Source organism: Chaetura pelagica, unplaced genomic scaffold, assembly GCF_000747805.2.
Source record: "Chaetura pelagica isolate M959 unplaced genomic scaffold, ChaPel_1.0 scaffold17, whole genome shotgun sequence".
Taxonomy (NCBI): Eukaryota; Metazoa; Chordata; class Aves; order Apodiformes; family Apodidae; genus Chaetura; species Chaetura pelagica.
In genome coordinates, this window is record NW_009970726.1 from 2,645,420 (window position 1) to 2,709,123 (window position 63,704).

At 41.6% G+C, this 63,704-nt stretch overlaps 1 protein-coding gene across 1 annotated transcript; it reads left to right on the forward strand.

The window, feature by feature from the left end:
• Positions 1–10,162: 10,162 nt before the first annotated feature.
• KIAA1217 (KIAA1217 ortholog) lies at positions 10,163–60,672 on the forward strand. Its single transcript, XM_010006955.1, has 12 exons — positions 10,163–10,995; positions 20,496–20,545; positions 28,367–28,527; positions 34,901–35,076; positions 42,433–42,563; positions 42,807–42,954; positions 44,604–44,896; positions 44,939–45,096; positions 45,811–45,991; positions 50,300–50,454; positions 51,079–51,225; positions 60,535–60,672. Exons 1-12 carry the CDS (start codon positions 10,163–10,165, stop codon positions 60,670–60,672), a joined length of 2,571 nt encoding a protein of 856 aa, XP_010005257.1.
• Positions 60,673–63,704: the final 3,032 nt, after the last annotated feature.

Genomic DNA, 63,704 nt, shown 5'->3' on the forward strand with positions numbered 1-63,704 from the left:
TACTATATTTTTAAGAAGACATTTTTTATATTTGATGGTCTTTTGGGGTGAAGGGGTGGAAGGTAGGGAAGCATCCTTTTTGCTCTAATTATTTTTTTTTTTTACATTCACTTTCTCTATTATACCTTTTCTTTAAAAAAAGCACAAAGCACAAACCAGCCTAATCATAATGCCTAGCGTGGTGTGCTGCAGAGATAACAATGGGATTGATTTATGAGGGCCCCAAAGCTCAGGTTAGCCAGGCAGCTTAGGTGCCTGGTTAATGAGTAGACAGCCTTCTCCATGGGATGGGCTTGTGCTTCCTTCTACCAGATGTCACTACCAGTCTGATTATGGGAAAATCTTCCAAGTTTTATATTTTTTTCTAGAAATATATGTACTTGGTCCGTTAAATAATTGGAGGTCTTCACCTGTTGCAGAATGAATACGTGTGTTTTATATTGTTGCATTTGAAATGCATTCTCTTACCTAAACTGAGATTACTCTCTGTTTTATTTATGGCTTTCCCTTTTGTGAGTCTTTGTGTGCTTCTTTCCATAATGTTAGTCTCTTTCTTTACATCTTATAGGCACACACTAAAAAATGGTTGAGTGGTTGAATCACATAGTGTTGCACAGTTTGTGACTGGGTGACATGCCAAGGAGGTTATTTAGTGACTAATTTCCAAGGGGAGGAGAAATTGCAGGCTTGTCATGTGGAAAAGTACTTCAGTCTATTGAAGCAGCATTACTTACATGACTGGGTAAAGCAAGATGGCCTGTGCCTGCTGCGAGCAGAGGCAACAAGGAACATTTTTACTCTTTCAAAATCTTTTCCCAGAAGGCTTGGATATACAAAATATTATACCATAGACTGAGGATCCAGACTCAAGGCTGAAAACAAAAAGTGCTTTATTAGAAGTGGAACCAAATGTTGATCTCATTCCTGTAGCCATACAGATGGTTTCCTTAATTAACAGTAAGTTACTTTAATTATTTCAAATAAAAGCCTTATCAAAGATTGTTTTATTTGTCTGTAGGTAACAATGTTCTCAAAGACAGTAATAAGAATGCTACTGTTTTTAATTGTAGAAACAAATAGAGTAGCATCAGGGTAGCTGAATAAGTTATGCCTGAAAGAACAAACTGTGTAGGATTTAGTCTGGAACCCTTCTATCTGCTTGTTTGCATGATCCATCTTCAGCATGCACATTGACTTAAAGACAAGGTGAAGCAATCAAACATTATTTTGGGGATTACCATTAAATTTGTTTTGTGGTTAGCTTAGGATTTTATGGATCTGTTTTACATTCAGTAAAAAATGAACTAGGTATTCTCTGTTTTCCCCATGGGAGCTTTAGGATATGGTATGAATTAAGTTTATATGTAGTCAGGGATATAAAAGGACATACCGAGACATGCAACTTCCAGTAAAATATTTAAATCTCTGTAGAAACTGGGTTCATGTACAAGTGTGCATTAAAGATACAGGTATAAAATAAGGGACAATAATGTTAAGAATGTGTTTGATGTTCTAGCACACAGAAAGGGAAGTTATACTGTGGCTGAGTTTCGAACCAGTGTATGGGCAATTATAATATGCTATCCTAAAATTCTGCTCTTGAGGATGAAATAGTTCTTATGCATTACATAATTGGCAGAAAGATATGAAGAAAGATGTCACAGTGATACTGGCTAGTATTGTAATGACACCCGATTAAGGTTCACTCAGGTTGCCTCCTTTCTGGAGGGTCATGTTGATGTGCTCTAAATTCCATTTTCTAGGATAGTGAACATCATCTTCTGGTTCTCCTTTCTTTTTTTTCTTTCTTTTTTTTTTTCTCGTGTCAACTTTTAGCCAGCTGAACCTGGTAAAAATGGTCTGTGAACATAGAAAGTGGAGAAGTGAGTGGATACATCATCACTTACCACCACAGGTTCAATGAAAGAAGTATTTTATTTTAGCTGATTGCAGCATTGTAGATCAAGGGGAAGTAAAAGCATAAATCGAAGAAAAACCTAGTTATTCCCTTGCCATATACATCTAGTGAAGATTCTGGTGTAACCAGACACCAGAACCAGAAAATTGCAGTTTCATAGATATTCTGGAGTTTTATCTCAACTCTTCTTTCACCATAATGCAGAGATTTTTCAGCTGGACATGTATCAAAGCTGTGCAAAAGGAGCTAAAGAACTGAAATCTAGATGTGTGCTAGGAATAGGATAGTTGTAATAGGAATAGTTGTAATAAATGCTGAGATTTCTCAGGGGTTTCTGCAACTTCTTGTCTGGAAAAATATCCAGGAAAAGCCAATGGAAATATGTGTGACATGGTAAGAACATCTGTCTGGGTCTTGGAGTTCCCCATTCATGGGAAGTTTGAACATTTGAAATCAGTCCTATTTTACCAGCATCTTGTACTGTGGGACCAGATTCAGCTGAGGCCAGGTCTCCAACTTAGCCTAGGTCAGCTGTTTCATGGTCTGAACTCTGTCTCTGGGCAGCTGGAGGAATCTGCAGGTTAGGTTTAGGATTAGCCTGGGTTAGGGTTAGCCTGATTTTTTTTCTCTAAGGGCTAAATAGAATGGAGAAATCTCTAAGAATTAAAAGGTATACTATGAGAAGGCAAGAACAGACAACCTCAGTGTGACAACCTCTCAGTGATGTCTGATAGCATTAGGACTTGGCTTCAGAGTCGTGGTACAGATACTTAAAAAATTTTGTTTTCAGACCATTCACCAATTTTCAAGTGCACTGTATCTTATTGTAAATTATATAGAGAAATATTTAAGCTGTGTATGACAGATTTTTTTGCAAAAACAGATTTGTGCTTTCAATTGTCCAAACCTAACCTGAAGGAAGATCAGTCATGAAAGAAGTGGTACCATATGATGCAACTATTATATTAGTCCATTAAAACCATCAATTTATTTTTATGAGGAATGAATAAACTAATGGATTGTGTTATTGTTGTTCGATTTGGCTTCTTTTAATAAAGTCTTTCCTGATTAGAAAAGTGAAAGATTGCCTCACTTTTTAAGGGATTTTCTTTTGGTGAGCAATTTCTAGAAAAGTTCTGTTAGCAGACAGATGAATTAATCAGTATTATATCAGTACTTAGCTTTTCTGTAGCTGTTTCATCAAAGACTCTCCAAGCTCTTGACAAAATTCTTTGCAGGTGTCCTCTGTTTACTGTTGGGTGAGCCAGCTTGAGGAGCATGGGAGCATTTTCCTCAGGGAAACACAGGTGTCAACAGGAGAGTAAAAAAATTAATAACTTACATGCCTGAGAGGTGATTAATGGATTGTACTGGGAAGGCTGGGTTGTCTCTGAGAGGATGCATCAATAAACTCCATCTAGGGAACATAGTACATGTAGGTATTTTGGCAGGCTGAAATCCTTGGGGCAAAGCCAGTTGCTGTGTATTCTGTTGGCCTAGACAAGACTTGGGAGAGCAAAGGGAAGAGCTGCCAGGTCAGAATCTCTGGCCTATTTTTCCCTTTGCCCATGTTGTGCTATGAGATGTTGGCAGGTACTGGTGTGAGTCAGGCTGTTCCTAAGGTATCCAGAGGCACAGGGAGGTGAATGGTTGGTGTGGTGCTGTTGAATCGATGGCAGGGTTAGTGCTTTGTGTTAGCTGGCATTGCCCTGATGTGTTTGCAGGCTCCATGTGCCCTGCCTGGTGTGTGCCACAGGCGTGAAGGAAGTGTTGAGGCAGCTAGCCAGACAAAAGTAAGGATAGTTTCTTCGTTGTGAGGTGCCCACATTGGGACAGACACAAGAGTGACCCATGAGACAGGACAGCCCTAACAAATATAGAGTAATATCAGCATAGTATTGTATTAGTCCTGGTGGACAACATGACAGACTGGATTGTAGTGCAGAAATCAGCTGTTGAACCACTGAGCAGCAGCTTCTTCTTTGCTATCCATAAGGCTTATGATACCATGACTACATCCTTCTTTCAGGGGGGGCTTGCTATTTGAGGGGCCAGGAACTGCCACAAGCTTTGTATTCTCCTGTATGCAATGATGCTGGGTCTGCCCACCCTTTGCATGAGGTACCAGGAGCAAGACTCTTTAATTGGAGTCAACGGGTAGCTGGTTTGCTACTTTTCTGCATATACTATTATTCAAAATACAGCAAGTTGCTGAGTATGCCAACTACTTTTGAAATAAAGAACATAACTTGTTTTATATTATGTTCACTCTTCAGTAAACAGAAGCACTCTTCAGTATCTCTATTGCTGTTTTAAAAGAATGCCAATTCTGTATCTTACAGATTTAAGTGCTGTTAGACTGACCTTAAACCTCCACATGAAACGTTTAAACATGGTGTGATCTTTTTTACTACAGAAAGTGAAAGATTCTAAGTGATGCCTTTTCCCCTCAAGTGTTTTGTGCACAAATTGTCACTAGTCATTTGACATATTTTGACCTAAGTTTCTATTTCAACGATGTAAAGTCTACAGGCAGCAAGAACAAAGAAGAGCTATGTGCTAAGGAAAACCACACCCTCAGGCAAACGTATTGTGTGTCTACAGTTGAAAAACACATGATCCTATGCTTGGACTAAAAAAATATCTTCCTTTTGCCCTCAAAGCAATTGGCTGTGTTAGCACCTAGTATTTAGAGGCTCAGTGTCCTCTTTCTCTGCTCCAAGTCATGCAGTTGAAGTTCAAGAGCATGTGCCTCAAGACAGTCTGCACATTCAAGCACATGTTTTCATTGAGTAACATGGAAGTTTTGTGGTGGAGGCTAGCGAAGAAAAGCAGCACAGGAAGTGGGTTATAAATGAGAGAGAGTAGTGTGCTTTGAATATCACACAGAAGATGTATTGTTGAGAAGCTAGAAGAGACCCTCATTCACATTTTTTAGGTTGCCATTATCAACGACTGTGGAGATTTTGGAGAAGAGATAAAAGTGTAAAGAGATAAAATAATGAGCGGGTGGCAGAAGACAGCGTAATCCAGCCAGTAAAGCAGCCTGGCTCCCAGTCACCAGCTCATGTCCCTGCCCAGCCCACACACTCTTCTGCACCTGCCCTGTGCGTCCTGGACTCTGTGGCTCCACTGCTCTCCCCTTCTGCACGCTCCACCCAGGGGCTGAATCATGGCTTGAAATAGAAAGTGAACTTTTCAGGAAAGGGTTGTCTGCCCAGGCATTTGTGCCCTTCTCAGCTCAGTGGGATCTTGATTCAGGCTGTGTAGTTCAAGTGCTATTTTAAAACTAAAGTAAATAGAGTTGTAGACTTTAATACTGAGATGCAGGGTGTTGAGCCATAGCTCAGCTCTGTATTTGAACTCCCTTTTTCCATCTTAGCACATGGAAATACGTTAAGGTGGAAAATAGGATTTTTCTTTGACAGATTCCTTTGACTTATGAGAAAAGAAAGAGCATATGCAGGAATATGAAGTCCAGAAGTTGGGGAAAATTCAACCTATTTCTTTCAAAGCTTCATTTGGGAACTTTCTCCTCTCTACAAGGTAACACTGGAATTTTCCTCACTGCAACCTGGAGTATCCCAGTGTCTATGGTTTCTGTGCCCGATACTATTGCATCGGTTGTAGCTTTAGCTGAAGCAACCAAACAGATCATGGTATAGCTTGTATGGTAGGAACCAAGGAGAATTTTCTTTTGATGGGCTCTTCTCTCAGTGCACAACATCTGTGTGGAGGCATGATCCCAAAGCTTCTCAGAGTCAGCAGGAGTCTTTTTGTTCTCCTGGCCCAGGCCCAAGGTCTGAATGCACAATACAGCTCAGTATGTGGCATTTTTTCTAAAAGCCAATAGAAAACTAGGTTGAATGCCCACTGATAATTTTATTAATACTGTTTAGTTATATTTGTTTTAAATTTCCAGGCTACAGTAATTCTCTGTGCAAATGAAAAAATTATCCCATGTTCCCAATTGGCTTGATGACTTTTGTCTGGTTCATTTATGACCCATCCCAGCATGCTCCTTTGTTCTGTTACAATTATTTATTATTGCTGCTGCAATCAGGTTATCTCCTTTCTTCTTTCTGATACCTGATACTCCAGACTTTTTTGATCTCTGGCCTTGGGGAATGTCGTTTGTAATTCCCAAGTGCTGAGTCTGCTGTGGGGAGAACAGCTGTTGTTTGTACACCACCATCGCAATTCCCTTACCAGTGGAAAAACCTATGGTGAGGCAGGAATAGAATATAATTTCTTGCTTCATCAGCCATGGATCACTGTAACTGCCATGAATCCAGTCATTGTCAAAGCAGGGACCGAGAGGGGAGAAAAATGCTGAAGATTTCAGATCAGCAACCTCCACTGCACATTAGCATGTGCTGTGTAACTTCAGGAGCATGTAGACACTCGGCCTTCTGCAATTCCTTGGAAGTGATAGGGAAGCTGAAATTGCCAGCACAAATATTAGAGGCTGTGATTTTTGTTCTTTTGTAGTTGATGGAACCCAACTAACAAAATTTTTCATCTTTCTGTTTATCCACCGTACAGCACCAGAGCAGACATGTGATACTTGCTAGAGGGAAAATTTCTCCTGTGGCTGTCAGTGATAGTGTTTAGCCATCTACAGAGATCATTGCTGGGCAGAGTAAGATGCTACAGTCAAAGAAGCATGTGTATCCTATGCAGATTTTTGCCAAGGCCTCTGTTATAAAGCATTCATACGTTGGTATGGAAGCTTTCCCTTTCTTTTCCTTGCTTGCTCCTTCCTTACTTCTGGCAGTTTATGCTGCTGCTTACAAAACTATGATAAAAGGTTCAGTGACTTTCTGAGTGTTTCTCCTGTATGCAATGATGCTGGGTCTGCCCACCCTTTGCATGAGGTACCAGGAGCAAGACTCTTTAATTGGAGTCAACGGGTAGCTGGTTTGCTACTTTTCTGCATATACTATTATTCAAAATACAGCAAGTTGCTGAGTATGCCAACTACTTTTGAAATAAAGAACATAACTTGTTTTATATTATGTTCACTCTTCAGTAAACAGAAGCACTCTTCAGTATCTCTATTGCTGTTTTAAAAGAATGCCAATTCTGTATCTTACAGATTTAAGTGCTGTTAGACTGACCTTAAACCTCCACATGAAACGTTTAAACATGGTGTGATCTTTTTTACTACAGAAAGTGAAAGATTCTAAGTGATGCCTTTTCCCCTCAAGTGTTTTGTGCACAAATTGTCACTAGTCATTTGACATATTTTGACCTAAGTTTCTATTTCAACGATGTAAAGTCTACAGGCAGCAAGAACAAAGAAGAGCTATGTGCTAAGGAAAACCACACCCTCAGGCAAACGTATTGTGTGTCTACAGTTGAAAAACACATGATCCTATGCTTGGACTAAAAAAATATCTTCCTTTTGCCCTCAAAGCAATTGGCTGTGTTAGCACCTAGTATTTAGAGGCTCAGTGTCCTCTTTCTCTGCTCCAAGTCATGCAGTTGAAGTTCAAGAGCATGTGCCTCAAGACAGTCTGCACATTCAAGCACATGTTTTCATTGAGTAACATGGAAGTTTTGTGGTGGAGGGTAGCGAAGAAAAGCAGCACAGGAAGTGGGTTATAAATGAGAGAGAGTAGTGTGCTTTGAATATCACACAGAAGATGTATTGTTGAGAAGCTAGAAGAGACCCTCATTCACATTTTTTAGGTTGCCATTATCAACGACTGTGGAGATTTTGGAGAAGAGATAAAAGTGTAAAGAGATAAAATAATGAGCGGGTGGCAGAAGACAGCGTAATCCAGCCAGTAAAGCAGCCTGGCTCCCAGTCACCAGCTCATGTCCCTGCCCAGCCCACACACTCTTCTGCACCTGCCCTGTGCGTCCTGGACTCTGTGGCTCCACTGCTCTCCCCTTCTGCACGCTCCACCCAGGGGCTGAATCATGGCTTGAAATAGAAAGTGAACTTTTCAGGAAAGGGTTGTCTGCCCAGGCATTTGTGCCCTTCTCAGCTCAGTGGGATCTTGATTCAGGCTGTGTAGTTCAAGTGCTATTTTAAAACTAAAGTAAATAGAGTTGTAGACTTTAATACCGAGATGCAGGGTGTTGAGCCATAGCTCAGCTCTGTATTTGAACTCCCTTTTTCCATCTTAGCACATGGAAATACGTTAAGGTGGAAAATAGGATTTTTCTTTGACAGATTCCTTTGACTTATGAGAAAAGAAAGAGCATATGCAGGAATATGAAGTCCAGAAGTTGGGGAAAATTCAACCTATTTCTTTCAAAGCTTCATTTGGGAACTTTCTCCTCTCTACAAGGTAACACTGGAATTTTCCTCACTGCAACCTGGAGTATCCCAGTGTCTATGGTTTCTGTGCCCGATACTATTGCATCGGTTGTAGCTTTAGCTGAAGCAACCAAACAGATCATGGTATAGCTTGTATGGTAGGAACCAAGGAGAATTTTCTTTTGATGGGCTCTTCTCTCAGTGCACAACATCTGTGTGGAGGCATGATCCCAAAGCTTCTCAGAGTCAGCAGGAGTCTTTTTGTTCTCCTGGCCCAGGCCCAAGGTCTGAATGCACAATACAGCTCAGTATGTTGCAATGTTTCTTCAAGCCAATAGAAAACTAGGTTGAATGCCCACTGATAATTTTATTAATACTGTTTAGTTATATTTGTTTTAAATTTCCAGGCTACAGTAATTCTCTGTGCAAATGAAAAAATTATCCCATGTTCCCAATTGGCTTGATGACTTTTGTCTGGTTCATTTATGACCCATCCCAGCATGCTCCTTTGTTCTGTTACAATTATTTATTATTGCTGCTGCAATCAGGTTATCTCCTTTCTTCTTTCTGATACCTGATACTCCAGACTTTTTTGATCTCTGGCCTTGGGGAATGTCGTTTGTAATTCCCAAGTGCTGAGTCTGCTGTGGGGAGAACAGCTGTTGTTTGTACACCACCATCGCAATTCCCTTACCAGTGGAAAAACCTATGGTGAGGCAGGAATAGAATATAATTTCTTGCTTCATCAGCCATGGATCACTGTAACTGCCATGAATCCAGTCATTGTCAAAGCAGGGACCGAGAGGGGAGAAAAATGCTGAAGATTTCAGATCAGCAACCTCCACTGCACATTAGCATGTGCTGTGTAACTTCAGGAGCATGTAGACACTCGGCCTTCTGCAATTCCTTGGAAGTGATAGGGAAGCTGAAATTGCCAGCACAAATATTAGAGGCTGTGATTTTTGTTCTTTTGTAGTTGATGGAACCCAACTAACAAAATTTTTCATCTTTCTGTTTATCCACCGTACAGCACCAGAGCAGACATGTGATACTTGCTAGAGGGAAAATTTCTCCTGTGGCTGTCAGTGATAGTGTTTAGCCATCTACAGAGATCATTGCTGGGCAGAGTAAGATGCTACAGTCAAAGAAGCATGTGTATCCTATGCAGATTTTTGCCAAGGCCTCTGTTATAAAGCATTCATACGTTGGTATGGAAGCTTTCCCTTTCTTTTCCTTGCTTGCTCCTTCCTTACTTCTGGCAGTTTATGCTGCTGCTTACAAAACTATGATAAAAGGTTCAGTGACTTTCTGAGTGTGTGTTCCACAAACTGTCTGAAGTCCTGTTATCTTTGCAGGGAAGGAGACCCATGGCACGTGTGTCAGGGTGCTTTTATGCAACTTGACTGTGCCAATAAATGTCTGTGTTTGTTTTTCTCCTATGCTTGGTGTATCCTATGTGTAATGAAGACCACATCAAGTAACTAGCAAAAGGCTAAATCCTAGACTGAAGCAAATGGCCAAACATTTATGTATCTTGTCTAAGGACTGTTTGTGATGACAGAGCATCAGCATTTTCATCCTGGTTTGGAATCAGTCAACTCCAGCCTGTGTGTCTGATCAATAAACTGTTTTAAGTCAGTTACTGACTACATGTTCTTAAAACACCTGGCAATGAAACCCTGATTTCAGCTTTGGTAGCTCTGAATATCAAATTAGGGTAAGATGGCATTTGGATAAGTAAAAAGATTTTTAAAGCTCTCATACACCAGTAACATACAGCCCATTTCACTGCCGTTTACAGTTGTTATTTTCTTTAGGCATTGAGGTTTTATTTATACAGATGACAAATTATTTTGTCTCGAGGGCTGGGTTTTTTCCCCTTTTTTCTGTCAGTGTCAAGGTTGTCACAACCCACATCATGTTTTGCTCATTCAGTCATTTTATATCTCAGACTTTTTTCCTTTTCTTTCCAGATGCAGAGGGAAATGGCTTATACAGGCCGAGATGGCCTGGGTGGCTCCCGCCCTGGGTCTGCCACGCACCCTCCACACATGATGCCCAGCTCTCCACCCTCCACCCCAGTGCCCCACTCCATGCCTCCATCTCCGTCCAGGATTCCCTATGGTGGGGGCCGGCCCGTGGGTGTGCCAGGAAACGCCACCATCCCCCGGGACCGGCTGTCCAGCGTGCCAGCCTCACGCTCCATATCGCCCAGCCCGAGTGCTATTTTGGAGAGACGGGACGTGAAGCCAGATGAGGACATGACTAACAAAAACCTCACCCTGATCCGAAATGAAGGTCTTTACGGCGACCCCTACTTGTTTCACGAGGGGAGGATGAGCGTGGCTGCGCCCCACTCCGGACACCCCCTGGATGTCCCTGACCACGTTGTCGCCTACCATCGCAGTGCCATGAGGTCATCAAGCACTTACTGCAACCCCCCCATGCAGCCTGAAATGCTGGAGCAGTCCTTGTACAGACAAAAGTCACGGAAGTACCCAGAGAGCCATTTGCCCACTCTTGGCTCTAAAACACCTCCCGCCTCACCCCACAGGGTGGCTGACGTGAGAATGATTGATATCCATCCTCACCATAGTGCTCACATCCCCACACACACCCTCCAGCCTGACAGGTCTTCCCCCAGCCGCCAGTCCTTCAAAAAGGAGCCAGGACTGCCTGTGTTTGTGGACAAGAAAGCACGGAGTGTCCTCGGCCTCCCGGGCATGGCCGAAGTGCTGCCCTCTCCAGCTGATGAGCAGGCTTTTGGCTATGGGTCACCTGTAATGCCCAAGGACAAGGAGACCAGGTAAGGCAGAGCTGGAGCTTAATTTATGCAAATGAGAAACATTCCTAATCTGCACGTTTTGTGTCACTTAACACCCACGGGACAATGTAACGTGTAGGAGGCTGCTGCACTGGGCTGCAGTGTTTATTAGCCGTCTATCAAGGTAGTTAGTAATTTAGAGGAGATGCAACACCACCCGTTATTAATCTGAAAGTATTGTCAACCCATGATGAATCCCTAGTTATTTTCATTTGTGTAAATTTCAGTCATTGGAAAAAATATAATAAAATAAAATGATTAACTAGGATTTTTCTTTCCAGACAACCAGATCATGTTGCAAGAACAAATGATGTTCTGTTCCTGCTAATAAGGGAATATATTTCACCCCCGTTAAGAATGACATTCTGATATTGCAATTTTGGTTCTTTATGGAGTGGAGTTTTTCTCATCTAGTTTTAGGAAATGGGAAGAATTTATCATTACTGTCTTATCTCCTGTATAACATGAATTTGCATAAAAATAGGACTGTTGTTTATAATAACATTGCTCAAGGGGAACCTGCTGAGAAGAGCAAGTCTGTCTCAGGGAAGAAATTGAAACATGAATTCTGTTCCAAATGATTTTTCCAGCGTCACAAATACTTGGTGACCAGACTGTTGTTAACTTTTGTGCACTAACAATGATGACAATGATCTCTCCTGTCTTTTTAAGGACCAGATTTATGCAAAGGTCTGTAAAGGCTTCTCCTGCCATAGATAGACCCTTCCCTAGGAAAGAAAAATGGTTACACGGCCAGTCAGCTGCTGTGTATTTGTATGAGTTGTGCTAATCTCTAGCATATTGTTTGTGCTGTTAACTTTTATAGAGCTCTTTAGGGAAGTCAAGATGAATAGCTGGAAAATGCTGAGCTCACAGAGGCCAAAGGTAACTGCTGACTGCCTTAACTACTGGGAAAATACGGAGCTTCGTGTAGCCACCAAACTTCTTTTCTGTCTGAGCAACTCGCTCAGCACTTAGTAGCCTCTGACCATGCTTGGGCAGAAAAAATAATGTGTTGTGAGGTCCATTGGTGGGGAGAAAATGTAGGACAGAAGAAAAACAGCCAACCACAAAAATTACAGGCCTATAGCTTTGTGATTATGTTGTCACAAGTGTGAGTTAGGATATATTGCAATCTAGGCTCAGTGAAACCTGATTTTTATCGACTTATTTATAAGAAAAAAAGATGTGGGTATTGAAATTCCATTTCAAGTTTCCATTATTACAGCTAGGTAGTAATTTGAACTATATTTGCCAATTCTAATCCAAGAGAGAGTTTTCAGATTAAAATTTTACAAGGATGATCTTAGGGGGGTGAAAATAAGGGAGGACACCAATAACTTTCCAGTCTGTGTGACTTTCTCTCTCCCGTGTGGGTATCTCATCTGTTCCCTCAGCTACACAGCTATGCACAAGGCTGTGTATTTGCAAATATATAAAGAGCAACTGTACAGATACTTCTGCAGCTCCTTAAGGGAGGCTTTGCACCAGGAGTTCTTGTCCTGGTCCCAGAATTTATTTACAGTGATGAAAATAGCATTTGCATAATTGTGCTTACAAATAAATGCACAACCTTAAAATTCAGCATGGTGTGTATTAGCCACACAGCACTGAAAAAACAATTCTGAAGGCTGCCCTTATTGTGTGTGTGGTTTTTTAACCTTCAGAAAGTGTGAATTAAAAACATAATAATAAAATTGTAAAAACGAAAAGCAATTCATGCAAATTGGTGTGTTTGCTAATAACTGCAATGTTAAGAATTGGGTCTGAGTTCTGCAGAAACAAAGCCTTATTTTGGCTTTGTAATAATGTCATAAACTTTGAAAGCAAACATGAGATTATACTAAACAAAACAAGGAGCACTAAGGGTACCCAGGCTGAGATGCTCTTTTCCTGTTTCAGCAGGGGATGAATTGTTACAATGTTGTTATGAACACCTGAAAGATGATGTATATAATGGCAGAAAGTTATCCCATATCTTGTTGTGTAGGATTTACGGTTTGCACCCAAAGGAGTACAGCTGGGCTTGGTTCTGTGAGTAAGAATATTTTGGGATTGGGGAGATGGTCCTCCAGGCATGGTAAAATGAAGTGTATACTGCTCTGTTGTGCACATTATCCAATTACTGATGACTGTGAAAAGAGCCTAAAAATCAGGCCACAGAAAAGGGATGGTGGTTCAGTCAGCCTGCATGCAGACAGTATCAGGCGTGGGGTAGCAGCAAAAGGGCAGGTTGAGTATCTGTTAATCTCAGGGGTACTGAGGGAGGCATTTGGATTTGTGCATTGTGACAAGAGAGGCTCCATCCTGACACTCAGGAGTGGATTAAGGACCCTGCAAGTATCAACTCCCATCATCTCAGCATTGTTGTTCTTCCAGTCCCCAGTGGAGTGTGCTAAGAACAAAAAAAAACATCTTTTTTGCCATCTCTGCGGAAATTACCTTGATGTGGCACTGCCACACCTCAGGACAATGCTCAGTTTCAGTCAGAGAAAAGATTAAAATGGGTGGTGATAATGCCCAGAAGTTAAACTGAATCTTCCCTTGTTAGTTCTCCTTCCATTTTTCCAGTCCAGGGCTCAAATGGGATATAAATGTACTTTTATCAGATTTGTTGGATACTTACAGCAAATCAGACCTCTCATTGACTCTCCTGGTTTTGTTGAAGAAAATGGGTCCATTACCTCTGGAATGTTAACTGCAGCAGATTTGAGTCTACAAAAGATGAAAACCAGTATTTCTGATCTCTTGTTTTGGAGTTTCCCATTTTAGTTTGGCATTGTAGAAGCCAGTCTCGTCAAGCCTGTTATTTAAGACAGAGTTAAAGGGGATTAAATTTCTTCATGTAATTCCTTCTTGTATCTGTCTTACCTCAGGTATTTTCAAGTTAGCTATTTCTGCAGTATAATAAATTCTCACTGTAATTAATTTACCAGAAAAATTCTGTATAATGATCTTTTACAAAAGTGAGAAGAAACAAGTTCATAGAGATTTAAAAAAAAAAAAAAAGTTAGTATTCATATACACAAAAATATTAGAATAACAAAAAGCAGGTTGTAGCAGTTCATCTTTGAGTTCGTCATCCTGTAAACCTGATGTTTAGAGGAAGAATGAGTACATTTTTGTGAGTTAGCATGAGTTGTTTAAACAATGATTTGCTATCGTATTTTTTGATGGCCCATTTATGTAGGTCATGGTAGTAACTACAGGCAAAGCAGATGTTTAGATGTTGATAAATTGGAAAAGAAGCTGTATATCTAGAAGTGCATCAAATGAAATGTAATTTAGCTTACATTCTTTGCATTTAAAACACACATTGTGTTGCAATTTTTTGTCAGAACAAGAGGGAATGGTTTCAAGCTGCAACAGGGTAGGTTTAGACTGGATATTAGGAAAACATTCTTCACAGAGAGAGTAGTCAGACACTGGAATAGGCTGCCCAGGGAGGTTGTTGAGGCGCCATCCCTGGATGTGTTTAAGAGTTGTTTGGATGTGGTGTTGGTAAATACAGTTTAGGGTTTAGGGGAAAACTTTGTAGAGTGGAGGTGATGGTTGGATTCAGTGATCCCAAGGGTCTTTTCCAACCTGAATAGTTCCATGATTCTATGAAATTTCTAGGCTTTTTCATAGTACCCAATATTTATATAAGAAATGCTACTAATCACTAGAATACAATCCTTAGAATAGCAAGATAACTCCATAGAACATTTTCTTCTCCAAATATATTTCAAGAGTCTACTGTGGTTCCATTCTGTCTGAACACAAGTTTTTTCCTTTTCTTTTTATTCCACATTTGTGAGAAAAGGTGATGGTAAAACTGAGAAAAAAAATATCACATTTGCAGATCATGGCTTGCAGTTCAAGACTAAAATGCAGTGGCCACATGTAGTTTGTTGGATATTGTTCCCATCACAAAACCACTGTATTGTTTGATATGTTGAAGTATAGATGGAGTCTCAATGCATTAGGAAAAAATTGTAATACTCTGTAAAGCCATGGATAGTTGGAGACTCCATCATCAGTGCTCTGAGAGGTTGTGTAGAAAGGTGGACTTTGAAGATATACCCTCTCAGGCACTTTCCCCAGGGCCAAAACTGCATCTTCCTTTGTGAAAGATGTTTAATAACCTCAGAGAAAAAAGATGAATGCAAATGACCAATACAGGATGGAGAAAAGGTAAATCATACTTCAGCTTCCTTCTGCTGGAGGAACTGTTTGTAGGAAGACAAGGTGCAGGCTCTTGGGTAAGAGTTGTCAAATAGTATAGCAGCTGACAGTGCTTCAGGGCTTCCTTTTCCTCTTTTAGCTTCAAGCTGTAGAAAGTTTGAGTTTAACCTTCCTAGAGGATTGAAATATTCACCTGTGTGAATCATTCCCTTGGGAGGAGAGTGGAGTACAGAAGAGTTCTGCTGATCTTTGCTTCACACCCTTCCAGGATATCCACTCTGTTGTTTGGGGGGGATTTTGAGGTAAAGTTTGACTGTACTACTTTCACTTGGTTCTAGGGAAGCCACTGGGAAAGACAATCTGCTCCTATTTCCTTTATTTTCCCAGTGTGATAAAAAATACCTAATGAAATGTTTTTCTCATAGGATAATATAGAAATAAATATATTTTTGTGATCTCTGACCCTCTTTTTGATTACTATACAGACATCACTCAGGGTTTAACTCTGAAATATTATGAAATATGAAGTTACTTAAAATCTTTCTGCAGGATACTGTGCCAATTAGTTCATGGTGCCAGACTTGGTATTTGTGTATGTCTGTTACGGATGATGTGCTGCACAGCCTAGGGTCAGACAGGAGTATGAACAAACAGTTACACAGCCCAGATGTAGTATGAGTCTGTACTTAGCATCTTCTCAGTGATGTGAATATTAAAGATGTCCCCAGGAAAGGGAAGGAACATGCAAGTCAGGCTTAAATAGAATCGCTGTGAGAAGCAGGTACCAGTTCAGCAATACACTGTACCCTGCTTGGGATTGCTTCCAGTGAATTGCAGTAGAAGGAATGACATGAAACCTCAGTGAAGCTGTAAGGAAGGTATCTTGTGGTGAAATCTGGTGTCTCAGTGCACAGACCCTGGAGAAGCAAGGGCTTGTTTTGGTTTTGCTGAAGGTGGGGAACTAGATGCTATGGCAGAACCCCAGTGCCTGGACATACCCGAGGCCTGGCGCTGTTGATGACGTTGCCACGGAGAACAGGACTTGTGAGCAGCCCGTGCCTGCTTTGCTGGCTAAGGTCTGTGACAAGCCAAAACCAAGTCTGACAGAGAGGCCTGCTGGAGCTGAGTGTGACTTCTGACCTTGCCTCCTCCTTTCCTCCCGACCATGCTACCACCTCTGACTCTCCCAGCATTCACAGGAAAACAATGTGAAACAATGCCTTTCTGTGCTCAGGCTGATAAAATAGCCATTTCTTTCCCAACTGCTGTGGAAGGGACCCTCCCTGCTCTTCCTGGGTGGTGGAGGGATGCAGATTTATCTGGGAAATTAATCTGGGAACAGAGACGGGGTTTGGCCTTCTCATGCTACCACTGCTGGCAAAGAGGCACCACTGCGTTTTGTTCTGTCTGACTGTCTCTCCTGGTGCTCCATGTCTTGGCCTGCCCTGTGCACAGCCTGCCCCATGTCACTGGAGTGCTGCCCTGCCATATGCTGTGGGGTTCACCAGACATACCCGAGGCCTGGCGCTGTTGATGACGTTGCCACGGAGAACAGGACTTGTGAGCAGCCCGTGCCTGCTTTGCTGGCTAAGGTCTGTGACAAGCCAAAACCAAGTCTGACAGAGAGGCCTGCTGGAGCTGAGTGTGACTTCTGACCTTGCCTCCTCCTTTCCTCCCGACCATGCTACCACCTCTGACTCTCCCAGCATTCACAGGAAAACAATGTGAAACAATGCCTTTCTGTGCTCAGGCTGATAAAATAGCCATTTCTTTCCCAACTGCTGTGGAAGGGACCCTCCCTGCTCTTCCTGGGTGGTGGAGGGATGCAGATTTATCTGGGAAATTAATCTGGGAACAGAGACGGGGTTTGGCCTTCTCATGCTACCACTGCTGGCAAAGAGGCACCACTGCGTTTTGTTCTGTCTGACTGTCTCTCCTGGTGCTCCATGTCTTGGCCTGCCCTGTGCACAGCCTGCCCCATGTCACTGGAGTGCTGCCCTGCCATATGCTGTGGGGTTCCCCAGCCTGCCCGTGACACCAAAGCGCCAGCCTGTCCTGTGTCCTGGGAAGTCCTGCCTGCCCCTTCCATGGTACCCCAGGAGGGGATGGTCGGGCAGGCTGGTCCCTCTCCACAGCAGGGATCACAGCAAGAGATGGAGAATAGAATGCTGAGAACCAAAAATGTACAACTGTCATGACAGTGCCATCATCCCTGATAGACCTCGGCCTGGCACACAGTGAAGAAAGTGTTTATTTTTTCCCTTGGGACTCAAGGTTGCTCCAGCCCTTCACAGGGAAGCCACAGGGCAAGGGGGTGGCTGCAGAGCCTGTCCCTGCTCCTCTGGGACCATGCAGCAGTCATCAGGATTGGGCCACCAGCCCTCCAGCCATGTCAGCCCATGGCACGTCCCTGCTGCTGGGCCACTCGTGTCCCTCCCTGCCCACAGCTGAGCTTGCTGCCTCCCACTGCCTTTGGTCAGGCTGCCAAAAATCAGGTCATTTTATTTAATGGCTAAAAGGCGCCTCCTTTCAGACACCTGTTTTTGAAATGTTTGGTGCTGATGGTCATAACGAGTCTGAGTGTTACTGTGAAATGATTACAGGAAAAATCCTGCCTTGTCTTTAACAGAGTAATTCCAGAGCACATGTAGATTCGTCACATTCTTAATGCTTTTACCATATGAAAAATAAATGTGCTCTGTGCAATTGATTCCAATATTTCATTCGTTTTTCATCATCTTCTATCTCTGGAACATCCCTCTCCTTCTTAACAACATATTTTCCTAGATTTCATGGCAAAGGACAAGATCAGCTTTGTATTGCCATAATCTTTTTTGAAGCAGAAAATTGTTTCCAGATTATCAAATGTGGGATGGAAAAAACATCATATTTATGAATTGGTTAAACAGATAGACTTGCAATTGAGTTTAGTTCCAGGAAGGTTTTGTGATGATTATCTGGGGGGGAAAAAAAAAAAAAGTAAAATGTTTTCATTATTAAGTGTCAAAAATGTCAAACTGTATTAAAGTTTGTTAGAATATATTTATCCCAGGCTTTTAGTTTTTCTTTTCGGTCCAAAGGTTACTGTAGCCTGAACCAGTTTCTTATTTTAAATCCAGTAAAAGTGGAAATTCTGTAATGTATTTCTTGGTTTGAAATTAATTAGGTCAGATTCACTAGTCTTCTCATCACCGTTCAAAATACCTTTCAACATGAAGACAGAAAAGTAAGACGCGCATGCTGTACTAAATCGCAGTAAGAACTTGTCTGCTGGCTGGGGACTGATGGAGCACATTCTTCTTCCCTCTTTGTGTCTGTTAACATCTCATTGCTTGTTTTGCTGCCCTGTTTTCTCAACATCTGGGTGTCTTGGATTCTCCCTTGGCTATGGTATCTGCCTGCTATCCCAGCAAACCTTAGTTTCATTCCTTGATGTGGATGAAGTAATTAGCCTGGGTAATATTGCTGGCTACAGGCTGGGCTTGTTACTTGCTTAGTGTCATGTCAGCTTGCTATTTCCTGTTATTGGTACCTACATGTGAGTTGATATGGCCCTTGTTGACTGGTGTCATTGCTTTGGCCACCAAACAGCAACTGGAGCTGGGGGTGGACAAGAGCTCAGCTGCTCCCAAGTGCCCAGGACACCACAGTGGTGATGGAGGGCCCCTGCTGCAGGCTGAGCCTGAGGCTGGGCACATCTGTCCCTTCTTTCATCAGTCATTGCCGCTGGTCTTAGTCACTTGCTTTTTGAGAAGTTTTGTTTCCAGTCATCTTCCAAAATTACAGCCTGCTGTTAGCATTTGCTTTTATGTGTCTCCCCACTCACTTAACTGCTGGCATACAGGGATGCAGTTTCAGAAGTTGCTGTCTGAGGTCCCATGTTGATGTCTGTGTTGTGGTGTGTCATTGACATATTGGCATGTGAAAGTAGGCACCTCTGTGAGCAAAGGCTGTTTTGGAGCCCACAAAGGAAGTCACCTGGTACCTGACTAATGTACATTCATGTAAAAAGATAAACACACAAATGTCAGCCTTTCTATCAAAAAAGTAGTTGTTTTGTGGCCTTTGGTACCTATGGAAAATACTGACCACATCTGTTACAGTTTTGGTTATTTTAATCTCTTTTCTTTTCTTCTGCTTTTCAGACATTTCTCAGGATATATGCATGAAAGCAAAGCTGTTTTGTGATAATGTAGTTTTATTTGGTGTCCTGTGCCTGTCTGTCGCATTGCTGTCCTTTCCGTAGCAGTCAGTTGCAATGTCAGGTGCAAAGGATTTGGGCTGGGAAGCAGTCAGCTTTTGCAGATTAAATGCTTCACAGACAAAAATCCTGGGTTTGGGGAAAGTAAAAATAGTAACAGGAAGTGTAAAGTCTTTAATCCTGAAACTTTATACGCAGGCAAAACTGTTGGCCCAATGTAGGTGAGAGAGAAAATATATGTAATGCTGAAAAAAAATATTTTCACTAGTTCCAAGAGGCATTCACTGATTGTTTTAGATGCCAGTCTTCTGAGATCGTCAGAAGTTTATTATCTGGGTGGTTGGTTGTTTTGTTCTTTTTTAACCAAGCAGATGTCTTTTTTATTTTCTATTACCTTGCAAAAGCTGTTCAAGCCAAGATGTGGTAAGCTGCTGCAACAAGGTATATGCCAACTGATACCCATGGGCCTTTGCACAAACTTGGTAGCATCTCTCCAATCCCGTGGTAATCATTCACCTAGAAAAACGAGTCTGAAAGCAAATATATCTGGCTTTAACAAACGGTTCTCTTGTCTTACAGAGAGAGGATACAAGCCATGGAGAAACAGATTGCCAGTTTAACTGGTCTTGTTCAGTCTGCGCTTTTTAAAGGGCCAAATACAAGTAATAGCAAAGATGCTTCTAGGTAAAAAAAGAATTCATTAAATCTGTTTCTCTGTCATTATTTAAGTAATCAATCAACAAAAATAGTATTTGAATGTAATAGTAAAAAACCCTGAATGTTCAGTCATTTAAAAATATCTTTATCATCCCCATGAGAATGCTAGGCAGAGAGGAAGAATATGGCAAATAATAGGTGGATATTAACTGCGTTACTCTTTGTGTTAAAAAGAATTAATGTAACTACATCTCTGTGCCTTCTACCACTTATACTCAATTCCTTGCTTAACTTGTGTTAAAAGATGATTTTTAAAAAACAAACAACTGACAAGCTACTGGTGACATAATTTTAAAATATATATGCTAGACAAGGCCATTTAATTTGCTGATTATAAACTTTGCTACAGTTTTATTGTTAGTAAATTAAAATTATTGGTTTTCTTTTTATTACTTAGTGAGAAGATGTTGAAAATAGTGTCCAGCAAGAGCAGCGTTGACACTGCAGGTAAGATAATTCACTTTTAATTTACAAATTATTCAGGTATATGAATAGCTCTAATGTTACTACCATCCCAGCTTATGGAAATGTTAAATTTACCTAAATTTCCATAGCTGTACTATCAGAACTGAAGTTTAAGTTCATGATATGGGAATAGATCACACCTTTGTTTAGAGAGGAATTAATGACAGCTTGAGGTGCTCTTTGGAAGGAATTTCACACATGCACTGAATGGTTTAAATGAAATGCAGAGTCTCTGCACATGGTGAATTTTCCAGTGACTCATCTTGTCTGTAGTATATGTCTGTCATTAACCCCAGATGTATCCAGGTTGCCATAGAATGGTAAATATTTCATTCTTATTCTGGTCACCTGAACTTTTCTCTAAGGTTCTTCTGGATGATATGGATATAATGACTAGGGTATTTAGCAGTCAGTGAGATAACACTTTCCCTAATTAAGCTCTACTGATCTGTTGCTAATTATTAGTCCACACCTAAACTGTTCTGAGGAAGCATCGGTTATGAAGCCACTAGGAGCTCTTCTTATTTTAGCTTCCCACTTAGAGAGCTGTTAAGTATTTAAAAGATGGAACTAAGGCTGTTGTGAAAGATCTCTATGTGATTGGAACTCTTTGTGTATGGGCTGCTGCTGGAGATGGCTTCAGGGTGTTCGCGGGTTTATATGTCTCCTCTTCACCCTTTGTCATGCACTGAATGCAAATAAAACCAGTTCCCTACTTCCTGGTACTGCTGTTCCCACAGGGATGTCTGTGCTCCAGCAGGAAGTAAACCACACATTTATTAGCAAATCTATTCTACTCTTAACAAGCCTTTCTGTTGGAGTTGTTAGTTCACATGCAGGATTCCTGTTTGTCTGGAATTGAAGTATGTCCTCTTAACTGACAGAAATCAAACCAGACCTGGAAACAACCAAGCACATGCAAGAGGAAAAGAGCTAAAATCCTGGTACTAGAGCTTTGCTCCCAAGCCAGTCTCTGGTCCCATTCCAACTCTCCCCTTCCTGCTGGCCCCTCGATGGGGAGAGCAATACTTAAGCCTGGGAAAAAATAAGTTGTAATTTATCAGTTTCAGACAACTCACTGAAAAGTCCACCATTTTTCAAAACAGCTGAAAATGCTCTTAGATTTTTCCCTATTTCAGTATCATTATACACTGAGAATTTATGGTATTTCCGACTTGCACAGGCTCCATCTCATACAAAGCACTATAAAACCATCAAAACCTGCACACACATTGTCTTGTGTTCCTCTTTGTGTTTTGTTGCTCTTCCACCTTTCCACTTTCACTATGCTTGTACTAATTCAGATAAATACTTTGCGGGGTCACAAAACTGGAGATCCTGATCTAAGTGGTTTCTGCTTTCAATGGGCGCTTGGACCAGATGGCCTCCAGAGATCCCTTTCAACCTAAATTAACAAGTCATTTGTGTGTGTGTGTGAATGTGCACTCAATGCAACGAGAAATGGAATTATGTTTATTGGGAAAATGGCCCTGCAAAAATTGAAGGTGGAGATTCCTCAGTGTGGAAATCATGCCAAGCCCACCAGAGTAGCATGGTTCATCTGACCAGCAACCATTTTCTGCCACTGTTGTTCTCAAAGACTCCTCACTCACTAGCTGGTTGCATAACTAAACACATGTCCCTGAAATGGCAAAACTACCCAACACCCGCGAACATCTCCTGATAACCCTACCCATCATCCCTTTCTGCCACTGTTGTTCTCAAAGACTCCTCACTCACTAGCTGGTTGCATAACTAAACACATGTCCCTGAAATGGCAAAACTACATCCAGCAGCTGTATGTCCAAGCATGGGGGGTAGTAGGTGGGGAGTGTAATTTACTGTCAAAAGACCAGATCAGCAACTGTCACATACTGATAGAGGCACTGACTGTCACACAGCTGTGCCCTCATCCAGCATGAGAGTAAGGGTGCCAGCATTCAGGTTGTGCAATAGATGCCTTTCTGATCACTTGGGAGATGAGGACAGGGCAGTAGGGCCAGCCATGCAGCCAGCTCTCTGCAGGGATTGTTATCAGTGCTATAACTGAAGTTTTAACTCCAGCATCTGCATCCCTAGATCCTGTCCTTCTGGCATGACTCAGCCACAGAATTAAATTTTAACACAGAAGGGAAACAAGGTTTGATGCTGACCCCAATACAGTACACTACTGTAACCCACATCAGCTATTATTGAAGTGCAGTATAACAGAAAAGTCCTGGATAATAGACTACTTGGCTTCTGCACCTGCTTTTGGATTTCACGTGACAGGGTCTAATAAATCAATGCGGTCTCTGCTTGCTTGAAAATGAGGCAGTCTGCCAGTGTATGCTACAGAATGCTTTTCTATTTCTGTAACTATACTTGGGTTTAAATGTGCCAGCAGCACCCAGGAAAACTTCTGCTGACCACTGTTTTGTTCTTCGATTCACCCCAATCCTTATTAAATATAGCCATTTAGACAGTTGACTGTCTTAGTATACAATTCCACTTGACAACTGTGCACTGAGATACTAGTTTTAGCGATTTCAAAGTCTATTTGAAAGAAAACGTGGTATAAAATGTTGATTGAGCAGTCCTTTCTAGAGCACTGATAAGCAGAAACAGGAATTGCTTCCCATCCTGAACAATAAAACATCTGTGCAGTATAAAATTGGCTCATCAATGTTGAACCAACATTGTATTTTATAGTATGTGTTCCAATTATAGGGGAGTTTAATGCAAAAAATAGAGAACTAGCTCACCTGGGAAGGGAAAGAAACCAACATTTCTAAATCCTGGATAACTCTACATAGATAGATTGCAAATGCTTTGGTATTTCATAGAAACCAAATTGTTCTATTTAACATGTTTTTGCATTGTCAGTCTGTAGTGGATTCTTTAGACTCAAATATTAAAGGACCTAAATAAAAATGCTTTTTCACTGGGGAAAATGAGCCTCCAACAATCATGCTTGTCTGTATTTCTTATGTTTTATGGCTCTAGGCTTAGTTCTTTTGGAAGGGTTTGGTAACCCTCCACAAACTGGCTATGTCTCCTCTTTTAATGCTAGAAGAAATCCCATGACTGAATCCTTATAACCTTCTTCAATTCATCAAAAGTGAATAGCATCAAGGGACTCTTCACTTAGGAACAGCATGTGACTCTAAAACCAAACCATAATAGGAAGAGTCTCCTTGATATTACAAACAAATATGCTGAGAAATGCTCACCATCCCTCTTTTCTGTCATATTTTTATTCATCAAGTGGTAAGATTGATAGGCTATATCCTGGATTCATTGATTAAATTGAGATCAGTTGTGTCATGGAATGCCAAAGAAAGCAATAGTTCTTTGCTAGTTGCTGTCTTGTTGGAAGAGGAAGGACATTTCAGTATTTCATGAAAAGACATCAAGGAGTACATCTTTCTGCACTGACACCACCAGTGCAAACCGAGAAAGGGAGATGGTAGTAGGGTGAAGTATGACACATGTAGGGCTCAGATTTGATTCCTCACTCTTTGTGAACTTTCTTGTCATCTGTGCATATTTATGTGCCTTTTTCACATGCATGACACTTGCTTTAATGATCTGTAAATGAAAAGTATTGTGCATATCAACTTGCTTACATCAGATTCAAAGACAGATCATGCCAGCCTTTGAATTCTGTCAGTGTTTCCAGGTAAAATGTGATCCTGAATACATCTTGAGTCACTGAAGTGAAGGTGTGCACTAATATATAAAGAATATTTTATTATTTTAAGAGCGCCTGGCGATAACAGCTTGTTAATGATGGAACTGCAACCTTAATATTTCATTTGCCTGTTTGTTTAGTGGATTCTAACTAGGTGGAAAGAGAACTAAGTAACTGCTACATGTGTCCCCAAATGGTGTTTGAAAATGTTGTGGCTCTTTAATAAGGAGATGAGTAATTTGTGAATAATCATTGCTGGGTGTCTTCTGATGGCTTTTTTTCCTAGCCTGCTTTGAAATAAAATCTTAGTGTATTAGAAAGAAAAATAAAACCTGGAAAACTGAAGGAGAATGGTGTCTTCACAATCATAGCAAAGGTCAAGTGTCAGGGAGTGGAAGTTGTGTTTCTTACCTTCCTGAGCCTGGTAAATAGCAAACCTTTCTCCTTGCTGTACATTAGTTCTATTGTTACTTTAACTAAGCTGTAGTGGCAGCTTAGTTCATTAACCTTTGTAAAAAAAAATTAAAAAAAAATAGTTAATATTTGGGTTTTGTCCAGAGTATTAGGGAACTATGGAGGGTTTTTGCATTCAGGCCCTCTTACCTAGCTCTAGCAAAGGCTTATTTAAAAACCTGAGAGCTTTCTCTTCAATCCATCTGGCTGCACATCGAATTGCAAAGCTACAGCCTGGGGCTATTTCCAAAATTATCTATACTCTCTAGATGAAGCAGCCCCTCATTCAGCTGCCCTATTATTCCTTTTTGATGAAAATATGTATCTCTGAGAAATCAGCTGTTGATCCTTACTGCTCCCCCATGCTCACTCAGTGCCTGGGATCGTGTTTTACAGCCTTGGGTGTCCCAAGTCGTGCTTCACAGGCTCTGACACACTCTGCAGCAGGGGCACCATGGCAACTGAGGGTACCTAACAGTAAGAAGAGGTGGCCAAGGCAGCAGAGGAGGAGGAGAGCTCCTTTGTAGGCAGTCAGATACATTTATTGTTTACAGAAGCAGATCACAGTCCATCTGCACTAAAAGAAAGCAGGCACTCCTTCCTGAGAAAATATGTGAATTGACTGAGGTCCAGCAGGGGGGGAGAGACTGGCGGGGACTGATTCATGCCTTGGCTGCATCATCACAGGGTCGGGGGCTGAGGTTTTGGAGCTTTTGCTTCAGGCAAAGAATAGCAAAAAGGTAGATGGGCTTTCAAAAATAGTCCAGATTTGTGTCTAGGGATAAGAACTCTTGGAGGCTTATCCACATTTTTCAGACTCTCTGGTGAATTCTGTCTGTATGGTTATGAAATAAAAACCCCTTTTCTTTAAGAAAAGATGCAAAAAAGTAGTGCACGTGGGAGGGAAATAGATGGTTGACTGTAGGAAAAACTGCAGTGTATATGTAGACAGATTAGTATTAGCATATATTAGACTGAAGCATGGAGTGGTTACAGAATGACAGTGATCAAGGACTGTTTAGTTCTTGAGTGTTACATTCTGTTAAGCAGCTCTGAAAGTCAAGAGAGCATTGAATCATACAGGAGTACAGCAAAAGTGAATTCTGTCTGTATGGTTCATGAACTAAATACCCTTTTCTTTAAGAAAAGATGCAAAAAAGTAGTGCACGTGGGAGGGAAATAGATGGTTGACTGTAGGAAAAACTGCAGTGTATATGTAGACAGATTAGTATTAGCATATATTAGACTGAAGCATGGAGTGGTTACAGAATGACAGTGATCAAGGACTGTTTAGTTCTTGAGTGTTACATTCTGTTAAGCAGCTCTGAAAGTCAAGAGAGCATTGAATCATACAGGAGTACAGCAAAAATGTACAGCAGCTTGCTCAGCAGTGAAATGAAAAGTGCCATTGTTGAAGCAGAGTAGATCTAGCTGGAGCCCGTTGAGGTGAGCTATAGCATTACAACAGTCAGCACCAGGCTAGAATAGCTTTTTGTTTGAGGATGTCTCTGAAAGCCTATGGCATGATGCACTACATATAACATGGGCACAGCTAAGTGTGAGTAAAAGTGAGCCTGTGCTTTTACTGACGGGAATTTCAAATGTAGGTAAAGCAAGAAACATGATTCTTCAGAAACCTTTTCACCTATTTTTAAATAAAAATAGTCTGGCATGATTTCCATCCTTTAAAAATCCTTTGCCCAAATGAAATTTGCAAAGGCTACATTGGACCTATCCACACCTGTTGGCAAAGGAGTAACTGTGTTACTGTGCTGAGTTGTACTCACTCAGGCACATATGGAGACTTGACTGGTTTAAAAGACTGCTAGGGATGAGAGGACAGGGGCAAAACTTAGCTCTCTCGGGTTCATACTCATTCCAGCCAGAAAAATTGTCATGCCCTTTGGTACACTGAAACTTAGCCTTCCAACACTAGTTTCTGTTTGAATTCATTGAACTTGGCAGAATGTGTGCTTGTGGGAAAAAATGATGAGCAAAATCCTTGTGTAGATCTATCAATGAGTAATTTTCTGTTTCCTCAGATTTTCTTATTTATTCAGAGAGAAGGAAGAAAATGAAGTGGGGAATGATGGGGTAATCATAGCATAGAATCAATGTCATGTAGGTTGGAAAAGACCTTTATGAGAATCGAGTCCAACTATAAACCTAACACTGCCAAGTCCAGCACTAAACTATGTCCATGAGCACCACATCTCCATGCCTTTTACTTCCAGGGATGATGACTTGAGCATTTCCCTGTGCAGCCTGTTCCAATGCTGGATAACCCTTTCAGTGAAGAAATTTTTCTTAATATCCAATCTAACCTCCCCTGGTGCAACTTAATGCCATTTCCTCTTGTTCTGTCACTTGATACTTGGGAGATGAGACCAACCCCCACCTCGCTACAACGTCCTTTCTGGTAGTTGTAGAGAGCAACAAGGTCTCACCTCAGCCTCCTTTGCTCCAGGTTAAACAACTCCAGTTCCCTCAGACGCTCATTGTAAGTCTTTTTATCTAGACCTTTCACCAGCTTTGTTGCTCTTCTTCTACATGCTCCAGTACCTCAATGTCTTGTAGTGGGGGGCTGATAATACAAATGTTGAAGGAGCAGCAGCCACCTTGAGCCCAAGGGTCAAGGTGGGTCTTTCCCTGTGATCAGAAGAGTATGTGGGGCTACATAGTGCTGGACTTAGAAAATGAAGTGTGTCCCACTGGCAATCCGTCATTATGCCTGTTGGCAGTGGGGAGGGGAAGGGACACATTAGAAATACAGAAAAATATGGGTGTGTAAGTACAAATTGCTAAGGGAAGCTGTAGCATGACTATTAGCTGGTGAACTAGAATTTGCTTGTACACTGTAAATAAAGCTTATCCCAGGTACTTGAGACTGAAAAGAGTAAGCTTGACATTAATCCTCTGTAAAGGAACAGCATTATTGAGCAAAAGAAGTGTTGTGAGGACAGTGATGGTTATTCTCAAGGTGTGGGTCAGATCACTCCCTCGTGTTGCGCTGTGTTCCCTTGTAAACACAGTCCTGAATAAATGGCACACTAAAGGAAGTGGGTGGATGCAACATGGCTGGAGAGGAGTTCTCTGCCACACCATCATTTCATTTCTCTTCTGCTGGTTTTTATAAAGTAACTGTTGGAGACACCTGTAGAAATAATGCAGTTGTACTTGAAGCAGCAAAGCAAGATTTTCTGTAGAATCCTTTACCCCAAACTTGGCAGTTTGACTGTATCAGTCTCTCTAGTGATAATCATTCAACAACTATGCACTTCAGGAGTCCTGTAAATTTGCATCAGCTTGGTCTCAGATAGCTCCTGGGAGATCAGTCCCAAAGGCGCTTTCCACACCAATTTGATGTGCTGCTGTTTTGTCTAATCTGCAGGTATAGATTAGTATTCTATATCCACTGCATGTGGTAGGAAGCAGTCTTGTGGTAATGCAGTGCTCTGATATGGCTGAGGTTCCAGCATGGATACACTCTGGTACTGTGCAGTCTTTCCTCAAAATATATTGTATAAGAAGGTGCCAGTTCCCTGTTAGTACTGAGCAGCTGTAATTTTCTCTTCTTGTCCCTTGGTGTGAAGTACATGTGGATTCAGTGAGCAAAGGAATGATCATGTTTGCACCTTCTCTCTTGGTGAGCTCAACCTCTGCTCCTGCTTTTGCAGGCACTGTCAACGTATCTGGGGGGAAGAATGTGTTGGCAACGGTGGAGCCAGCTGCCATCCCTCACCCTGCTGGAGCCCCCTCCATGCAAGTCAGCCTGCATGGCATGAAACGCAACGTGTCGGATCTGCGGCTGCAGCTGCATCAGATGAAGCAGCTACAGGTATGCTCATCTGGGTACTGCCAGGAAAGTGAGTAGTTAGAAAATCCCTTCTCTGCCCTTCCCTCCCCTTCTCTTCCCTCTCTCAGTGTAATCACTGCTGCTCAGACACTGAGAAAAACTTCCTTTCTCACTTTTTTTTATTGCTCTACAAGTTAAAGCAGTATTTATATTAAAATAATATTATCAGCGATTACAGTTTGAACACTGCTATGTTATGTGCTGTATAAACATGTTAGAAGAGCCATGTTCCTGCTCCATACTGTTTACAGCTGAGACAGTTTTTAAGTTCCTGAATAAACTTTGATGTTAGGAAACCCAAATGTAGCTGAAGATCCATAGATATGCATTAAGCCAATGTTTGAGTCTTCTATTTACAGAATCCAGAAGGATAGCCAGCTTGAACAGCAAGGAAAAAAGGCATTTCTAAAGTTGCTGCCAAGGTTTATTGTGCCCTACTTATATTTCCATTTTACCAGTACCTTCCTAACATTCATCAACACCTCAAAACCTGCAGCAGTAAGAGCAATGAAGAGTTAACCTGAATATTCTGTTGATACATACTGTCATGCTGCAAGTGTAAATATATACTGTTCATCTCAGACACTGTGAAAATAAGCTTATGCAGCTGTACAGGTCTTCAGCCCTTCACTTAATTGGAAACTGAAGAGCACTGTGTAGTGTCTCAGAAGACATAAAAAGAGGTAAAGCAATTCCTTGTAAGAGAAAGGGGACAGCAGGGGAAACTTCAATAGTTTGCCAGTGCTTCTTGTCTGGAAAGTGACGTCAGATGTTTGGTATTGTAGAGCTGCAGCTACTGCTATTACATCCAGGGTGGTTCTGAATATGTGAGCAGTACTATGTCAACTGCTTTGATTTGCTTATTAATTTTAGAACAGAATAATGACAATACAGATCAGAATTCAGAGCACACTTTTTCTTCACTTCCTTAGCTAAAGGAAATTGAATTATGAACCAGTCACTCCTGTTGGCCACGCTATTCCTGATGCAGGCCAGGATGCCGTTGGCCTTCTTGGCCATCTGGGCACACTGCTGGCTCTTGTTCATCCAGCTGTCAATCAGCACCCTGAGGTCCTTTTCCTCTGGACAGCTTTCCAGCCACTCCTTGCCAAGCCTGTAGCATTGCATGGGGTTGTTGTGACTGAAATGCAGGACCTGGCACTTGGCCTTATTGAACCTCATACAATTGGCCTCAGCCCATCAATACAGCCTGTCCAGGTCCCTTTGTAGATGCTGTGACGAGGTCCTGTGCTCACTTTGCTGGTGATTAAGAGATGGCAGAAGGTATTTGGAGCAAACAGTTTTGTCAGCTAGGTGACCTCTGCCTGTGATACTGCACACGTATATTTACATTTTCAATTTGGGATGGGTATGTTCTGTTCCTTATAGCAAATGCATCTTTCAAAAGCTGTTCCCATCAGTGCTGCCTACGTGCTGGCCATCATAGTCCCCATGTAATGCCAAGACTCTGGCTTGGGATCTCTGCCTTGGCACATTATGTTTAAGTTCATTTTCCTCCACATTTGTGCCACAAACCATTGCAGCCACTCCGTCCCTCTGTAACCCCATGTGCCAAATGCAGTTCTTGGCAGATGCCTGCAGTCTGGACACTAGTGGTGCTCAGCGTGTGGCCTGGTAAATTAGGATAGAGGTTGTAATGCTGCACTAGAGACAGCCAGTGCATCATTCTCACCAGGCCTGCTCGCCAAGGAGGTGGCATTTCCCCAGCTGCACCTTGTCTCCACAGCCCTGCCTCGGGCAGTAACCTTCCTTTTAATCAGATATAGCACTATGGTACACAGGAGTGAAGCAACTTGTACCATCTGCACAATTTAATGCTGCCAAGGAAGTCTAGAGAAGGAAAAAAGGGCCTATCCTGCGTGTGCTCGTTAACTGGCTTCCCTTACTTCAGAAATAATATCAAATTTGGTGCATGGTGCCAGTAGAAAGTGAGCAAATTTGTGATAGTAAGATGGAAGAACCTGTAGCTCGAGGGAAACTATGTTATATTACATATAAATTAAATTAATGAGAGTGAGTTTATATCATGGCTTTCCTGAATGGGTGCAATGATTTCTTTAAAAGATCTCAAAGTTTGTAGGGCAGCGAGTGAAGCAGGTAGTGTGTTAAACTGCAGAGTGTTGAAGTATCACAGTTCTAATGAAAAACTTTTGTGCTGTTTTTTTGGAAAATAAAAGGAAAAAGTATTTTTTCTGTTTTTCCAGGTTGTTTGCATAATATGTTTAAGAGTAATTAATATTTTTCACTTCTGCTGTTTCTCCTGGGTTGGCAGTTTGTTCCTATTTGAGCAACCTTTTCATATAGTGACAGGCTAAAAGAAATACTTCTAAAAACTGACAAAGATGGTTATGCATTTACTAAAGTTGGAAGGATAACTAAGACACAGGAATAGGACATAAAACTAAATTTAATACCATCTATGGTTCTTTTTTCAGTTTATTATGTCACTGGGAGTTCTTACTCATTTTCTTAATGGAATCAAAGAAACACATGATGGAAAAGACCTTTTCATTCTTGTAGTTCTTACCTGTGCTGGCAAAATAATCTTTTTAATACTTACTCAGCAGCAGTTGATTCAGATGTGTTTATTCACACACCAGTTGAATGTATGTTACCAGATGCAAGCAAAGACTTAAGACTCTTTCAGTCTGTGTTTGGAATTTAACCAGAGATTCTTGAAATAAAGACATTTGCTTGATGGCTGTTGCTAGAGGTTAGATGCACTTCTTGCTACTCCACTAGCACCTTCCTTATATATTGTATCTAGATGGATGGATGGATGGATGTACACCAGATATACTCAAGAAAGACTAGAGTTTTCCTCATTGCCAAAGATATGATATAACCCAGCCTGTGTCCTGGACTCATTTGTTATTGGTAAGACTGGAGCCCATGATGAGTTCAGTGAGGTGGCTCATTCTGCACTCTCAGATAATGAGAAATTCAGTGGCAGATTTGAATTGAGCCTTAGAGTATGTGTTCAAGGAATATATCATTAGATTACATGTGCATTGGCCATTCCTTCCTTTCTTTAATTAAACAAATTTTAAGGGAAAACAGATATAATGAAGGTTCAGCATTAGAAATGTGTATGCATGCATGCTTGCCTGTCACTCAGTGCATTACGTGCAGGAAAATGAGTGCTGCAGAAGGGACAGAAAATGCAATAATAATGCTGTCATAAATGGTACATGATAGTCAGTATCGCAAGTGTAACTTTTCATTAGAAATTCAAATATGTTTTGATCTGCATTATAGAATTGGTGAGGCTACATTTAATCTATGTATGGTAAGAAACTTCAAGAGTTAGGTAATTAGATTCTGCAGAGATTCTGAGCTGCAGTCAGTCCCTGTTTGTAGCTGTGCCCTGTAGTGTGTGGGGGGGTGGGTGGCCCAGAAGCCTCTCCCAGCAGCACACGGGAGGTTCCCACTGGACAGGTCATGCTCATCTCTTAATGAGAAGCCAAGCTGTGAACTAATACTTGATTTTCCAGTTACCTGTCTCATAGATAATAATTGGTTCAAAATGACCTAAACTGGTTACCAGATTATTCTTGAAATGGGTGCCACAGACAGTGCTGGGGTACTCGTGGGAGAGCAGTAACATGCTCACAGTAATGTGAGATAGATAATGGCTGGAGAAGTAACCAAAAAGGAGGACAAAGTAGGTATCTGGAGAGATTAGTGAGGCTGGGATCGAGATCCAAGGGTAATTAACGTAGGAGAGAATGCTAGAATTCTAAAAAAGCATATTTAATTTATTTCTGTTTGATTGCTGCTTGCAGTTACAAGTCAGGTTAACTCTAATTAGCAAGAAATTGCTATTTGATAGTGACAGGAAAGCTTTTCCTTAACTTTTGGCATTTGGTAGAGGTGATTTGAGGCACAAATGGCACTTAGCCTAAGAGTCTCAGATCTGATGCTTGCTGGGAAAAGAAAGAATCAAGTTCAGTTCCAGAATGTGGAGGTAAATGTGCTGTAGTAGCCGGACACTGCCTCCTCTTCCTCACCAACTCTTCCCCTCTGCTCCTGCTTGCCCTGCCTCATGTCCTTTGGCTGACTCTGCCCTGCTTAAACCCACAATTACTCCTTTCCCCTGGTTCCTTCTCTTCTCTCACTGCACCCATTGGTACTTGTACCTCTCAACTTCTATCTGTGTTCCCCAAGCATGAGCAAAACCAGGTTCTCCAGAACTAGCCAAATGTTGCATGTATTTCCATAGAAATGGCAACAACTTCTCTTTAATACCAAGATGAGTAATTTCCCAGACTTCAAGGGCTCATTCTAAACATTCAAGTATTAAAGTTTGGGAGTCATCAACATACAAACTTTTTGAAATATTGCTGAATTATATTTTTATTCCCTAATCTTGCTACCAGAAATGGAGAAAGTTTTATGACTAAAACCTTCTAATACTGTTCAAGCACTGCATAAACAGAAGTGACAAGCAGCTTAGGTGTAGGTGTCACTATAATAAATATAGATACCCTATATACCCCCATAGTACAGAAAAAAGTGTAGCTGCCATTGCACAACCTCACACGCATACTTAGTTTTGGTATTACTGGCAGTCAGAGTTATCAGCTGAGGAACATAGAGAATTTCAATTCTGGATACCTGAGATATAAATCTGACTCTGTTCCTGATCTTCTCACTGACTTCAGGTAATTTTTTTCATATTTCCCAAGTCACTTCCCCATGTCAAATTTCCCAAATTTTTAAAGAGCTGTGAATAAACTGTATGACTGAAATGCTATATGCTTGCTCACTCACTCATTCATGTTTCCTTCTTGAAAATATGGCACAATGTAAGAGATGTGTGTCCCAGATTGTTGGGCTGGCCTTGCTCTAAGAGGTCTCGTTGTCAAACCCAGATGTTAATCCCATAGTGGGGAAAAATATACATACGAACTGTCTTCAAAAGAATCCACCCTAGTTTAAAGCAGCTGACAATGTTTATGAATCTGTGCTGTGTCAAATGTTTTCCAGCTTCATTTTTCCCCTAACTGCTAACACTTACCTTCAGATGAATTTTGAGCTAACACCTCCTGCTTGTCACAGCTCAGACCACCCTACCCCCCATGCACTTTAAGTGAAGTGTTACTCTCTGTCTCCTCACAGTTGTGTTTCTGGAGAAGGCAGAATCAGGCACAAGGACTGAAGAGATGGGGAGGGGACAGTTGAGTTTGTTCCTCTCATTCCCATTCTGACTGGAAAAAATGACGTGGGCAAAGGCTTTTGTTTTCTCTTGTTGCATTATACTGTCTTGTAGGTAACCCATTTTTGTGATTCTTCCTATTAGGCAGCAGTTTTATTTTTGCATGTTAAATGTGGTTTGGCTGTTAAGCCTGGATGTTCAAAAGACAGCTGATGGCTCAATTGCTAGTTTTAAAACTGAAAACTTCTCCCAAATGACATGGGTGTGGGTTTTTAAAAAATCTTACAGTGTGAGAAGGCTGCTGCACTAACAGAGTTGTGTTCATGTTGCCTGTATCCTAAAAATGTGACTAGATGGAGCCCTGCTTATCACTTAGAATCTTACGATTTGCGTAAGAGACTTAAACAGGTTTGGTTTGTCTGAGTGTGAGGCTTATCTGCTCTAAGGCTGCCCACAGAAGAGCATTGCCTAGTTTGCTTTCTTAGCTGTCTTCTGCTCTGCGATCTTAATATCAGTGAGAAAATTAATTCTTTAGATACTTAACATAAGGCTAGGACAGGAAAGAAGGTGAGGATTTTACACTTCTCAAGAAATTACCATATTATGAAGAGGATTTTTTGGTGGGTACAGGAGGTTTTTCTTATTGCAGATGAGCTGTAGGTCTGTCCCAAATTACACCGGATGGCAGAACCCTTCCTTGGCCACTTAAGAGACTGAAGAATTCCAGTGCGTTCCAGTCTTGTCATTAATGTGTGGGATTATCCAGCAGGCATGTATGGGCAGTGTGATGCATGAGCTTGCGAGATACGCAAAGTGGAGGTCAATCTTCCGGCATTCTCGAGGGGCCCGATTAATTCTTGATTCATACTGGACTGTGCAGATTTAAGGGTCCACAATCCTTGCAGAAGTTATGAATTGAAGGTGCTGTACTGATCCCAACAACTTTTGTTTGTGAGCTCACAACTGGCAGGTAGAAATACGTATGAGAAGTTAATCAGATGTAGGCTTTTCTCACCTGCAGCAGCTCCTCACTAAATAATGTTCATAGGTAAAGAGAGAAAGAAGGTAAAACTCTTTCGATGTAGGGCTGTGTTTATCCCAACCCATTTCTGAGCTCTGTTGCCAGTGATGTCAGTCAAGCAGGAAAAATTAAAGTTGATTTCTTTTGTGCAACAGCTGCAGAACCAGGAGATGCTGAGGGCAATGGTGAAGAAAGCAGAGATGGAAATCAATGGCAAAATGATTGAAACAGTGAAGAGGCTTGAAGATCCTGTGCAGCGACAGCGCAACCTGGTGGAACAAGAAAGACAGAAGTACCTCAACGAGGAAGAAAAAATTGTAAAGAAGTTATGGTGGGTTGAGAAACCTCTTAGAATTGGTTGCCTTTGCTTGGCTTTTTCTTCCATAAAGTAGTAGCTTTAGTGAAAACTTGAGTATACTAAGCCTTTAAACTAGTAAAACTTAAGTGAAACTGCTCCTGTGTATACTGTTTTATCTGTGTTTCCTTGCACTCATATTGGCTGTAAAACTGTGTCTGTGTTGTCCTGTCTGGGACATCTAAGAACAGGCCACTGGGTAATTTTTAGCAGTGCAAAAAGTTTCAACCTCTTCAGAATTCCCCTGTAAAGGACCGTGACCCCCACCATCTTATGAAAGCCTCCCCCTACCCTAGGTCTCTCCCTTCAGCTTTATGTTTCTCAAAAACAAATGGATGATGCAAAGGCATCTAAAGAGTTTGGCTTTAAGGATAAAAATCAGATTTGAACAGGAAGTGCTTTCACTGTTGCATGGGAGAGGTAGGGGAAGCTTAGAAATAGAGGATTGAATTTTGATTGCAGTCAGCAATGCCAGTCAGTCTCTGACTAAAATTTACTCACTGGGATTCTGTACACTTAACTGCTGATAAAAATACTTTGGTGTTTTTTGTTGTTTTGTTTGTGTGTGTGTGTGATGTAGAAGGTCTTTGTAAGAATCTTTTTTCCCAAAAACTTCGGCCTACCAAGACTGGTTGGATCTAGTTGTTTGTTTTAGTCCATGTTCAGAGTCAGCAGGCGGCAAAATGAAGCTGGAATCAATAAACAATTTAAATAATTCTAACACTCCCATGTGTAGGATGCTATATAGCTAATTAATTCTCATTGCTGCATTTAGTTCACCCCTGAAGAATTGCTCTATTATAGAGCAAAACTTCATAGTCAGCTTGTCATTGGAAATTCTGATCAAAGAACCATAGGAGTACAGATCTTGACAGCTAAGGAGGGTAAATCTTCCCTGGTGGTCAATGCCCTGCTACATGAATAAGATTTGTAATAAAATTGGTGCATCTGTAAATACAAAGCAAAATGTCACTAAGGGAGTGTATATTTTCTGTAAGGCTAAGTTTAATGAGTAGTAATAGTCCATGCTGGTGTATGTATTCTTTTTGGCTCTTTGGTAGTCTTAAATAACATTGTCTTGTGGTCTTAAGTAATTACCCTCTTGTTCATCACTTTATTCCTGTGTACCTCATTGCCTGTTTTCTAGATGGCTTGTTCTCTGTGGAAAGAATAATTTGTGTGATGGCTGTTTATCCCATTGCCTCCTAAAATGGATACTGAGTGAGGTCAAGTGCAAATGGCATTAGTTGTTACAGCTGTTAATTCAGGATACAACTTCAATTGCAATATGGTTCTGTTTTATCTGTTTGGCATTTGTTCTGTTTGCAGTTTCTGCTGCTTCTGTGCTATTTCATGTGTTAATGTTAGAGAAAACTGTCTGTCTTAGATCAGTCAAAGGCTGTGTTAGTTCAACCCGTTTAGAAACATGCTAGAAACAAAACACTAAATCACAAACAATTATTTTGCATTTTGCAATGAAATTTTGCTGTAATATATTTACACAGTTGCAGGATCAGAGCCCAAAAGAAGCATCACATCCTACAACAATGCTTTAAGTCAAACAGCTGATTGCTTTTACTAGTGAAGAGTATACATCACAAAATTGCATATCAACTATTACTGGAAGCATTCAGGAAAAGGTTAACATTCCATATAGGCACTTTCAATTAAGCTGATCCCAATGCAGATGTATAAATAAATGCAAAGTAACAGGGCAAAAAAACCTCCTGTTTTTTCATCTTTCAACTGGTGCCCTCTTGACCTTTCCTAAATCATAGGACTAAATCAGCAGACTGGCTTCATGCTAGGCAAGAGAGCTTAAGGATTTCTGCAATACTTACAAAAGTGTATTTTCTACTCTTAAGTGGTAAACTCAGCTTAAAAAGCTCTCCTTTCTGCAATTATGAAGATTATCACTAGGCAATAAAAATAAAAAAAAATATTTAAAAAGTATTGGTAGTTTCATGTTATAAAGAGCAGAAATGTCAGTGCACATTTCAGAGCAATTTTTCTGTTGAGTTTCATGATGGAGGCTACAGAAGTGTGCCATGTGTGTCACTGCTGTAGCAGGAATATAGCTCCAATATATCTCATGAGATCTAAGGAACACTGTTAAATGTGGTGTTTATTCACATAACAGTGAAATACATACTCAAATGAGCAGGGTTTTTTTCTATCTAGTCTTTTGAGTCAACATTCGGGGTGTCATGTATGACTCTTGTGGGGCTGAGGATACTGGCCTTAACACTTACCAGGCCAAGGACAAATTACGATGATATGACACATGGACTAATGCAGTATTTATGTTGTGAGGAGCATATTACAGGTGTGACTACTAAATGTAGAGATTATTGTTAAGCATTTTAACAGAGCAGTGTTTATAAGCATAGTATTTAAATTGTAGCCACATCCAAGCTGATTGGATATAATCCATAGCAAGTTACAATTTTTATTTTTGTTAGGAAAAGTATCAGACTTTGTAATAAGAATAGCCATGCTCAGTAAAAACAGAACTCCACTTAGCAGTCGTGGGAGCCACTGGTAGTAGTTACTTGGGAAAGGATATAAGAACATGGCAAAATGCTCAGAAGGCATCATCTTGCTTTTAATGACTTGTAGCTCAGGGATTTTCCAGGTCAGAGATGGTATCTTCGTACGCAGAAGCTCTGCATGGACTGTTTGCTTTTCATTAACTTATGAATATTTTAAAATTTATGTAAACTTAGTTATGTAATGTACATCGTCTAGGCAAAATGAATTCTGCAGGGTAATTCTTTTTTGGGTAGAAAGAACCTCTTTTGTTTGTTTTTGAATCTTTCATCTGTCAGTCAACTGCCAAATTATTAAATTATGCATGGCAGAATATTCACCCTCCGTACTAGTTGTTATATTAGAGATGCTCCCCCACTCCATTTTCTGATCATGCCTTTTCCAGCCTAAAAAATCCTGGTCTGCTTGTTACTCCTCTTGTAGGGGCCACTCATATGTCATCATGCCCCTTCTAACTCCAGTGTACATCTGTGAGATGGGGATGGGGAGAGAAGTGATCCCTGCAAGGGCTCTACCTGGTGTAGGCACACCATGACTTCATGCTGTGCCGCAGTGATGCTCTCTCTGCTCTCATTTTCTACATGAGCTTTCCATTACAAATCAAACATCTCATTCACTAGGGATGATTATCAGTTAAAAGTTCATTATTGTGTATAAAAACTTAGTTTTTGGGGAGGTTGGTTGGTTTAGGTGCAGTTGTTTTTGTTTTTATTTTTCCTCTTCTCATGAGCATTACTTTACATTTATTGGGAGTTTATTTGATCTTTTTTTTTTTTTCCTGGTCAATTAGTATCAGATGGTCCACCTGCAGCCCTCTGCAGTTACCTTTCATTTTCATTCCTCTGAATAATTTAATATCTTTTGGGGGTTGTTGTTGTGGTGTTTTTTTTACTATACTGTTCATCCTCTTTCCTAAATAATTTATAATATGTTGAAAAGCATCAGCCCCAGTGCTGATCCCTGTGGAACCCACCAGCAAACTACATTCATTGATTAAGCTGTTCATTGATCCCTTTACTTCCAGTACTTTATCCGTGAGAGAACTAGCTCTCTTGTCCCATAGCAACTTGCCTTTCTTGAAAGCTTTTGCTCAAAAATCTTGCTGAAGGCCTTTTGGGCTGTAGGTTTTGTCCATGCTTTTGTTGTTTCCTTGTGAATGTGTGAGACTTACCTTCCCTTTGCATAAATCACATGAATTTCTCCCTAACACAGCATATTTATCCATTGGTCCACTAATTCTTCATTGTTTCTTCTTTATTTGGTATCTATCAATTATACTAGTCTGGGTATCAGTCTCACCAGAGTCCAGTTCCCTGGATAGCCCCATCCCCTTTTAAAAAATCTATTTGTATCATCTATGACACTTTCCACTACTCCAGTGCCAAAGCAATTTTAATCAGGAAGTTAGATGCTTGGCATTAATAGTTTAACTGTTTCACCCTTGAGTTGCTATTGAACTCTGGCCTGGGTGATTCGTTGCAGCTGATCTTGTCGGTTCACATTGTAACCTGTTCTACTGATACTGCAATCTGAGACACATCCTCTGTTGCTTTTTTGCCTGAGGAAAGATTTCAGCATAAGAGCTTGCCTCAGCTTCCCCGTGTAAAACATAGATGCAGAAAAATAATTTATCTTGTGTTAGCCTTCTGAAACTGCACTAAGGTGAGGATCTTGTTAAATGGGTTTGTTCAGTCCAACCTGTAAAGCCAAGTTGTTTCCCCAGTTACAGAACAGAAATGCTGGAGCCCTCTGCACTTGTTTCTAACTGTGGCTGCTGTGGGCTGAAGTTTCTTTTCCCCTGAAGTTAGTGACATGAGACAGTGTAATACGGTATCCCTTGAGGAATTTCAGGATGACTTGTCTTGTTTGATAGTGTCACACATGATGACCCTTCCATTTCTGCTCAGTGAACAAAGGGGAAAGACAGCAAGCTGTTGTCAACTGCCTGGAAGACTTTCATTTGTTCCCATGTTTCCAACAATCATAAACCTAACAAAAGATCATAACACCGATCTGTGTTTGTTCTTTTCTCTTCTTTCCACCCATGAACAAATTTAAGCTCTTTTTTGTTGCCTGGTGGATGCCAGTATCTGAGAAGCTGCTTTTCCAGTGCCGCTCTACAAAAGGTTAGGGGCAAGGAGGTTGGGGGGAGGGAAGTGGTACCCTGTGATCCCCAAAGTAGCACTGCCTACCCTGAGTTCTGGTATCAGGGCATTCAGAGTAGGAAGGATGTGTGACTGGAGAGGACTGTTCTGGAGGGCAGGAGCCTTTGCGTTGCATTGAGTGACAGAAAGCAGAATTCTTTTTCTTGCTCCTATCTAGACTGTATCTGTGCCCTTTATTGCAGAAGTGGCAGACACAGGGACAGCAGATACCTTCATTATCAGAGGTTCTTCCACAGGAAAAATACACTGAGAAATGTTCCCTTGCTGCCATCGTGTGGTCCTTTGGATTGTTTGCTGCAAGTATGCTTGTGAAGTCTTTCTCAAGGCAGAGTGTCTGGGAAAAGTGGTCTTAAAATGGAAACAGGAACATTTACCTCTGCTGGTTTGTGATCTGTTCAGAAGCAACTTAAGATTCTTAATTCAAAATTGTTTTATACTTTCTGTAGTTCTTAGTCTTTGGATTGAAATGATGTTAGGATTCTGCTATTACTTCTGTTTCTCTGTATATCAGAAGTACAACTGTATTGCCATTTATTGTTCTGTGCTTCCACTTTCAATTGACCTAAATGCAGAATGGTGCCACAAGGGATTTTCTCCTTTTCATCCTGTTACTGGCCACATACTCCTCTCTTTTCTTCCTCCTGTTTACTATCTGTGGAGATGGATCTAGGATGTGACCTGGCTGAAAAGAAGTAATTTTCTGCTGGGTTTGTGTGGCAGTTCTGGCACAAAGAAATGTGTGGAAATAGAAGACCTATGGTTGGTGCAGAAGGCAGTCTTCCTCTATCCTTTTCCAGGCAATCAGCCCATATCTTGGTTCTCTTGCAGTAATTGCAAGACTGCTTCCTGCATGCAAGAAATGAGGCCCAAAATGAGGTTAAGATGAGTAGCTGATTTGTCAGCTGTCCAGGCTTGAGCCAGGATGAAGGCACTTTTCCTTTTACTGATTTTTTTTTTTTTTCCTTTGGTAAGCTTTCTTTTAACTAGCAGCAAAGTGTTCCAGCTCGGGCTGATAACAACTGGAATGTCTTTGTAACTGCTGGGTCTCCAAGGTCACATCTTTACTCTGCCAGCTGAGGCACTGCGGGGAGATCTATGACCCACCCTCCCTCCCCGCCCCGTAGGAGGCTGAGTTAGACAGACAGCAAAACTGGCCAGAGATATTCCATTCCATACATCTACGTAAGCTCAGAGGAAAGTGAGAGGTCACAGAAGACAACTTCTTTCCTGCTTCTTCTTCTTCTTCCCTTCTCCTCCATCCATGGCCGGTGTCTGGGGAGGACTCCGTCCATCCATCACCATCGACCCCCAGGCTCGAGCTCTCCTGACCCTCATCACTCTGTGCTCTCTCCAGCACCTCTGGGATCCTTCGGGACTCAGCTCAGGAGATGCTGTGGGAGTTGCTGGTGCTGGAGGAGGCGAGAGGCTTTTGCACATTCCTGAACACATTTGTATATAATTATATATATTTTCTTCTATCATTAGTGTTTAATTAAAGCTGTGTAGTTTAGTTTTCAATCCAGTAAAGCCTCTCTTATTCTCTCTCTCCTTCCCTACCTGGGTGGGAGGAGGTGGGGATTGAGAGCATTGTTGTCAAACCTGAGTCAAACGGTGACATCAGTTCATAGTTTGCTTTGCATTGTTTTCTACCATGCAATCAAACTCCTTCTCAGAATATTCCTGTTAGTAAATTTGGTATCTTAGTAGAGGGAGATTTTTCTTAGGATAAATACTCAATTATCCTTTTGATGTATTTGCATGGGTGCTTGTATAGTTGTACATAAAGCATTTCAGGTTTTTTTGAGAAATTTTTAAGCTTCTGTGTGGAAACTTCAGCTAAAGAATGTGGTCTCAACCTAAATGGAAAAGAAGTGGCTATCCACAAAACAAAACTAAAGTGTATGTGTCTGAAGGATTGTGAAAATTTAAGTGTAGAAGCACTGGAAAAATATTGGGAAAGGTGATGAGGAAGCACCAGATGGAGCCAAAAGAAGCATGAGACTGCACTTGTTGGAGAAATCATCTGAAGTGACTCATTCTTGAATCCAAATGCTGAGTGAGAGTTGCACACAATGCACACTTGCTGGTTTGCCTATTGTGGAAACAGGACCCTGTATCCTGTGTAGCACAACCCAACAGATAAATAGGACTGCATCAAGGGCCATTAGTGCCAGTTTTTGGGTCCTTATTTCACTTGTGGGCATCCCTCTGCATGCTATGCATGGTGCAAACCAGTACTGGATGTAATGGTGCAGTGTCTATACCCTTCTGGGATTTACTTCCCCAAAGGGCTGCCTATTAGATGTGTTTCACCACCCCACTGCTCCTTTGTAGTGATGCTGCCCTGAGGTAAATTGTGCTTTGCACATCTGCAGCCTGTCAGAGAAATCAATGACTTGAGCTAGTTAGGAACATGTCCCGATCCTGTGAGCATGAGTACCCAGCATCCTCACCTTCCCTCAGGGTACCCTGCTGTTCTTTCAGCCTGTGGTGTCAGATTTAATGACACCACGATTGAGGTTTCTGGTTTGGTTTAGTTTAGTCCATTCATTCCGATATATTTGATTATAATGTGAAGGTCTTGCTTACATTTTTTGTCAATTTTTTGTTTTGCTAGTGAACTGGAGGCATTTGTTGAAGACCTGAAGAGAGACTCCGTTGCTTCCAGCAAGACAGTTACACTGAAAGATGTTGAAGATGGAGCCTTTCTTCTACGTCAAGTGGGAGAAGCTGTTGCCACCCTGAAAGGTATGTACTTCCTTTTTGAATTTTTATTCTTCTCTTTTAACCACAGTGGCTGAGAGCAGTTTTGCCTTGGATCTGGGGGCATTAATTTAATGTCCAAAAAGATGTAAAGTTTGGATTAAAAACCTTGTTGCATGGCCCCTGGGGAGAGGTAGACACTCAAGTATTGAACATGCACCCCATCATCCATTTCTCACCAGGCCATTTATATTCTCCTCTTGAGCTTCACAGTTTTTCTCTTCCCAGGAGAGTTCCCGACACTGCAGAACAAAATGCGCGCGATTCTCCGGATTGAGGTAGAAGCTGTGAGGTTCCTGAAGGAAGAGCCACACAAGCTAGACAGCTTGCTGAAACGTGTGCGCAGCATGACCGATATCCTTACCATGCTCAGGAGGTGAATTTTAATTTTTTTTCTTCAAAACTAAATAATTTCTTCAAGCAGGGCTGGAACAGCTTTCAGGTTTGGGTTCTCTCCTTTTCCTTGGGCAATTCTGAGAAATGCAGCTTGTTTGCAGTGTTTTGTGGATTCTTCCTAGAGCCCTTCTTGTCCTCTGTGCAGTGGTTCTCTTCTGACCAATAGCCCTAGTTGTCAAGATCTTTTGGTTGAAACTAGCAGCCTCTGAACTCAACACTTCCAGATTTGGGAAGTACCTGGATGGGAGAGCTTACAGAGTGGCATCAGTCCCATATTTGAGCTAATTGATTGTATGTATTTACAGCAATCTAAGCTAGTAGAAATATTCCTGACACTGAAATGTGCATCCCAAAAAATGCAACAGTAAGAAATAAAATAGGACAATATTTAAAATGGATAAAGATATCCTAAACCATCTGAGAGAAAGAAATGTTTTCCAATATGCTTGTGAATTCCTGTGAATTCTTCATTCTGTTCTTTGCAAGGAAGGTGTGTTAGAGAAAGTTGAAATAATAGATAAAATTTGTGTCCAATAAGTGCCAGGGTTTATCTGTGTTTGTCAGAATATGAGCAGCAAATGACTGTTGATGAAGCAGTAGGCATTGTATTTAATTCCTACTTAAAACTAGTGAATCAGGCTAAATTGTCAATGGTGGTGGTCTCAATTTTACTTCAATTAAAAGAGAATGTAAGTTATAAGCCCATTGTTGCTAAGGAATGTAGGATTTTAATTGTTTCCATATATTAATAGGTAAAAAGGATTTACCAGTACTGGCAGATGGATAAAATGTTTTATGTTACAAGTCTTCTAAAAGCCGTCACTTATTTTGCCATTAGGTGCACATCTATATAATTTCATTTTAGCTTCCTTTTCTTAAAAATGACTACAGTTATTTCCTTTCTCACCCTCTTTGGGGTGGGGGAAAAAAAAAAGAAGCTATACATGCTGGAGTTTTACCAAAAGTAATTCTTTGCAGCAGAATTAGGTATGAAGCCTCATAAAGTCTGTTTAAGTAATGGAAACACTGATGGCATTTGATGGCTAGGTACACACAGAAGCTCAGGCATTTCACAGCTAGCTGCCAGAAATACTGGCCTCTTTACATCCTCAGCTCATTCTACCCCAAACTCTTGACAGACAGGGCCTTTGTGAAGTATCATTTGAAGGCTTTGTTTTGGCAATTTGCCAAACTGCCACCTCACATTCTGTGTAACTGCCACTTTCTGTGCTAATAGTTCAGGAACATCTAATTCAGCTAGGCATAGCATGTGAAATCTAAGGGAACTGATTTCCATTCTACCTGTAAAATCAACCCACTGTAACTCATGGTTTAGTCAAGAAGTGCCAGTATATCCATGAAGGTTTATAAACATTTAAAAAAGCAAAAGTGCCCTAGTTAAAGTGGCCTCCTTAAAACTCTTAGTCCCTGACTCTGAGACAGAGTCCCTGTTCTCTGAGAGAGAACTATAAAATCACACAACTGGGAGTATCAGGAAGAAAAAAATAACATTTTCATGGTTTAGATACAGGTGTTTTTGCCTTGCTAAAGTTTATTGTTAATCATTGCTCATGACTTGCCTGTATACTAACCATGTGCCATGCTGTTGTGTTCAATTTGACTGGGCAGACATGTTACAGAAGGACTGCTGAGGGGTGTGGATCCATCCCAAGCTGGGCAATACCCTCCTACAGAAAAGCCCGCTGCAGCTGACGCTCTGAAAAACCAGGAGGAGCTCAAGCATGCCCAGGGACATGCACAGCAAAGCCTCACATCCGAGTCCCAGGTGTCATCAGTCAAGTCGGAAGTTGTCCCCTTCTCAACAATGACGGTCCACCATGTGCAGAGCTCGCCAGTTGTCATCCATCAGTCTCAGCACTCATCAGCCCTGGTCAACCATGCCCAGGGTTCACCCACTGCCGGCAGCCACAGCGAGGGTGTGCCCGTGGGTGGCCACCTCCCAGCCACCCCGCCAGCCCCCCCGCAGGAGCCTGCAACAGGCTCCCAGCCCACACAAGCCTCGCCAGCACCACAGGCCTCTGTCAATGGCACCACCATGCAAAGTCTTTTCATTGAGGAAATTCACAGTGCAAGTACCAGAAGCCGAGCAGTATCAATCGAGGTACGGGGTATTCTGCTCAACCAGTTGTCCTCTCTTTGTGTCCCAGCTCCCAGTCTGTCTCTTGAGACTGCAGGTGGGGTTTTTCAGATGCATTCTGGGGATTTATATGTTTAACCATTAACTGCACTGTGCACTTCTGAAGACATCCTCCAATTTTAAATGCAACAGGATAAAAACAAGTAACCAAAATGTGTTTTCCAAATAACCTTTATTAAAAAATAAAATCTTTTTTTAGAATACCTTATTTTTAAATAACAGCATATGATTCTCTGGCAACACTTGCATCAGTGGGTTTCATTCACTCTTTAAACTTCCAGATCCCTCATTATGGAGTGGTAAAAGTGAAAGAGTGTGAAGTTCCAATGGTTTCACATGGAGACACTGAGAAAACCCACAAGTGAACTCTCACATTTTATTCCAGACCTGCACTTTAATCACCAGTGTGATACAGTGAGGCAGTGAGCCAGTTTTAAATTTTACCTTGGTTCCTTTATTGAGCAGTGGCCACTGTCAGTCTGTCATGCGTTTGTGCCATATCAAGCACAATGGAAGTCAGAACCAGTGTACAATTCATGTTAATGTATTTCCTGTAGTTGCTGACTAGAACTGAAAGAATCTATCTATATTGACCTATAATGTCTACACATGGATTTTTTGTTTTGGTCATAACAGAAATCAGAGGAATAAATTAAGTGCTTTACTGTTTTTGTCTAGAAAGCTGAAAAGAAATGGGAAGAGAAAAGACAAAACCTTGATCACTATAATGGAAAGGAATTCGAAAAGCTCTTGGAAGAGGCCCAGGCCAATATAATGAAGTCAATTCCTAACCTGGAGATGCCTCCCCAGCCGGCAGCCCTGCCTAAAGGGGATGCAGTGGAAAAGCTAGAAGTCGCAGGTAAGGTTTACTAGAGTAAATGTAGCCAGACAATTGCATATCTGCAAAAGAGAGGTTATTTTTCCTACTTTCTAGAATGGCTTAGTTTACAGATTTCTGTCTTCTTGATCATACCTGTGAGAATGTCCTTGAGGAATAATGCAGATCCTGCGGACTGGACACTGATTTTGCAGATGCCAGTGACAGGAATCAGCTGTACATGAATTTCCCCATATTGCAACTGAGAGAGTGAGTGACTCCTCATGAGCAGGAGAGTAAGAATGCACCTTGTTTTTGACAGAGATGAGAGTATCTGTCTACTATGCTATATCTATATCTGTATCTAGTGTACTATGTTCAGTTTTGTGTTACAGAGAGGTCTGGAAGGAACCACAAGGAGTTTAAGCACAAATGATCCTACCATCAGAAGCCTAAAAAGCTCTTTTTGTAGGCATATTTATTATCACAAGAAGAATAAGACATGCCTGAGATTTCTCAGGATGGGGAGGCCTTTTAACTGAGCAGAACATACTCTGACAAGTTCCAGCAACTGGGAGCTAGAAAAAGCCACAGTAAAAATTAGCTGCTAAATTTTAACATTTAGAGTAATTAATCACTGAAGTTCCATTGTGAACATGTGGGATTCTCTGCCACTTCAAATCTTTAAGCAATACTATGTTTCTTTCTGAAAGGCTTCTTGGGCACCATGATGCAAGACCCACTTAAATACTTAAACCTTACGAGGAAACTCAGAATATTTTGTCTTAATGGCCCTTGGTAACTTCATAATCTTAAACTATAAATACAACTAATGTTTTGCATAAGTCCCTCAGAGGACTGAAAATGACCTATGATGCTACATAGCTGAGTTTTCCTGGAGAATTGGATAGATATGTAGGAATGGATGAGGGTGACGCTCACAGTATGTGTCCTGGCTGCCCACAGTTATGATCTAGATGTACCAAGTTTCAAGTTGATCTTAAGTCAAACCCTGACCATCTCCTGGAGGTCTCAGCCTGCTCTGTGGGCTCCAAACTGCACACTTGCAGCCTTTCTGATCTCTCCATGTAGGCCAGATGCTCCCTCCCCAAGGTCAGTTCAATTGCCCTTCTCTAACTCCGTTGTTTCCTTCTGCAGCTGTAGAAACCAGAGCTGCATGCTGCACTCAAGGTGTTGGCATCCTAAGGTTGTAAGTAACTGCAAAACAATGTCCTGGGGCTCATGTACACAAATTCATATAGAATTTGGGACGAGTATTTTCAGAGCCAGCATTTTGTTTTAGGCGCTCTTTTAGCACTGGCAGCTTGTGGCTCCTTGGATGTTTTCACAACATACATGTTTAAAATAAATTCTGTTGAACCTCATAGAATAATTTTAGAATTCTGGCAGAATTCAGTGAGGTTACTGGCTATCAACAGAATTTGTTTGTATAATGTTTGACATAAATAGAAAATGTCAGTGAAAATAAATACCATATGGGAGCAGTGAGCTGTGACATCTTAAGAAGTGCAGAACACAATAATAGAGAAGTTTTGTAACTTGCATAGTTAACTAATCCACTTCAAGAATACAATTTTGCATAGTGTGTAGCCAGCAGATTTAAGGAGAAATTTGATGAGCATGAGACATTTGCCTTCTGTTGTGCATAATGAATCCTGTAATTGTAACATAAATAAGGGAACAGCAAAACTTTTCCTTGATATCTGATTAAGTATCTCACATGCCACTCAACTCTTCTATGATTCAAGATGAAAATTTCAATATCAGTCTGCTGTAGAAAGAAAACTGAGCAACATAAAGAGAGGCCACATACCTACTGATATTGTACATAAGACGTTTTGGCCATAAATTAGCAGAGTCCTCTATTGGCTTTTGTGCAGAAGCTACATAAATCATGTTGCCGGAATGTGTTGTCTCAGCCATTCTCCACACAGAACCCAATTAAGAAACTTTTTTTTTTCCTGATGCAAAGCACAAAACAAAGTCAAATTGCACACTTTACACCATTTTGCAGTTGACTCTGTAATGTCTTGACTCTGACTCATCTTTGTTATTAAGATTGTTCAGTGAAAAATATGAGGAATGTCTCTCACATGTACGTTAGGAACTGGACTCCTTCATCTCTCTTTGTGCCTCCATATGTGAGAGTGCCCTGATTTTTGCAATTGCTGTGTGATCAGTAGCTTAAAGCTACATTAAAGAGGGTTGGCTTGTTTGACTACAGTGGCTGCCTCAAGGCAGACATTATTGTTTTCAGATAATTTTAACACATGTTGGATTTTTTTGGTGCAAGTAGAAATTTGTACGGTGAGGGAAATTAATTCCAATCTGGCTGTGCCTGTTGAAGAATGCTTCAGTGCAGTGAAATGGCTGGTGATGAACAGCTCCTGTTTTGTTCACAGAAGCACTGAACCCTTTGGCACCAAAGAAGGTTCCCTAAAGTAGCAGTTTTGATCATGGTTAGTTTCTGACTGAGCAAACTGTCTATTTACTTCTTCCTCTGTAAATATGCTGGAAAACTCAGCTGTAAGAACAAAGAAGTAGTAGAATAAGGTCTGTTCATCAATTTTTTCCTCCATAGGTTTTTTTCCTACTCTTGTAGACTGGGGAAATAACATTGTTTAGCAAAGAAAACAGAAATCCAGCTTTGACATTTTGCATCTCACTTGGTGTTGTTACACTGGCTGAAAGGAAACCCCACCACAACCTCTCCTTAACAGCTCCAGTTAAGGGATGTGAGATTAGCCTTTGATAACCTGTACACCTGCCACTCACTGACAGTTTCTCTTGCTTGTGTTTCTCCTTTTGATTTCCCATTTTGAAGATGGAGATGGATGAATGTCTCACAGATGTGAAAGAGATGGTAGAAATCTTTTTGCCTTTGTGCCTTCCATGTCTCTCATCCAGCCTTGCCTCTTAAGCATGAGAAAATCTTCAGTGTTCTTGCAGTCAGAGCCACTACCAGCTTGAAGAAAGTGGTCTGAGCCCATTAAAAGGAGTAGGGATTTGCAGAGGCTCCACATCATAGCCTGCTAAACACCATCTTAAAGAATTACTCTGATTTTACAACAGTAGTACATCCAATGTCACAAAAAAACGTAATGGTATGTATTGACCAAAGTGGTCTGATGTAAAGTGCATCTGGATGTTCACTCTTGTTGCAGTCCTGCGAGTGAGTGCCAGATAAACAGAGAGGGAGATAATACAACAGAGCATTTCTTTAAGCTTAAGCAGTTTCAAAGAACGGTTGAGCTAAGAAGGGAACAAAGATGAGGCTGGGTCAGACCAGAGCTCTGTCCAGCCCCAGGGGCCAGCCAGCACATCAGAGGAGCCTGACACAGCCCGGGGAGCAGGCAGTTATGCAACAACTTGCTGAGAGAGAATACTTAGCCCTAAACAGCTGGGTAATCCCTAAAGCAGGAGGTTTTATCTTTCTGGGTTATATTTATTCCAGCTGCTTATGTAACACTGAGTAGCTGCAGAAAGGTCATTCTCTCACTCTTGAAAACAAACATTGTAAACAGCAGTGTGTGAACATGGTGGCTGTTGCCAAGTGTGATGCTTAGGCTGTCACCAGAAACACAGAGGGACAGGTCACAAGCAATGTGATGCTGCTTCTGGAAAAAATGCCATCCCGAGATGGTGGGGAAGTGGAAGTGGCAGCAGGCATCATGCAGAGAAATACCAGGTTGAGAAACTGGTCTTCTCTTGGAAGGCTGTCCTTGGAGAGCAAGGGCTGGCTCTGCTTAGCTATTTGATTTGGTGTTTGAATCTTTATGGATTAGCAAAATATACATACAGGGCTCTGATAATTAGAAAGCAAACTCGTGCATTCCTGGAATAGTTAGAATGAAGTGTGCTGGTTAATTTGGAATTGCTGAGAATGGCAAGAAGCCTCAAGGTCTGGTGTCTTGTTAGTAGCCACATCAGCAGCCACTTTTTGAAAGGAGGCTACAGGGGCCCTGTCTGAAACCAGGTACCCAGCTGAACCTGCACCTCACATGCTTCTTTGCAAGTGATTGATCTGTAGAAGTGTGCTGTGCTGTCACAACTTGTACACTGAAACCCAGCCACAGTGACATGAGAGACAACAGTTTTACTGATAATTTCTGGATGAACTGACATGGTTTCTCAGTGGAAGTGCAGCACTGTCTGCTTTTGTTCATTTCCACTTGAATCCCAAATGTATTTCTATTAATTAATTTCTATTATATTCAGCAGCAGGACCTTAAAAGACATTTTTTTTCCTTTCCAATTGAGGCAGGGATGCAAATATTTTTTTCCCCTCCTTCACCTATGCTCACTTTGTGTTGATTTATTTACTTGCAGAAGAAGTTCCCAATGGAGAACAGGATAATGACAAGCTGACTAAGTCTCCACCTCCTCCACCTCCACGGCGGAGTTACCTGCCAGGTTCAGGACTAACCACAACGAGATCAGGAGATGTCATCTATACAGCCAGAAAAGAGGCTGCAGCTGTCAAGGTTTGATGATTCAGATTCTAGGCAGTCAGACTGTTGATGAAATACTGGCACAGATAAATATTCCCAGGCTTGGGCTGTGTCTGTAAACCAGAAAATAAGTCAAGACAGAGCTATGTCTCCTGGAGACCTACCAAAACTGCTTAACAGGAAACATTACTGTTAGGCCAAATGAGTAAATAAGGTTTGATCAGTTCTGTTTACAGGAGTCTTGATGCTCTTATCTCCTAACAATGTAGAAGGCAAGTCACAGGCTGCTTTCATTTAGAGTGGTAAGAAGATTAAAAATAAAAAAGCCCATCCCTTACACAGATGGGGAAGAGCAGCTCAGAGTTGAGAGCATTTTTACATAAATATTGCAAATTAGTTTATTTGGGCTTCCTTTCCTCATCTGTTCTTTTCTCTGAAGAAAATGGAGGGAAGTCCAAGTTGGGAAACCTTTTGATCAGTGAACATGCTGTCACGTCAGGAATATTGGCTGCCTTTGACCTAATGAAGTATCAGTATCCTTAAAAAGGAAGAGAGACCTTGCAACAGGGGAATTGCAGTAGTGTTGAATTTTCTGTGTTTGCTTCACATCAGGAGGGTTCCACTATATTCTGTCTGTGCTTTCTCATCCCCTTGTAGGAATGCAGTGAGGATGCTGGGCATATCGCACAATCCAAAGCCCCTAAAGAGGATCAGGTGTTGTCTCGGAGCACAGGGCATGCTGTAGCATCAGCTGCAAAAGAGGAAGAGGAAGAGGAAGGAGATAAAATAATGGCAGAATTACAGGTAATGCCCTTTGGGTTGCATAAGAAGACACCTGTGCCAAATATCACTTCTAGGGCCTTGGTACAATTTATAGCTCAGAACAGGAAGGAAAGTAGGTCTGCCAGTCTCACCTGATCCCACTTCATTGCACTGAGTGGTACACATTTTGCAAGCACCACCCTAATTGTGTTCAAGATGTCTGGAGCTGAGAGAGTGCTCAAGAGTGCAGGGGTTACCACTGGAGAATCTCACACATGTAGATGATGAGTAAAATATTGGTGTGTGTTAGGGGTGGTTGTCCCTGGCCTGGCATTTCTCCATTAATACCAGACCAACAAGGTGCTGAGAGCCCAATATTTGTGTTAACATTGTGGGAACAGAGAATACAGGATCTGCCCCTAGAAGGCTGTGCTCACTGTTGTCTAGCTGGTACATTAGTCTGCCAGTGGCACAGGAGTGGTGCTCTCTTGCTGGTGCTTTGCTTGATAGCACATAGGTCAGTTTAGTTCAGTGATGGCAAAGCTGCAGTAAAAGCCAACTGTTCCAGCTACCATCAGCAAGCTCCAGCTTCCCAGGGTCATTGTCTGTCCTCTTCCATGCCCATATGGGGAAAAGATATGTGGATCAGCTTTACAGGCTATGACTTCTGTTGTTGAAGTGTTTCAGAGCACTTGTCACAACATGAGATCATCCTCCTTCTCCGCCTTCCCAAAGGTGGCTTTGCTGCTGCCCAGGGAGCATTTGCACCACAAGAGAGGTGGATCCTAAGCAGCAACTGTTACATGTGATGGGTGCACCCTGCTCAGGTCACACCCACCAGCACTTCAAGCAGCTGCTTCGCAGGTTTATCTGCAGTGATGCACCTTTGTCCCTTGTTTGTGTGTTACTGGCCAGTGTGACAGGAGATCTGGAGACAGTGAAACTGTCACATTGTCTCCTGTCTCCAGGAAAGCCACCCAGTGGCCTTGCAACTGGTGACAATGCAGTGGAGGTTAATGTCTGGAAAGTGATGGCTGAGGGGAGCTAATGACTGCATATAGACATAGTACCTCAACAGGGGATGAGTATTTAAGCACTAGTTTTGGGGGCAAGCAATGCTCATTTTAAACAAATACCAAAATATCAGGTATATTTTAGAAGGTTGATAGTGTACCATGTGTTAGAAAGGGCAAACTGCTTGATCCAGGAGCTGATAAGTGTGGTATCAGTCGTAGGCAGAATAATGGAAAATCAGGTATAGGATTCAGTCAGTGAAGAACTAAAGGACATACGAAAACAGGTCTTTTCCAACCAAAACAATTCTGTGATTCTAAACACAATATAATGGAACACAGATGTGTGAAAGCAAACAACAGTCTTTGATCAGGTAGCAGCTTTGACTGATACACTGAATCATATACCTATAAACATTTTTGTGAGTCATTGATCAAACATCATACAACATTCTGCTAAAAATCTGGCACCATGGAGTATAAAAAAAACAAACACAAAAACAAATCATAGGACAATTGAGAGCTGTCTGATTATTACAGTTTTGCCTTTGATGCAGGTGTTTATAGTCAGGTCTCACAGAGACCAGCTGCAAGCCCAATGCTACTCTTTATTTTCATCACTGGCCTGGAAATACATTTAAAATCCATACTGCTTAAATCAGCTTAATTAAAACTGGTGAAGTATAAGAGCAGGGAGATGATAGGAATCACTTAATGGTTATAATAGCTTCACTGAAATATGAAGTCCACATGAAGAACAACTACAGCCAGAGCACAATGGCATATCTCTGAAAGGATCAGGAGTTGCGGTAAGAGGTTGATGGGAAATCCCAGGTCACTGCTGTTTCCACAAAATTTGGGTCTGGTTTGGGTGTAGATGTAAGAACAGGGAGTGTTTTCTTCTCTGTGTACAGGATCAGCGAGATCAGCACTAGGCTGCTGTGTGCATGACTAATTGTCCATGTGTCTCCTGTTTGAAAAGGCTGTTAAGAATATGAAGGTTTAGAAGAGACTTGAGTACAATGTTGGAGGTACCTTCATGGGAAGGACCTTTTTAATCTAGCAGAAAAAGACATACTAGTATCAACTGCTATAGCACAAAATGTATTTGGAGACTGTTAAAGATATTTCAGGGAAAACATGATAAATAAACAGATAGCCAAAGGAAATAATAGATTCTTCATCACTTAAGTCTGAAGGACCTTGAGGATGCCTTTGCAGATAGAATGCCTAACTCAACAGCACATCACTGATCTCACAAATGGGTAAACTGAGGAAAGTCTGTACCCTGTATTATGAGGAGTGAGACTGCTTGTTGTGATAGTTATCTTAGGTACTCTGGTCTATAAACATATACAAATAGGATGTGACAGAAAACCAGAAGAAACTACACCCTCAGTTTTGCACTGGATTGTTGTTACTTTTCTCTTTTTGCATAAGCATGCAATGCATATGAAGAGTACAATATTTAAAGAACAGGCCTGATTCTAATCAGGGCTATTAATTTTATGAGAGTTGTCAGGAATTATATAATTTCCCTAAGACATGGTGTATTAATACAGCGTTGTTGCATTTCATGGTACTTTTGACTCTTTTGCACTCCTTCCTCACTCCCCAGGCTGCCAGAGCTGTCCTGCCTATACAACTCACTAAGGGCAGACCATGCCATTAGAGACCTGCACAAATCCCAGTGCTGCACACTTGGTGCCAGGTCTGTGCCATGGTGGCAGTAATGGTTCTGCTTTTCTGGATCTGGGATCCAGCTGGATAGAGAAACCCAAAGGAAATGGAAAAGATAGCAAGACATAGGGCTGAAAAGTCCAGGCAGGTGGGAGGCCAGTGGTTCACAAGCCCATATATTGGGGTCTTTCCAGACCAGGTAGAACCTGACATGGACTGTCACCATCTGGAGTATTAGTGAGGATTGTGGCGAAGACATGTCTCCAAGTTTTAGTGATGCTTATACAGCTCTTGGATTATGTGCCATGAGACTGACAGATCTGGGAGCTGAGTTGTCATCAAAGGATATAGAAGAGATGTTAGATGCCACCTTCTCTTTATTCTATGTGTAAGGCCTGCTGCTTCCACCTCTTCCTCTCATTTCTGCACACAACTTTTAGATCACTTCCAGATGAGAACATCTAGGAAGAAAATCTGTATTTCTGCTCTGCTTGTCCTAGCCAGGGAAACAGCAAATCCCTGCTAATACTTACTGGGAGTGGAGGTGAGAAAACATAAAAGAAGGACAGTAGTGTTTGGGGACAATGAATGGAGTAAAGAGAGCTGAGAGTTGGGTTTAATTTATTTTATCATGTAAAAACCTTATGTTTAGTTATTAAGTAATGTGTGGTCAAGGCCAAAATACGTCTGATTGCATCTTTGAGAAGACACCAGGCACTAGGAAGTAGGTACTGTCGCAAGCCCAAAGTTTGTCATGGAATTCTAAATTAAGTTTGGATAGTTTGCAGCACCTCTGTGTGTCTTTGTCTCCCCATCTATAAAAACAGAAGTCAAGCTTGTCTCCCTGCAGGGAACACTGAGGTCAGCATGATGAGTTAGAGTGCAGTCTTGGCAGATTGGAGGGTATGCCCTAATTCTCTTAGGCTGGTAGTCTAAAACTCATGAGCTTGTAAATAAGATTGTTGAGCTGTGAATGTTAAAAACAAACACTGTTTGTAGTTGATCATCTCCAGACATTGCTGTATGAAAGCTACCTGGTCTCCTGATAACCTGCAGTATTTATTTCCTAGGCTTTCCAGAAGTGCTCTTTTATGGATGTAAACTCAAACAGTCATGCTGAGCAGTCCAGAAATGATACACATGTTAAAGACATAAGGCCTGGGACTTTAATGCATCACAAGGAAAAGAAGGTAACATGTGGCATTTGTAAACATGCCACCCAGTCTTGGCATAACCTTCTTTCCTTCAAAACTAATCTTATATCTTACGTCCTGTTCTCTCTAACCCCCACCCACCACTGCCCACTGGTTTCCTTTTTTTTACCTCAGGATGGTTCAGAAACATGGAATGTTGTATCAATCTACATTATGTGTCTCATCAGCAATCATACAAGGGTTGCATGAAGTTTTACGATTCTGTGAAATCAAAATATTATCCATCAGTTTCCACCAGAGATGCTCATACTCCTCAGAATATCCTTCCAGTGCTGTTCTCGCAATTGACAGTGAAGCATCTCTTCTAAGCTTTATACTGTCCTGAGGAGAAACAGTAGTTTCTCTCAATTTCAAGACCCACTTTAGAGAGTTTCTGCTTTGCTTTGCTTAATCTGTTGGTCTCAGAAGTAGTTATTAGATCTACACAAGAAGTGCCATGTGTCTGGGGCCATAGCTAAGTTGGCATGAATTTCACAGCTGCTTCTGGACTGGGTTGCCATTTGAGTTGATTGGTCTTTGTGGGCAGCCAGTGTGCAAGATGAAGAAAAGATCCAATATTTCTGCCTTTCCAGACCTTATTTTAAGTTTATGAAAATGAATTGGACCATTGCTGGGCTTAGGGAGTCATGCAGGCATGGCAGCTTGTCAGCCAAGTGCCAGTTTGCAAGGCAGGGCAGTGTGGTAGGGAGGAAAACACAGCTCTTCAGCTCAGCATGTCAGTTTTGCCATGGGTTCTGTGTAGGTGTGTAAGATGGAAACAGCTGTAATACCTTCTCTGATGCAGCATCATGAGTATCTCCCCAAGGATTTTATGGGAGACATTGCTCTTCAACTTCATTTAACAGACTGAGGCAGGGAAAATTACTTTGCCAGGTCCCCAAGGCAGAGAAGAACCCAGCTGCCTTAACTGCAGTGAGCTGCATCTGCATGGGGCACTGCAGCTGTAAAGCACGAGGTGACACCCAGATGGTGGTGTCTTGTATATGATCAAAATCCATACCCCTCCCCAGACAGTACTGCTGCCAGGTCAGGGTGGTGCACACAAGGACTTGTCTTTGAGCTGCCCAAACAGCAGTTCTGGTCCAAAGCTGCAAAGACCTGGCTGGGTGAGGGTAGAAGTTCAACAGGTCCAAGTGAAAGGGAAAAATTGCTTTGTTGTGGTGTGTATGACAGTGTTATGGAGGAAAAAAAAAAAAAAGAAGTGTGAATGTATCTCTAGTTTTCTTCATTACTACTGGTGTCAGAATGAGAAGATCATACTGTTACATGAAAATCTGGGTCACCACTCCAGACACATCCTGTAGCACAAATGTTTATTTGACAGTGCTGCCAAGTAATCACCAAAACTGCCATTTCAAGAATAACACAGAGTCCAGGAAATTAAGGTTAATGAGAATTGGTTTTGTTAGCTGACATGGCAGAGTGTTTATTGCTTTAAATATGGAGCCGTATGGTCACGATGAACTCACAGAGGAAATTCTGTTGCGGTTTGATTTTTAGTAGAAGGGCAGCAGTTCCTAAAATGATATCTGTTGTACAGTGACACCATGAGATATTGCACTGATGCTTGGAATAAGTGGAACTTGCTAAGAAAGAGCTAGAGAAATGGGAACAGTCACTGAGTCACCATATCCACAGGCAACAAGTGCCATTAAATGGCTTGGCCTAATTCTGGGCACTCTGACATGTAATGGGACTGGGAGGCACTTAGCAAGTGTGGGCCTGAGGTGACCAAGAGCCCTGGTGGTTTGTTCTGATACCAGCTCTTAACACAAGATGCTGATGCCTCGCTGGCTGTGCCTGGTTTGCATGATAGCTCCTCCTTATTTAGAAGCTTCTCTTTATGTAGAAGCTCCTCCTTATTTAGAAGTATGAGGATTGTCAAGGTATTTGTGGAGCAGTTGCACAGCTGTGCCACTAATAAGCCTATGTAGACATGAACCGTCTCTGGTCCATTACTGACTTTCTTGCTCCTGTGTTTTGATTGTGTGTTAAGTTTTTCTGTGTAAAATCCTCAGACAGTATATAAGAAAATACCACACAATGTAGAACCTATACCTTGTGAATCTCTGCATGCATGGGGAGTAAATGCATTCACCAACTTGTGGATTTCTGTACCGTCACTCATTCATCTCAGATCGGGAGGGCAACTCTCATGACTGATCTTCTGCACGTATAGTCTGTCCTCCTGGTGTGTTTCTAGTCTCAGCAATGTCAGCAGTAATGCTTTTGGCTCACTGCCTTCAGGCATTTGAGGCCAGGTTAATTTCCTTCTTGGTGAGCCATCTTTTGACTGTAGATTTCTCTCTCACTTGTTCACATGCATAGTGTCTCTTCAGGTTATTCCCTCACCCTGAGGGTTTGTGTTTATCCTAAGCTGTCACTAGCACTTAAGCCAAGCCCCAGAGCAAGGCCTGGTATTACAGCATCTTCAGGGGATTTCATTTGAAACTAAAGAAAAAAGTCCCCTTAAATCTGGTTTGCTGGGAATATACTACTTTTGCGCTCATGGATGACTTCTCTGTGTCCTGTTTGGAGTTGCTTCTGTACATGAATGTAGCTCAATGGTTCATTGTGTACTTGCAGGATGCTGCAGGGTGCCACTGGTAATTCTGAAGGAGTACTTTTAAGCTGCAGCAAGGATTTAGAAATGCTCAGACTGTGACAGAACAGCCCTGCTCAGATGTGAGCAACAATAGAAGCAGCAAAATGGTGTAGTTTGAAAATCAGCTTTTACTGGTACAAACATTCCTTTCCAGGCTCACCAGACTCATGCCTTTATCTCCAGTGAGCTGGCAAGCTATAGTGCCCTGCGGGCAGCCCTTCCATATCAGGTTCCCTTTGATGTGTCCCAGCAGAACTTGATCAGATACTGTGACTCTTTTCAACTTCAATGTTATACAAACTAGGGTTGTTCTTTGCTGGAAAGTGAACATATCAAGGTAGCACTGCATTGGAAATAGGGTAATTAGAGTGCTTTTGCATATTCTGGAGGCTTTGTTGAGACTGGACCTTAGGTAACAACCCATGCTGGCCACATGCATAGCACAGAGCAGGAATGTCAAGTGCTGTTCTGCCAGAATTTGGAATTTTGCCCCGCAGAAAGGGCTCAGATGACAAGTTCAGACATGCCTCTGCAGCAGTAAACAGAGTGGTGAGTTCATGAGGGCTGCACTTCCCCTGAGAATATGATGATCAATTTGGGGAAAAAAAAAAGAAAAAAGAAAAAAAGAAAACAATTCCTGTAAAGGTAACAGCCCTGAATAACTGAGTAATCCGACTTTCCCCCTTAGGTGTATGGGGCTACAACAGGATCTCCCACAGATAGTGACCATCCTAAAGAGAAGAGGGAAGGGAAAACTGAAGAAGAATTGGGTTCTGATTCATCCAGCACAGCTGACAGTAAAATTGGCTTATCAATGAATGACAGTCCTACATTTAGCAAGGGTTTGTTTGTAGACAGTAGAGACTATTCTAAGAAAAACCTCCAGAATATAAGCACAAACCTGTCTGGTGTCAGTTTGCCAGAGGATGACAAACGAAGAGGGGCTCAAGATATTTTAGGATCCCATATTCCAGCTGTTGAAACTGGAAAACAAAAGCCAAATTATGGACTCTCACAAGATGCTGCCCAGGGCCTGACACAGGGTGAAGCACTGCAGGCCACGGGCAAGCATATCCCCATGAGCAGCATTGCCCCTCTCATGAGACACACACAGGAGCCTTTGGGGCCTCAACCTTCCTCAAAGGAGCAAGAAGCTTCTGCAGCCAACTACAGTGAAGTTGTGCTAAGATCCAAAGTGTCCAGTGTGAACAGTACTGAAGAGACCGACTCTCTGGCTGGCTCTCCAAGTGAAGACAGCCCACCCACGGAAAACATTGCCTTCATGATTACTAAAACAGCTGTCCAGGTCCTCTCAAGCGGGGAAGTTCATGATATAGTCAGTCGGAAAGGCGAAGATGTGCAAACAGTGAACATCGACGCAAGGAAGGACATGGCATCTGAGAAGGGTATCCCAGAAAACATAGACAGTGAAGAGCCTGTGGTGTGTCTGGATAAAAAACCTGTCATCATCATTTTTGATGAACCGATGGATATTAGGTCAGCATATAAACGACTTTCTACGATTTTTGAGGAATGTGATGAGGAGCTGGAGAAAATGATGACAGAGGACAAGATAGAAGAGGAAGAGGAGGAGGAGGAAAATGAAGCACATGAAATCTCTGAGAGCCAGAAGGAAGAGCCACAAGTAGCTGATGACAGAGAAGCAATCACAGAATGTTCAGCAGCTCATGGTCTCAATGAGAAGTTCATGTTTAACCTTCAGTCTTCCTCAGACTCTGCAGAAACCAGACCTCCCGCAGAGGAGGAAAGCACAAAGGCAGATTTTAGCAAATACCGTCAGATCTACGGGCTAAGCACAGAAGCCAACTTGGACTCTCCTGATCAATTTGGAAGCAGGCAGGATTCCAAGAAAAAATTTAAGTTCAAATTCCCTAAAAAGCAGCTGGCTGCTCTGACACAGGCAATACGGACGGGAACCAAGACTGGGAAGAAGACCTTGCAGGTTGTGGTCTATGAAGAAGAGGAGGAAGATGGGACCTTGAAGCAGCACAAGGAAGCAAAGCGATTTGAAATCACTGGGTCTCAGCCTGAGGACAGTGACAAAATTCCATCTGGGAAGAAAGAGGGACCCTCTGGAGCTGCAGTGTCCCTGTCTAGGACTGATGAAATTCGACAGAGTACATACCGAACGCTAGACAGCCTTGAGCAGACTATAAAGCAGCTGGAAAACACCATCAGTGAAATGAGTCCAAAATCTATCCCTGACAGCACATACAGCTCTGAGGGAAGCACTGTCCCCTTCTCTGCCCAGATAGTACCAGACACCCCACCCCGAGAGGTTGTAGTGCTGGATGAGAGCCTTGCTGGTGTAGAGCCCCCTCCGTCAATCCCAGCCACTTCACGTAAGGTACCTTAGTCCAAGAAATCAAACTTCCAGCTGCTTTCTAAAATCTGCAATAATCACCATTAAACAAGAGGGTCTTGTGATTTGTTTGCTTCCTTTCAGGTGGCTTGTTTGGGCTCCCCATGAGATGTCTAACAGCTAATAGACCATTGGGGTTTTGGTTGTTTGGTTTTTTTTAATCTTTGCTGCTGATTGGTGATGGGCAAATGCAGGGGAGCTGGGTCAAATAATCTGCTGTGTGAAACGACAAGCATCACTGACATGAAATCCAGGCTGATCAGTAGCTGAGCAGTTTTCTCCATTTGATTCTGGAAATTAACACCTGTGGTGTGAAGCTCCTGAACTTTCCCTGCATGTAGTACTGTGGCTTATATTTTTTTCGGGGCATGGTGTGCAATCTCCTCTTCAAGCACACTGGTACTGATCACAGTTTCTCCTTGTCTCCCCTCCCTGCCCCTCCACTCATTTCCACAGGGATCCAGTACTGCCTCCCAGACAAGCCGGATGCCAGTCCCCATGGCTTCAAAAACTAGACAAGGAAGCATGGAGAAAGCAGGCAAACAACACAAGCTGCAGGATCCGCGCCAGTACAGACAGGTAGTTTTACCCTAAACCCGGTGTTTGGATGGACAGTTCATGTTGTTTGCTTATTTAAAACCTCCAATAACTTGACGGAGATGATACCAAATAATGGATGCCTGTCTCTCGAGTGAGGTCTAACTGGACGTCCTGGATTCTGGGGGCATGACAATATCTACTGATCTTCTCACCATGCTTGTGCATGCATGTCTGCAATAAAACACCTCCTGCTTTTTTTTTTTTTTTCTTTTTTTTTTTTTTTCTTTTTTTTTTTTTTTCTTTTTTTTTTTTTTTCTTTTTTTTTTTTTTTCTTTTTTTTTTTTTTTCTTTTTTTTTTTTTTTCTTTTTTTTTTTTTTTCTTTTGTTTTTATTATTGTCTGGGTTATTTTTGTGTTGGGTTTTTGTGTTGGTTTCTTACCTGTGGTATGCAGCTGTAATTTTAAGATGTCGACTACCTGTTTACTTCCCCTTTGGTAAATGTGGCGGTTCCTTAGGAGAGCGGGGAATGCTTCTGTTCAAGAAGTCTGTACAGGAAGCCTTGGACACTAACCTGTTGGTGTAAGAGATGGCAGTAGATGCACATTAACTCTCCAGTCAGACATGTCTCTTCACACGTTAATAACCCAGAAGCATGGCCAATGTAGTGACTGGTCTATAACCCATAGATTGCACCTTCTCACAAAAGCTTTGTTGGCTCTTTCTCTCTCTTTCTATGCACTCTTTGTCAAGCACTTTGGGTTTTCTACCAGGTCCAGTCCACAGCTACAAGACTTAGCTCAGGCCTCAAACTGTTAATTCTTATTCTCTGTAGGGCTATTTTCCCAGGTCCTGTTGGTTTATCATATTACTGGCTTTCTGACAAACTGTCTCCTGCCATCTTTATTTGCAGGCTAATGGAAGTGCTAAGAAAGCTGGTGGGGACTATAAGGCTCCTTCCCCTACCCTACCTGCTTCTAAGATCCCAGCCTTTTCTCCCACTTCTGGGAAAAGCAGCTCAGCACCTGCTTCTAGCGGTGACAGCTCTAACCCTCTTAATCCACCTACTAAAACCTCTATTCCTTCCTCTAACCTTCTCGGTCCTCAGACAGGTCGCATAACTTACTCTACCTCCCTCATCCCCTCTGTCTCTAACGGCTCCTCCAAGTTCCAGAGCCCCACTTACCCAGGGAAAGGTCACCATCTCTCATTCTCGCTACAGACTCAAAACGGCCGGCCACCCCCTCCTTCCTCCTCTACCTCCCCTCCCTCCTCTACCTCTCCCACTTCACTGAACCAAGGTATGAAGAGCATCAGGACAATCCACACCCCTAGCTTCACCAGCTACAAGGCACAGAATGGAAATGCCGGCAAGTCCAGCCCATCCACGGCCAAGGAGCCATCCTAAAGGCTGAGCACAGCACACGCGCAAGTTCACCAAGGCTTTCTGTTCATTTTCAAAGAATCCGCAGCCAATATTTTAACCAGGGAATGTAACCACATCGCTGTATCGCTGGAGGCTTAATACTAATCACGTGCTAAATACTGAATTACTACACTAGATTAGAGTGAAGCTTTTTTGTAAAACCATCGCTGTTGTAATGGTAAAAGAGCATTTTCTTCTTATAGGCAGCACCTCTTACAAGAAAGTGTGAAGGTGTGTGAGTGAACTTGAGTGTGTGTGCACAGAGGTGTACTGAGCATGAGAAAATGTATGGTTAAAAATTTAGTAAGTTGTTTTGTATAAAGCTATTTTTCATTATGGGGACTAGAAGTGAACAGAGATATACTAAAGTGTGATTATACACAACTGTAAAACTTAAACTAAAATATTTTTCTTTTTATTTTGGTGTTATTTAGCTTTGTTACAGATTTCTATTTTTGTCAACAAATGTCACGGTTCCTTTCAAGATCTTTTTGCCAAAACATATACTATTTGATACTATTTGTAATGTACATTTGAAAGTAGTATGCTGGACAGTAAACCTCTACACAAGAAACAGAACAAGACTGGTGTATGAGGCATCTCAACCTATTGCACTGCCATTCAAATTATATTTAAGAATTTGCCAAGCCAAGGAAAATAGAAATAAATTGTTTTACACATGTAGGTAGTTGCTGATTACTTTTTTTCTTTGCTAAATCCACCCTTGTTCCTTCAGTTTTATTTTACTGAGACCTGGTAACCCATTAATGTGTTGAACTGTGGATTTTAAAATGTACACTTCTGTACTGTTCTGTATACTGGCAAACTTTTGTACATATCTATAAATATATATAAATAAATAAATACTGTATGTGGCTGGGCACATAGAGTAGTTTTACCACACCAAAGTTAATTTTTATGCATGCCTAAAAATATATATGGGAAAGGGTTGCAAAAGATGGGTATCAGTCAAACAGAAAAAAAAAAGAAAAAAAAGGCAAGAAGCTTGCATAGCTCATGGTTTTGTAAATAAATTTATTTGTATACCACCATAATGTAATATACAGAACTATGATAAGCAAAGATCTTTACAAAAATAAAGGGCTGCATGCTTATATATTTGTATTTTGTAAAAATTTTATAATGGTCTCAATTAACTGCTAAGCTGTTTGCCAGAAAGCATTAAACCATCAGGAGAAAAACTGACTTTATTTTCCTCAGATTAAAACCATAAATAAGTATTGATTTTAAAATGGGATCTTTCAAATTTACCTGGACAAAAGCAAACTACTGGAACACCAGGTTAGAAAACTAACAAGAACAAAAAAAAAGCACCACAACCTTTGAGTGGAGGTAGCCTCTGTTCCACCTTTAAGTATTCTTTGTTTTATTCCTCCTTCTGAAACAGGAACTTTCTTAAAAGTGTCACTTCAAGGCTGAGCCCTCAGGTCATGCATCCCGTGTGCAGATGTAATTAAAGAATGTAAACGTGCCCTGACCCCTCATGAGCGTGACACACACTCTGGCTCCAGCGGGGTCATGGCAAGTGCCACCCCCTGTGGTGGGTGGGCCCCAGGTGTGTGCACAGCCCAGCAGCTCCCATGCAGGCTGCCAGCCCAGCCCAGCCCAGCCCAGCCCAGCCCAGCCCAGCAGGTCCTGTGCA

Excerpts from the sequence above, each read along its gene's own strand:
- KIAA1217 (XM_010006955.1), top strand. The coding sequence starts at position 10,163 with ATGCAGAGGGAAATGGCTTATACAGGCCGAGATGGCCTGGGTGGCTCC. Across the intron at positions 10,996-20,495 it reads CCCAAGGACAAGGAGACCAG|TGAGAAGATGTTGAAAATAG; the intron begins GTAAGGCAGAGC and ends TTTATTACTTAG. Across the intron at positions 44,897-44,938 it reads CCAGGGTTCACCCACTGCCG|CCACCCCGCCAGCCCCCCCG; the intron begins GCAGCCACAGCG and ends GCCACCTCCCAG.